The sequence below is a fragment of the Vitis riparia genome, chromosome 13 (genome assembly GCF_004353265.1).
Source record: "Vitis riparia cultivar Riparia Gloire de Montpellier isolate 1030 chromosome 13, EGFV_Vit.rip_1.0, whole genome shotgun sequence".
Lineage (NCBI taxonomy): Eukaryota > Viridiplantae > Streptophyta > Magnoliopsida > Vitales > Vitaceae > Vitis > Vitis riparia.
In genome coordinates, this window is record NC_048443.1 from 1,499,032 (window position 1) to 1,559,979 (window position 60,948).

The 60,948-nt window shown below is 32.4% G+C and overlaps 6 protein-coding genes across 10 annotated transcripts; 2 read left to right on the plus strand and 4 right to left on the minus strand.

Moving 5' to 3' along the window:
- Positions 1–7,553: 7,553 nt before the first annotated feature.
- LOC117928962 (transcription factor bHLH130-like) lies at positions 7,554–9,454 on the minus strand. The gene is made up of 6 exons (XM_034849121.1): positions 9,259–9,454; positions 8,537–8,865; positions 8,277–8,447; positions 8,112–8,177; positions 7,948–8,016; positions 7,554–7,850 (listed from the first exon to the last, which is right to left on the minus strand). The coding sequence occupies exons 1-6, from the start codon at positions 9,452–9,454 to the stop codon at positions 7,806–7,808; spliced, it is 876 nt and encodes a 291-aa protein (XP_034705012.1). The 3' UTR covers positions 7,554–7,805.
- Positions 9,455–24,928: 15,474 nt separating this feature from the next.
- Positions 24,929–33,269, minus strand: LOC117929365 (SURP and G-patch domain-containing protein 1-like protein). 4 transcript variants are annotated; one of them, XM_034849655.1, is made up of 9 exons: positions 33,185–33,269; positions 30,333–30,787; positions 29,058–29,184; positions 28,135–28,244; positions 27,064–27,228; positions 26,101–26,235; positions 25,779–25,958; positions 25,443–25,621; positions 24,929–25,268 (listed from the first exon to the last, which is right to left on the minus strand). In XM_034849655.1, exons 2-9 carry the CDS (start codon positions 30,742–30,744, stop codon positions 25,242–25,244), a joined length of 1,335 nt encoding a protein of 444 aa, XP_034705546.1. In that variant the 5' UTR covers positions 30,745–30,787; positions 33,185–33,269; the 3' UTR covers positions 24,929–25,241. The 4 variants fall into 4 exon arrangements, with proteins under 4 accessions (XP_034705546.1, XP_034705547.1, XP_034705548.1 ...); XM_034849656.1 differs by having other exon boundaries at positions 33,004–33,252; XM_034849657.1 differs by having other exon boundaries at positions 30,333–30,783; positions 33,185–33,249.
- Positions 33,270–35,517: 2,248 nt separating this feature from the next.
- LOC117927798 (putative tRNA (cytidine(34)-2'-O)-methyltransferase) lies at positions 35,518–38,956 on the plus strand. The gene is made up of 7 exons (XM_034847482.1): positions 35,518–35,735; positions 35,869–35,969; positions 37,414–37,482; positions 37,586–37,644; positions 38,161–38,221; positions 38,306–38,359; positions 38,598–38,956. Exons 1-7 carry the CDS (start codon positions 35,606–35,608, stop codon positions 38,874–38,876), a joined length of 753 nt encoding a protein of 250 aa, XP_034703373.1. The 5' UTR covers positions 35,518–35,605; the 3' UTR covers positions 38,877–38,956.
- Positions 38,957–46,700: 7,744 nt separating this feature from the next.
- Positions 46,701–48,251, plus strand: LOC117929346 (DNA damage-repair/toleration protein DRT100). Its single transcript, XM_034849637.1, has one exon. The coding sequence runs from the start codon at positions 46,825–46,827 to the stop codon at positions 47,893–47,895; it is 1,071 nt and encodes a 356-aa protein (XP_034705528.1). The 5' UTR covers positions 46,701–46,824; the 3' UTR covers positions 47,896–48,251.
- A 4,065-nt stretch (positions 48,252–52,316) lies between these two features.
- LOC117927830 (protein gamma response 1) lies at positions 52,317–56,473 on the minus strand. Of its 2 annotated transcripts, XM_034847519.1 has the most exons (4): positions 55,990–56,473; positions 55,861–55,912; positions 53,551–54,792; positions 52,317–53,110 (listed from the first exon to the last, which is right to left on the minus strand). In XM_034847519.1, exons 3-4 carry the CDS (start codon positions 54,788–54,790, stop codon positions 52,398–52,400), a joined length of 1,953 nt encoding a protein of 650 aa, XP_034703410.1. In that variant the 5' UTR covers positions 54,791–54,792; positions 55,861–55,912; positions 55,990–56,473; the 3' UTR covers positions 52,317–52,397. The 2 variants fall into 2 exon arrangements, with proteins under 2 accessions (XP_034703410.1, XP_034703411.1); XM_034847520.1 differs by lacking the exon at positions 55,861–55,912.
- Positions 56,474–57,756: 1,283 nt separating this feature from the next.
- On the minus strand, positions 57,757–60,748 carry LOC117929192 (60S ribosomal protein L31). The gene is made up of 2 exons (XM_034849447.1): positions 60,601–60,748; positions 57,757–58,271 (listed from the first exon to the last, which is right to left on the minus strand). Exons 1-2 carry the CDS (start codon positions 60,684–60,686, stop codon positions 57,992–57,994), a joined length of 366 nt encoding a protein of 121 aa, XP_034705338.1. The 5' UTR covers positions 60,687–60,748; the 3' UTR covers positions 57,757–57,991.
- Positions 60,749–60,948: the final 200 nt, after the last annotated feature.

A 60,948-nucleotide genomic window follows, 5' to 3' on the forward strand; every position in this document is an offset into this window, starting at 1 on the left:
TTTGTTTTAGTTAATTTCCTTTTCTTATTTTTGGTAGTTTTAATTTCATTGTATGCTAGGACAAGTATATATTACACAGACACTTCATCAATGAAAGTTAGAAACCATTTGATAATTTCTTCATTTTCTTGTATTTGCTTTATGGTATCAAAGCATCTCTAAGCTCTCATAGGTAAAATTCCTTAAATGGTTGAAACGACACAAAATCAATCTTTCTCTTTTACCTCTTCAAACACATCCTTTTCTCCTCAAATACGTCCGTCCATTCTCAACCCCTATGACAATATTTCATCTTTCATATTAATCAATATGGCTACCCAGATTTTTCTCAAACTCAATTCAACAAACTACTCATCATAGTGTTTTCAATTCAATGTCATCCTTATTGGTTATGATTTAATGTGATTTATTGATGGAACCCGCCCTTATCCTCCTCTCTTTCTCAACAACACCACAAATCTTGAAATTCCTTGCAGGTTAAATAAGATCAACTCATTCTTAGTGTCATTGTTGCCTCTCTTTCTCTCACTCTCATTTGGTTCATCACATCCGCACGAACCTCCCATGAGGCTTGAACAACTTTGGCTAACACTTATACCATACCATCACGTGGTCGACTCACTACATTCAAATGACAACTTAGACTCCTCACCAAAGGCATTCAATCAATCACATAATATTTGGATTTTATCGGAACCATTTTTAACAAACTCACTTGTTCAACATTCCACCAAATCATAAAGATTTTATCTTACAAATCCTTGGTGGTCTAGATGATGACTACAAGGATCTCTGCTCCACCCTTTGTGTTTGTGAAAGTCCAGTCATCTTTGACGAATTACATGAGAAGTTCCTCAATCATGAAGCACATTTCAAATATGAAGCGGAGAATAACATTTCCAAGACACCTATTAGCGCCTACTCTACCTTCAAACCACTCTCACAAACCTAAACCCCATAACCAACATCGACCACCTTCCTATCATCCTCAAAACTCAATTAACCAAAGTCGCCCACCCTTCTATCCAAACCAAAGTCATTCACTCATTTATCCAAATCAAAGTCGTCTACCCATTTATCAAAACCATCACCCCACTCTTCCCACCAAGCCACCCATGCTTATGAACCTTGTCCTTACCTTGACAAATATCAATTGTGCAACCACCAAAGACACTCCGCCAAACATTGCTCCATTTTCAAATACATGCCCTAAAACCCCACTTACCAACTCGAACCTACCTCGCTAATGCACACTTTGTCGCCCTTCCCACCACTACACTTGCTTGGCTTCTAGATTCTGGTGTCTCTCACCATGTCACTGTGGATTTCTAAAATCTATTCACTCATGGCATCCATTTTAGCAATTATGTCATTCTCATTGATGACAACATAGGTCTTTAAATCATACACACATGATCCACCACTCTTTTTTCTTCCCACTCTAAACCTTTTGTTCTTATTGATGTCTTTTGTGTTCCTACTATTCTAGATCCTGAGGAAAAAGAATTTAAGCTTACTAATTTATTTTATGTTCTTACTATGAAAAAGGATTTAATATCTATGTATAAATTTTGTTTTCATAACAATGTTTTATTGAGTTCTTATATAATTATTTTTATGTGAAGAATCGTCACATAAGGGCAATGCTTCTACAAGGATGAACTAAAAATGACGTTTATGAGTGGCCCTAATCAAGTTCAGTCACACCTCCACTACTTACCTTCTCCACCATCAAAGCACATATCTCCAAATGGCATGCTCATGTTGGTTACCCATTCTTTTGCATTTTGAACTATTTAGTTTCTTCTTATTGTCTTGATTTCTCTTTATCTATAAAATCCATTTTTTCATGTAATTCTTGTCATTTCAATAAAGCACACAAATTGTTTTTATTTTTATTTTTTTATATTCAACACTTATCAGTTTTGCTCCATTAGAACTAGTGTTTTTTTTATGTTTGGAGTTCTCATATTTACTCTCATGATCGTTTGAAGTACTACATCATTTTTGTTGATTATTTTACTCGTTACATTTGGTTTTACCCACTAAATCGTAAATCTGATGTTTATAACATGTTTATTCGTTTCAAAGCCATAGTTGAAAAAATATTTGAAATATTTATTATCACCTTATATACTAAGAATGGTGATGAATACACTGTTCTAAAAAAATTCTTATCCAACAATGCTCTCTCCTTTTACAACACCACCTCACACTCTTATAAATTGAGATAACTTATTGACAGTGAAGAATATCTAGTCAAGTAAGAGTAAGGTACTAGTGTGCACTGACAATGAACTATTAGAGAAGTGTTGTCAAGCAATACTGACACGTTGCTTGGAGATATTGGTGTCAACATATCATTGGTGTTGTCCATTTTGGCTATAGTAAGAAGATCCTAGATATACTTGTGTTGAGAGAGAAGGATGTCGATAAGTGTTGGAAGACCTTGATGCTAAGAAAGTAAGAAAGAACACCAAGATATTTGATGGAGAACTTAGACGCTAATTGAGTAACAACCTATTGAATAGTGACGAGGTTGCTACTTATAATGATAAGATTGTCTACATAGACTAACATAAAAAATGTGAGATGATTTTGCCGAAAAAGAAATAAAGAAGTGTTAGAGCGAGAATTGACAAACCAATTGGAGATAAAGAATTGTTGTAATTCATGGTGCCAAGCACAAGGTGATTGTTTGAATCCGTAAAGTATCTTTTTAAGATAACATACATATGATGGTTGGTTGAGATCAACAAACCTAGACGATTGACTCATAAAAACATTCTTGTTGAGGTGCTCATGAAGAAAGACATTGTTGACATCAAGTTGGTGAAGTGGCCAACTATGTTGGATAACAAGATGGAGGATTAAATGTACTATACTGGGTTTAATCACTAGGCTAAAAGTCTCTTAATAATCAATGTTTGGTTGTTGATGAAAACCTTTCACCACAAGGCGGGCTATGTAGTAATCAATCGAGCCATCAGGGTGGCACTTGATTCTGAATACCTATTTGCAACCAACAAGGTTTTGTAAGGTATGTGGAGGAACAAGTTCTTAAGTACCATTTTTATGAGTGCAGTGAACTCTATAGACATTGCTTTGCGCTATTCGAGTGATTTAAGGGCTTGGGTAACACTAGTGAGTTCAATGTGTAGGTTTGGCAAGGGTGTATTGAGCAAAACATATTTAGGATTGGGTTTAAAAATATTGTATTTGGACCTTGTTTACATGGGGTGGGTTATATGTTCTAAAGGTGATGGAATAGGTGTATGACTTTGCATGGGATTAGATTAGGAGGAGGGAGGGAGGGAGTAAGCGAGGGTTGAGGTGGATTGGAAAACAAGAAATAGGGTGAATGAAAGGAATCTAGTATAGAAAACGTACCTTATAGGGAAAAAACAATAAGCGATTTGGATGAAAATGTCTCAATTATGGCCGAGTGATTGTCGCCATTTATTGTTGTGGAGATGAAATTGTTTAGGAGGGAAGCCATGGGAATAAGCTGGAAAGGGAGCCATGAGTGAATTGTGATAAAATCGGGGCATGAAAGGTAAAAAAGGAGATGATGACATGGAAAAACATTCTTGACAAATGTTAACACTACCCATCTTTATGCAAATCCAATCTCCTACTATCGCATAAAACATATTGAGATCAATTTTCACTTTGATCGCAATAAAGTTCAACGTACAAAGTCAACTACATGTCTCCCATTTTAGCTTTAATGATCAACTAGCATATGTCTTTGACAAAACCTTTATCTCAACAATGATGGCAAGATTAACGCATCAAGATTGGTGTTCTATCCAAAAACTCCATCTTGGGGGGGCATAATAAGGAAGGTTAATCAAATATGAAAATCATGGGATTGTAATTAGTACATCCTTTATTTTAGTTAGATTGTTTTTCTTATTAATTTTTTGTTGTTTTAGTTTGACTACATACTAGGACAAGTATATATTGTACAGAAACTTTTATCAATGAAATTTAGAGATCATTTCTTAATTTATTCCTTGTCTTGTATTTGCTTTAATATTAACAATATATATATATATATATATATCCTGATTTTATAGATATTTTTTGGTGCTCTCCATTTCCATCATCGATTTAATGATTGGTGCTCTCTCATCTTACAACACCATCTCACACTCTTAAACATAACCGATTCTTTGAAAAATGTCATCATCATATTGTTGAAACAACCTTCACCTTTCTCCATCACGCCTCCATTTCCATCACCTATTGGCCTTATGCATTTGAAACAATTGTCTACTTAATCAATTGCAAGTCTAAGGTCAATTTCTCAATGTTTTTCACATTTGAAACACTTTTTCGTCACCCTCATAATCTTTCCAACCGGGTCTTTGGTTGTCTATGTTATCCATGGTTTCAACCTTACATTTCCCATAAGCTGGAACCCAAGTTTGTGCCATGTATTTTTCTTGGTCATTCTCTCTCACAAAGTGCATATTGTTGTTTTGATCCCAAAGAAAAAAAAACCTACATTTTTCATCATGTCATATTTTTCAAGGATGTTTTTTAATGTAATCATCTCATTCCTGACCTTTTGCACCCCAATTCTATCACAATTCACTCATGGCTCCCTTTCCAACTTATTCCCATGTCTTTCCTCCCAAACAACTTCATCTCCACAACAATAAATGGTAACAATGACTCGGCCATAATTGGGACCTCTTCATCTAGATTGCTTGTTGTTTTTTCCTTATACGGTTCGTCTTCTATATTAGATTCTTTTCATTCACTCTTTCTCTTGTTTTCTAACACATCTCAACCCTCACTTGTTCCCTCCCTCTTTCCTCCCCCCTAATCTAATCCCATGCAAAGCCATACACATATTCCATCACCTTGGAACATATAACCCACCCCATGTAAATAAGGTCCAAATACAATATTTTCAAACCCAATGCTAAATCTATTCTGCTCAATGCACCCTTACCAAACCTACACATTGAACTCACTAGTGTTACCTAAGCCCTTAAATCACCAAAATAGTGTAAAGCAATGTCTGTAGAGTTCACTGCACTCATAAAAAATGGTACCTAAGAACTTGTTCCTCCACATACCTTACAAAACCTTGTTGGCTACAAATAGGTATTCAAAATCAAGTGGCACCCTGATGTCTCGATTGATCACTACATAGCCCGCCTTGTGGTTAAAGGTTTTCATTAGCAACTAGGCATTGATTATCAAGAGATTTTTAGCCTGGTGATCAAACCAACTATAGTACATTTAATTTTTAATCTTGTCATCCAACATAGTCGGCCACTTCACCAACTTGACGTCAACAATGTCTTTCCTCATGAGCACCTCAACAAGGATGTTTTTATGAGTCAATCGTTTGGGTTTGTTGATCTCAAACAACCATCATATGTGTGTTATCTTAAAAAGGTACTTTATGGACTCAAACAATCATTTCATGCTTGGCACCATGAATTACAACAATTCTTTATCTCCAATAGGTTTGTCAATTCTCGCTCTAACACTTCTTCATTTCTTTTTCGGCAAAATCATCTCACATTTTTATGTTAGTCTATGTAGATGATCTTATCATTATAAGTAGCGTCTAAGTTCTCTATCAAATATCTTGGTGTTCTTTCTTACTTTCTTGGCATCAAGGTTCTTCCAACTTATTGACATCCTTCTCTCTCAACACAAGTATATCTAAGATCTTCTTAGTATAGCCAAAATGGACAACACCAATGATATGTCGACACCAATATCTCCAAGCAACGTGTTAGTATTGCTTGACAACACTTCTCTAATAGTTCATTGTTGATGCACTTCTCTAATAGTTCATTGCGTTATCTTTGAGGCACAATCACTCATGGTATTTATTTTCATAAGAACCAATGTTTTGAAAACCATACTAGATCAGCCGATCCAAACACCAATTGCGGCATTTCCGGTCTAGTTCCCTCAATTGAACCGCCTAGCCATTAGATCAGCCATGAACTACCTGAACCAACAATCGGACTAGTACACCGGATGATTGAATAATTGAACGATCCAATGTCCTATTCCTTGCTCTTTATATCATTCAAGCCCACATTTCACATTTAATAGAATTTTGGCAAAAGCTTATCTCTATAGCCCATATCCGTTATGGAGCCACAAATCCACCCAAAAGGGTTTGAACGTTAGACCTCAAGTTAAGAAGCTGACATAAGCCACCACTCACCCACACTTTTTTTTTTTTTTTTTTTTTAATGCTTAATATAACAAACAAAAGAAAATATGTTCTTTTATAAAAAAAGTTATAATATTAAATAAAAATAATTTTTTTTTTGAAATTATAAAATTAGTTAAAATTAAATAATTGAACTTTCTTTCATTTCAATATATTCACATTTAAATATTGTACATATTTTATTTAATAAAATTTAAAATATTAATACTTTTATACTTATGCATGATTTAATTTGATAATATAAAAAATAAAAAATTAATATTATTGATTTTAATTTATTTATTTATATATTTTAATTTTTAATAATATATAAATTATATATTTATGACGTTACCAGTTCGACTATGATTCAACCACCAACCTGACCATTAAATAATCGTAAACTAATAACTTTTCTGATTTAATGATTGGTTAGGTTCTAAAAACATTAATAAGAATTCTCTAATGTCACAACATGCCTTCTCCAGTGCAAATTGGGTTGGTAATACAAATGATAGAACATCCTTCAACACCTATGTCATTTTCCTTAGGTCCAATGTTATTTCCTAGAGCTCTAAGAAGCAATGCTCTATTGCTAGGTCCTCAACAAAGACTAAATATAGGGTGGTTGCCTTTATAGCAACTGAGCTCAACTGAATCCAATCACTTCTCATCGAACTCGACATCACTCTCAATGTTCTACTAGCCATTTATTACGACAATGTCAACACTACCCATCTTTGTGCAAATCCAATCTCCTATTCTCACATAAAACATATTGAGATCAATTTCCATTTTGTTCGCAATAAAGTTCAACGTACAATGTCAACTACATGTCTCCCATTTTAGCTTTAATGATCAACTAGCAAATGTCTTGACTAAACCTTTATCTCAACAATGACGGCAAGATTTATGCATCAAGATTGGTGTTCTCTTCGAAAACTCCATCTTGACAGGGCATGATAAGGAAGGTTAATCAAATACGAAAATCATGGGATTGTAATTAGTACATCCTTTATTTTAGTTAGTTTATTCTTATTAATTTTTGGTTGTTTTAGTTTGACCGCATACTAGGACAAGTATATATTGTACAAAAACTTTTATCAATGAAATCTAGAGACCATTTCTTAATTTCTTCCTTGTCTTGTATTTGCTTTAAAATTAACGATAAATATATATATATATATATATATATATATATATATATATATATATATATATATATCCTGATTTTATAGATATTTTTTACTCAGGCCATTGAGTGTTGCAAATTTTTATGCTACCAACCAAATTCATCACCATGGGAAATTGAATTTTCTTATAACCTTAGCAACAATGGATAATTAATTTCAAGATATCCTATGCAATTCATACTTTTCATTAATTAGCTTCATCAACATCACACTGGATATCAGTCTTACAGTGAAAGCTAAAGCACATTTCTCCTTCAAATCTAAACTATAAAATTTCTAATTATCATCCTACCAGTACTATATGTATATCGATTCTTCCAATACATCTAAAATCCCAGACGTCAGCTTTGGTTTCTTCCCCATTTTCCCATCTTGTCCTTTCTATTTTCTCGGTGACCATGAAGGAATTCAGAGTATTATATGCTGGAACATGTGCACTTGACTTTAGTATCATTAAGTGTCTGCAAGAAAAGAAAAAAAAAGTTTGGGGAGAGATCAGGATCAGAGTTGGTTGGAGGATCATGTGTGTTTGATTCAAAAGTAGTTTTTCTATTATACCTTGACCTGTTTCTGAAGGTCTTTGATGTATTCTACTGCCAAATCTAGCATATCTGCTGTGTTTGTTTGCTGCCAAGACGACAAAAACCCAAAAAAAATTTAAGCCTATCATCACAGTTTCCATGAAGATATGCAAGAGGGCAGATCAAGTTTTCAGTCTATACCTTGTCCATGTTGGGAAAAAGCTCCTGCAGTTTCCTCATTCTTTCGCTGATTCGGGTTCTTCTCACCTGAAAAAACACGGACCCCAGATGATTATTCTGAAGAAATGAATCATTGCATCATCTCATGGCAATGGGAATAGGAAATATTCTGCTTAGAAGACTTACTCTCTCTGCTATGCTTCTGGGGTGGGTGGCACATCCTCTTTTCGCTCGAATCTTACAAGGAACCGAGTCTTGGAAGTGCAGAAACTTCTCTATCGTAGTGATCTGAGGGAAGTTTTTAGGCAAGCTCAGATGGTGAGTCAAGCCAAGAGACCGATATCGCGAATCCACATTCTAATATAACCGAACAAATAAAAGCATCAGTAAACTTGAAAGGAAGCAAGAAGAATAGCAAAGTGAGCTGCCAGGAATCATACACATACCTGAGCTTCCAAACTGTTTAAACCCGAAAACATCTTCAAATCATTATCAGCAGCCATTCTTTTCAGACCACTGAAGGGAGAATCACTCCAGGAATCTGTTGTGAAGTTAGAAATGTAGCATCTGCTGTTACCATTATTGCCATCCTTGGGGCTATGCAGCCCTATGTTTTCATTTCTGATTTCGGAGATTTTAGGTATTAGTCCATTGCAAGAAGATAACCCAGATGAGAAGCTTATTTGATTGTTCAGTCTGCCAACCGACGGATTGGCTTCGACATTAATACTGTTGCCTGCTCTAAGGTTTCCCATCTCCCTGGTTGGAGTAAATCCTGTCATTTGATAAGGGTTTTTAGTTGGGACAAAAATTTTCGATATGATCTAATTGTAAGCTAGAGTTTCACTTTCTAGCTCCATTGGAACTTGAAGATTAAGCAAAAATTCATAGATTTAGCCCACATGTAATCCATTTCCTTGAATTTTTCTTTTCACACCGTCCTAGAATTTTCCCTCTTTTTCCTCCTGTTTTTCTGTAAACTTTCTTTCAATCTACTCAATGGGGGGAAACTAATAGAAAAGCCAAAGTCAACTCTATTTTCCTGAGAAAAGTCAGGATGTTTCCTTCTACTTTCTATGCAAGAAAAAGGGCTAATATCTATCAGTTTTTTCAACTACCAACCAAGTTTGAAACAAAAATGAATGAAGAAATGAAGAAAAACAAATACCATTTTCAGAAGATAAGTTGGGGAAAAGTCCAGGAGGGGAGCTGCTCTGCCTAACAAGACTGGAACAATTTTCATTCCTAATCTTCATAGAATTCTCAGCGGCCATGGAAGTCATAAAGGAGCTTTCCATATTAGTCCGGGGACTCGCTGAATTATGAACGGATATAGTTTGCATTGGCTGGCTGTTGTAGATCATCTGGAGCCATTAGAGTATCCATTCTGCTGTGGAACACCCTCCACCATCACCTCTTCTTCATGCTTCATAGCTCCAACACCCTTCAGGCCTTGAGAATCCGAACTACCCGACATGAGCCTCGCGAACATGGTTTCGGTTTCATGGCTTGAAGACTGAAGATGGACAGAGCTGCCATCAACAAAACTCCCAAGAAGTGAGCTTGGTGCAGACTGGTACCGCATTAGGCCTGAGTTTTTGGTGGGGGTGGTGCTGATGATTATAGACATCTGGGGCCATAAATTCTCCACTTTTTCTCAACACTTCTTCTGAGAATTTACTGAAGGATGCTTGAGAGCCACCAAGACCATACATCTTCCACTCCAAAACCCGATTCACAGCGCGATAAATATCGATTCCAAGCTCTTAAAATGCTCTTCTCTGAAGATCCCAATTCCAAATGCTGCAGAAAAAAGGCCAAAAAACTAATACAAAGAAGGCCAACAGTTCAGGCCAAAACTGGAAATGTTTGCATGGTTGCATTGCTATACATTCTCCTTGTGTTTACACTAGGTTTTTGAGCCTACTTTGCTTCAGAATCATCATTGGTTTCTGGGTTTTTGACCCCATAAGAGAGAGAGAAAAAGAAAAAGAAAAAGAGGATTGTTGGTTCAATGAAACTTAGAGAAAGAAGGCAAAAAAAAGGTTGTAGGACTGCACCTTTGGATTAGGGTTTTGTGAATTTGAACCGGAATTGAAAGCAATGGATCAAAAGGGTTTAAGGGTCTTCAAACTAGGAATGGCTCCGATTGGAGGAACAGAAAATAGGTAGAGAAACTAGAGAGGGAAGGAGCATAACCCAACAATCTTGTTAGCCCATTTTGTGTATTTATTGACCAAAACTTTCCAAAATGCCACTGGTGTTTAGTCTTATCACTGAAAATGCCATCTTCTGCATGGAAAGCCACCTTTTGGGTTGACCAAATTAGCCCTAAAATTGTGTGGAAATTACTAGGGTTTTGGGCCTTGGAAAGAAACAGATGAATTGTTTATTCAAAGAAAATTGTTATAAAACTTGAAAGCATATGATGCTTTGCTTATGGGTCAAGCTGGCTTTCTTACAACATGGAGAGTTATTGATGGGAGTCTTTGGTTCTAGGGAAGAGGCAAGTAGGTGGAGAAGGGCTTTTATGGGATTAATTACTTTCTAATTTTTAGTACTAGGGGACAATTGTATAGGATTAATTTTTGTATTTTTCTAGTAAAAACTTTTGAAAAGAAAAGGAAATTGAGGAAAATAAATGAATTTAATATGTTGACTTGTGGGTCACCCTTTTTTTTTTTTTTTAAGTATTTTGAATGGCAAAAGTCATCATCTTGGAGGTGATAAAGATAATCCAAAAAGGTATAATCATTGTGAGTGATATGTTGAGTTGGTTTATAAACTATGGTTGGAGACTTGGGAGTTTGTTGGTTACAGCAATTATTATTCAATTATTTTTGTAAGTAATATGTTCTCTACATGTAATGGAATTTAAAACCTACAAATTTTATTTTATTTTTCTCCATATTAACATTTTTTAATCAGCCTAAGCTGGTTTGGATTATAAATTGCACCACACACAAATAAAAGAAAAAATTAAATTCTAGAAGAAAAAAGAAGAGAATAAGTTTTGGAGAAATATGTTTTAAAAATTGACTTTTATTTTTCTTTATTTTTTCTCTCATTTTTTTTCAAAAACCACCCTCTTTCCTTCACATATTTTTCTCAAACTTTTTAAGAATCAAATATAGATTTTGACTATGTTTGATTCTAGTAAATTTGAGAGGAAATGTAAGGAAAAGAAAATATATATAAAATAAAAAAGTAAAATAAAAAATGAAGGAAATAATAATTAAATTTAAAATTAATAAAATTTGTTATGTGCTACTTTAACTCATTTCATTATTTATTATTCTATATATAGATTAGAAAATTGTAAAAAAAATAACTTTTCAATTTATTTTATTTTATTTGGTTTCTTTGTTTCTTTGTTTTTTTTTTTTTTTTGGTAGTAAAACTAAATATTAGAAGATCATTTTTTAAGGTTATGTTTGATTCTCAAAAAATTCTAAGAAAAGAAAAAAAATGTTAAAAAAATAATTTTATCATATTTGTTGTATCATAAAAACTACCAAAACTAAGTAGAAACTTATATATTTTTCAACTTATTTAATCTTTATATGAAAAGTTAAAATAACTAAAATATCATATAAAAATAATTTATTGATTTTAATCTATTTTTTATTTACATCATTCACTTTTTATTTTCTACCTTTTTTCTATTTTTTTTCTTTATATTTTCAAGAATATATATATAATATATATATATATATATAATATATATGTGTGTGTGTGTGTGTGTTTCTTTAAAATTACTATGGAACTCAACTTGTGATCCTATCTGCTTTATAGGTCATTAGGATTCATATGTCCTCATTTATTAATAAATAGCAATTACACTTGCAGCTTCCAACAACCATTTTTTCTTTTTGTACCCAAAAATATATATATATTTATATAATATATATGAACTTTGTGTTTTTTTTTCCTTTTACAATACTAATTTCCTTTTCTTTTTGCATATCATTTGTTGGGGCATTTCCATTCAGAGACAAGTGTCCATGTAGCATTTAGGGTTCTTTAAGAGCAAGTGATCATACATCAGATGAATATCACTTAACATTAAAATCATCCTGTTTTTGCTTTCCATTTAGGGCACTTGTTTGAAACAAGGCCTCATGTGTCTCTAAATTTAGGATTCTTTATTGTAAATGAAGCCTTTTTTAACTTATATTTTAAAGAAATATTCATATATAATAAATCTTCCGTATCTAATAAAAAGTCATTGCAAGAAATCGGACAAGGCTATCTTTTTGCATATCATTTAAGAATCTTTATTCAAAATCGGTCTTTGTGCGCATATGCATTTAGGTCTTTTTTGTTATAAATAAAGGATCTAAGTGACCATATGATTGATAACACTACATAAATCACTTCATTGTGCCTACTATCAAGGTATCTCATTCTTTTGCTTGTCAATTAAGGCATTGAAACAAGCATGTATACCGAGTTTGCTTGCTATTGAGGGTAACTTTTGCGCTAAAACAAGCCACTATGTGCTTGGACATTAGGATTCTTTGCTATAAATGAAAAAATGAAAAGAGTATGGTTCGCAATGAACAACATTAATGTCAAAGATTTCACATGCTTACATAGTATTTAATGTACATATCTTTTGCATACCATGTATGGCATCTATATTCAAAACAAGTTTTTTGTGAATGTGCCTTTAGGGGTTTTTTTTTCAACTTTTTCAATCATTATTAAGATATCTATTGATTAAAATTAGGTTCAGTTTTGTTATATTAACATTTTTTATACAGGATCTCTAAATTAAAAGTTGTATTATACTAGTAAATTAAAGAGACCGTTTGAACAGAGTACAAGAAAGTTTTGACACAAAAATTGGTATTATGATTATTATGCTAAATGCTTATATAATGATGCCTATATATTATGTTTTTGTCAATGAAGTTCAACTAATCATGGTTGATATTTGCTTTTAAAAGTTATTATGATTCATAAATAGCACTTATTAATAAATAGTATCCTACCGTTACTTCCCCACCTACATTTTAATATACATGCTACTATTAGACTGTAATCTCCAATAATATTCATTAACATAGTCATGATGAATTAGCGTTTGATTTAGGGTATCTATATTTTGTATAAACATGGTTTTCAATTGAAATGTCAATTAAATACTTAGTAAAAAGACTGGTTCATTATAAAAGTATCGTCTATTTCATATTTCTTGTTTTGTCATGCTCAAGTGGGTTAAGAAAACTTTTTTGACATGAAAATATATTTAGTTAGTACGATCATATCATTACAATTATCATCACATGTACTATTTTTTACTATGGAATTCAACTTGTAACTCTTTGTTGATTTGTTGGTTATTCCAATTTATAAATGACATTTAATGGTAAACAACAATTTCACTATTTCTTTCTCATATTAGTACTTTAGTACATAAATATGATACTCATTTTTCTACTTTCAATGTTGTAATGTTGCTTTCTATTGATAAGATAATGATTCTTTCTTTATTGTAATCTACTTCTAATCGATTGGAATAGATAGAGAGTGTTCGTGATTATTTAAAAAGAAATGAACCAAAAGATACGGCAGAGTTAGGACAGTTATTATATGAGGTTGATTGTTTCAAAAGAAATAAACCTAAAGATACGGTAGAGCTAGGACAGTTATTGTATGAGGTCTACCCAATGCTAGATGCAGAGGCGCATAATAGATCGATATGAACATCATGAGCTGTCCCGTAATAAAACCAGTTATTGCTGATACCTTCTTCTCGATTCCTTCTTCTCCTTATTCTATAACCTGAGCTCGGAGAAGGAAGAGATAAGAGGGCCCTATGGAGAATGTGGTCAGAAATCCATAATAGAGTCCGACCACAACGACCGAATTGATTATCTTCATGCATAAGGATACTAGATTACCTAGTAGAATGGTTAAAATTATGATTTTTGCATACTAGTTAGGGCATCTTTGTTTAATGTAGTTCTACTTTGAACATTAGCTTGTTTGGGAACCACAGTTTTTTAAATCTAAATTACTTAGTGAGAAATAGTTCTTAAAATAAAGGAAATTAAACTCTTACTCATTTTAGTTTTAATATTTGTTGTAGCATTATTAGGGCATAATTTAAAAAAGGACAATCTATTAATGTTGTTTTCTTTATTTATAAATATAATTTAAAGGATCATTTTTAAATTTGTATTAATTATAAGACAATTTATACAACAACTAAATGTTAAAATAATAAATAAAAAATAATCAAAATTTGAAATTTTCACTCCAACCAAAAGTTAAAATAAAAATCTCACATCCATCATATTCCATAAGATTATTTAAATATTAAAATGAATATCTTCCATTTCCTTAGGCTATGTTTGGTTACTGAAAAATTTGAAAGAAAATGTGAAAAAAAAAAACTTGGAAAGGAAAAGTATAAGAAAAATAAAAAATAAATTTAAATTTAATAAATTATTTTTATATGTTTCTTCAAACTCAATTCACTTATTTCTTTCCATTATAACAATATTAAATAATTTTAAAATACATAAATTTTAATTATATTTAATTTTCTTTTGTATTTTTCATAGCAACATCAAATATGAAAAAACCATTTTCCTTAATATTTTTTTCATTTCTTAGGATTTTTCGAGAACAACCATAACCTTACATTTCATAAATCCATTTCTAAAGATATGATTATAACTCATGAATTAAACAAAACTTGATTTTGAAAAAGGTGTTCATACTCGAATACTCATTGGTTTTCACGATTTTGTTCTAAATTGAATGTTGAACTATCATTAATTTCTCAATTAAAATTACAAAATGTTATTTTTATTATTCAAAATATAGATAAGTACAACCTAACTCATTTTAATTACTTCTAAAAAAAATTAAATAAATGATCAATAAATTATTTAAATTATTGTTCAAAAATCAATTTTCTTTGACAATAAGTCTACCACAAAATTTTGACTATTATTTTCTTACTTTACCTTTTGTATTTGTATTTATTTTAATGTATTAATTAAGAATGTGATTGGCAGTATTTCTACTTAAAGCATTTTTAGTAAAAGTGTTTTCTCTATAAGTGTTTCTCTAGAAAACCCTATAAGTGATTTTCTAATGCTATAAACTAATTTTTCAAAAATTTAAAAGTATTTTCTAAATTTTGTCAAACACCTAAATTTTTTCAAAAGCACTTTTTAAGTTCAAAACGCTTCCTAAAATCATTGTCAAATGAATTCTAATAATTCGACTCAACCCAAGTCAATGACATTAGAAACTTTTATTAAGAGAATGTGACTCCAAATGATTCAATTAAAAATGTTAAAAATATAAATAATTAATAGGTTTAATGTTTTTTAAAAAAAAAAAATTAAATCTAGGGTTCTTAATCAAGCCAAACAGATAATCTTAGCTATGAAAAAATAAAAAATGAAAAAAGTCTAATAATTCACACATATTAAGCTAATCAATGGCAGCTAATCATGAAAGCATTGTATGTTACTTTTAAGCTTAATACATAAAGTAAACCCCACGCCTATGGTATGATGCTTTATTAATCTTTTATAATATTAATCCACCTAAACCATTCCATTATTTGACTTTGGCACAAAAGTCAACTCTTATCTTCAAAGAAAATATTGTACAAAATATTTAGGGTAAGTAAACCCTAAATCATCTTATTTTACAAATATTGTTAACTTTTTAGAATATCTATCACTATAAAAATAATATAAATGGTTGATGAGATGAGAATATCATTTTCATTTAAACAATTAAAAAAAAAAAAAAGTCGTCTTCAATGAATTTCACCTAACAAAGAAAAAATATATAAATTTGTCAAACAAATACACCTCTAATCTTTCATATGTGAAAGATTAAAAAGTATACATGTCAATGTCAAACTATTTAAATTTTTGTGTCCATTTAAATTAATGTGAAAGAAATTCGACACAATTAATAATTTTATCATTATATTTCTCATAATAATAATAATAATAATTTCAAAATCATAAAAAATAAAGTCAATAAAAGAAGAAAGCAGGTTATTTTGAGATGAGTGTGAAACTAATCTTTCATCCAAAAAGTCATCAAAGTCAAAACATTCATGCCCATGTCAAGCTAATTTCCAATTAAAATAATGACAAAAAAATATAAACCACACAATTAATAATTTTTTAAAATTATTTTAAAGAATTTCAATTGTTTTTCTCAAATCCAAGATGAACTCAAGTCAATTGAGCCATGTTCTTTTGAACTTGGAAAAAAACAGAAACAACTCCAAAAAAAACCATGGGTCTAAGAGCATGGTTTCTCAAAAACCCACATATCATTTTCAAAGTGCCCTGTCCCTTAGGCAACAAATCACTTTCTTGACAGCCATCTTTTTGTTGTCTCTTCCATGGGGGAATCAATTTCTTGTACAAGAACCACTGTTCACTGGATAAGACATAAGAAAAATGGATGGGCCATTGAAATGCTTTGACTCCTTTTTCTAAGTATATCATTTTCCTTTTCTACAATCTCTATATAACTTCTCTCAACCTACTTCTTTTTGTACACTCATTATAATACTAATTATTTTTAATAAAAATTGTGGTATGATTTTTTATTTTATTTTTTACTTTTATTTATTCTTTATATTTATGAAACCAAGGTTTGGTTAATCTTGATTTTGATGATAACAAAACAAGGTTTAGAACTAATGATCATATTTCAAGTGTGATTAGGCAAGACAACTTCTAAAGTAGCAATTCAAAAACAAATCAAGTTAAGGAGAAATCATGAAGAAGAAGACTATCTCAAAGAGAAGAGTTTTTCAAGATCAAAGCTTCTTAAGATCTCTTTGTAAGGTTGTTGGTGCACTAGGACTTTCATGCATTTCATTCTTTATTTATGCACCAAAATCATCCAAGAGTAATATTGTTTTAAATATCTTAAGAATTGGATGATTTCATGTTTTCAACTAAAACCTTGTGTTAAATGATTTTCAAACTTGTGTTAAAAGGTTTTAAGTTGAAAAATGTTGAGTGTTGAGACAAAAGAATGGCTCAATCGGTTCAACCGGTAGACCGGTTGAGGGAGGCCAAAAAGTTTATCTCTCTCTCAGTGGCCTTCTCTTCCCGGTCAAGGTTGAACCTCAACCGATTAAGGTCCGGTCGAGGACTGATTGAGGTCCGATTGAGGTCCGATTGAGGCCCAACGGTCACTTTCCCTAACGGCTAGTCAACCAGTCGACCCCTAACTCGACCGGTCGAACCCCCAACGGCTAGTATGACTTTTTTCTTCTATAAAAAGGCTCCAAACTTCATTGTTTCATAAGCTAAACCTTCCCAAATCTTTCTTGATTATATTTGAGTCTTGGAAGAGTATTTTTTAGTGTACCAGTATTCCAAAACTTGCATATCTTTAGTGCACTATCCAATCCTAGTTTCTCTTGTATCATTTGAGCTTAAAGTTCTTGTACAAGGATTTTTGAGAGATCATTTTATTTCTAAATCTTTGAGAGGAATTTTCTCAAGTGGGGGTATCACTTGAGAGGTTGTTCAAGAGTGAGATAACTCTTAAGAAGTGTAAAGGGTGCTTGGAGCCAAAAGTCCAAGAGGGTGAATTGGAACCATAATCCAATTGTAAAGAGATTGGAAGCTTGGTTGAAGCTTCAAAATAGTGGAACCCTCACTCGGTTAGGAGGTTGAGGAGAATGGACGTAGGCAAGGAAGTACCGAACCACTATAAACTCTCGTGTTTGCACTCTCTCTTCCTTAACTCTTTTAAATTATATGCAATTGTGTTTATTTTGTTTATTATATATTTGCATATAATTGTCTCTTATTTTTGCATAATTTAAATTTGTGAAAAAGATACCATCACCCTATTTACCCGCCCCCCTCTAGAGTGATTACCATAGTTTGGATTAGCCTCAAATTCCTAATAATATTTTATGCATGGGATGTTAAAAGAATATGACTAGGTCAATTTTATTTTTATTTTTCATATTTTGATCATATTAATACCTTCGATATCATACCTACCAAGAGTTCTAAAAGTTTTTTGTAGTACTATGTTGTACAATTATTTAAAGGAATTTGATTACAACTTTTCAAATTCATATATTTGAAATACAAGTTGTGTTTGATGAGATACTATCATTATTAGGTTTAACTTCTATAAGATCATGCGAATATAATCGCCTCTCATTTATAAGATTTGACTCATGCATGAGCTCGTGATTTTAATTATAAGATTTTTAAACTAATATCATTGCACATGAGTGAATCTTGATATAATCATCAAGACTGATACAAATCATAAAGACTTGTACTATCGCTTTAATTTGAATTGACATTTGAAAAGCCAAAAACTTATTTTTACGTCAAATATGAAATGTTTGGGAAGTTTTGATTAAAATATTTATGACTTTTAAAACAATTTAATATGAAAGTAATAATAAGGTAATTTTTTATTAAAGACGTATTTTATATGAAAAATTTCTAGACTTTAATAAAACTTTGATAATATCATACTTGTCTTTCTTTTAATTCTAAATTATTTGATCTCTCTCATTCATATTTGATCTCTCTGTCGATCGTTTAACACAAAGCACAAAACAAATCAAAGAAGTACAATATCAAGATAATAACAAATCTACTCTTAACTAAGTATATTTCAAGTCTTTTTTTTCTTTTGAATAGTTTTCAATACAAAAAGTTTTTTACATTTCTTCCTTATTTCTTTAAAGTTTTGTTTGATTCCGAAAAGTATTAAAGAAAAAATGTTAAAGAAAATTATTTTCTTATATTTAATTGTATGAAAAATACTGGAAAAAAAAAATCAAATATAATTAAAATTAGTTAGAAATTTATATATTTTAAAATTATTTAATTTTTATATAATTTAGGAAAATAAGTGAAATGGGTTTAAAGAAACATATAAAAAGAATTTATTGAGTTTGAATCTATTATTTATTTTCCTTCATTTTCGACTTTTTATCTCTATTTTCCCTCTAATAAAAGCACAAACAAAAAAAAATCCCAATCGAAGTCTTAATTATATTATCACGTGATTCATGTCATCTACATGACCAAAAAATCCGTACCTTAGATGGGAAAATATCTCCTAAAAAAAATCGTGATTTATTTCATAATTATAAGGACCCGACTATATTATTGAAGAGTACTTTTTTTGGTACGAAAACACACAACTTGATTGGTTTGGTACAATTCGAATCTCATTATTTTATATTTTACTCTAATCTATTTATATCTTGGTTTCATTATTTTACGTCATAATATATATATTTTTTTTTACATTGGTCATATTTATTTGTACTCAAATTTCATATGTTTATAGAATGAAAGTTCGTATTTTATTGTACGCTTTGAATGACTCATATTTAATATTCGGTAAGTGTCGATTGAATAATTTATATTTTTCCTATTTATAAACTTAAATCACAAAATTTTATAACTGTTGTTTGCCACATTTGATTGGAAATTGTAATTTATGAAACCTATAAACTCCCATCAGAGTATTAAAATAATCAATAAATTTCTTGACTATCGATGTCATGGTCAAGGTGGTTTGTCACTTTATTCATTCAAAGCATTTAATCGGCTATAGTATTGCATGTGAGGCTTAATAACTAACCAAAATAATTTAATAATCTGTTACACAATAACGAGAAGAGGTAATAAAAAAAGAATAAAAACACATAGATTTACGTGAAAAACTAAACAAAAAAAATTTCGGATAAAAAATAATGACATCCACTGTATCAAAAAATTAGTACAAAATGAGAGAGTTGTAAGTGGTTATAATAGAAGTATAATCATCATAACCCTAAAGCTATATATATATCATATTATAGTCTCATCGTATATATCGTACCACAAGCTTTTCGGATCGAACCAAATAGAATTCGCATCACCGAACTCTAATATAATGTAATAGTTTTTTAATTTTCTTTATAATTAAAGAGAGGAGATAAAACATATTATCAAATTAAAACTAAAGTATAGGTAATGTAATTGAACTTTTAACAAATATTTCATAGAAAAGATATGAAACTAAAAAAGAAATTATTCCTTTATATAACCTTTTATTAAAAGATGTAAATTTAAAATATATACATATAGGGTTGATATCACACCTATCCCTATTTCCCTATCCCAAAATAGGGTACTCATAAAAGAAAGTCTATTTTTTTTACTTTAATACCAGTATTAAATTGAATTTTGACCATTTCATCTAAAAATTATTAATATTTACTAAAAATAGGTTAAAACATTTTATAACATTTAAGTGATCCACACACGAATGATATTTGTAAACTTAGATATTAACTTATGAGAAATCAAAAGTTTTTTAAAAAACTTAATAATAGTTTATATACTTGTTAAAAAAAACTAATAATTAAAAAAATTCAAGAAAACATTATTCCTTACTTAGATTTATGCAAGAAAATATTTTATATTCGATAAAAATCTTTAATACAAAATTTGTGTTTTAAAAATTATAACGTGCACTTCAATTCAAATTTCTAGCTAAAAATGGGGCCTAGATAAAGTTTAAGTTTGATTATGATAGAAACATAAAAATTAGGAATAAGATATTGTAATAAAAAAACATTAATAAAATAGCATAAAATAACACTAGGAAGTTGTCTCAATGAAGAGAGCCAAGCCCACAACCTTCCAAAAAGCAAATTTTAAAAGTGCCCTCCTCCAACCAAGAACTTGCCTTTTAGTAGGTAGTTGAATGTGTTTAGGTACCCACCAACAGGTAACACCCACCTAATGCTTGGTCTTTTGTGCCCTAATTATTGGGGCACATTCCCCACAAACTTGTTCCCTTAATAATAATCCTCTCAATGCTTAAGAAAATAGAATTATTGTGCTAATGGGAATCTCTCCCCACACACACATTAAGATTATAGAATCCAATAAGAGCTTTATTCTTTCTCTTTTTTTGTGTGGAAACAAAGCCAAATTTGTAGCTCAAGGAATCTATTGTCTAGATCAAGATAGAATAACCCAATTGTTCTCATATCCTTCAAGCATTTTTTTTTTCTTTTCTTTTATGTTCTTTTTCTTTTTCTTTTTTATTTTGTGTGTGTGTGTGGTAATAGATGAGGACATGTTTTGGCCACTAACTAGGGCACAAAATCTTTATGAAGAGGACACTCCCCTCAATTATTGGGTAAATTTATGGGGCTTGAGTGCCCTATTTTATAAGGACTGTCCAAAAAAGTAGGGGCTGTTGGGTAGCAATTGTTTTTGGAATCCTATGATAACTGTTTAATTAGATAGAGCTTTGAGTGGACATGGTCCTCGAATCCTATGATTAACTTTTTTAATTAGATAGAGCTTGAGTGGACATGCTCCTCGGATCCTATGATAACTGTTTACTTAGATAAGAGCTTGACTGGACATGCTCCTCTCTCTGGGCATCTTGAATCTTCTCTACATTAAGTAATAAACTTACAATTATGGGCATACATATTATAATATAGATTTAATTGAAAACCCAGATTAAATGTTTAGTACAATAATAAGACGGTCCATAGAATTTTTCTTAATCATACAAATCTATGAATATCAATCAGCTTAATTCAACAAAAAGCCCCTCTTAAACTTCATCTGGTTCAGTGATTTTCTATATAATTACTTGTGCTAGTACAGCTAAAAGTCCTGCTGAGGCACTCCTATGGGAATTCGCCCTAGTGGATGGGAGTGGGACAATTCTTTGTCCAAATCAAAATGCCCTGACCTTGAAAGGGTAGTGTTAGGCTGTTCGCCCAGCCAAGTGATCTCTCACAATGAATAAAAGGGGCCCAATTTCTATGCATGCAGTGACGTAGGATAAAAAGGACAGATCCGTGATTCTAATGTATAGGTTATGCAAGATAAAAAGGAGAAGGATGAGTCCATATCACCCGAGGTTTGCTTTACCACCAGCTAAAATAAATGCCTGGATGTTAGAGGAAATAGCCTAAAATATTGGTGCTACTAAATTTCATCAAAAATATGTTCTTTTCTTCCTCCCTACTTTTAAACAAACAACTTTCTAATGAGTAAGCAGACTAGAATCAAAGATGAATGATATTCCCATTGACAAGTTAGATATATACCATGTACCATTCCCATTGACAAGTTAGATATATACCATGTACCATTCCCTGAAAGCATAGTTTTCAGTATTGGGAATTTTTTCCCTCTGTTCTCAGAGAAGGAAGAAGCTTTTAAGTTTATTCCATGTTATATGCATCGATGCCACTCTATAAAAGCTATTGTCCAACCTACTTGTAAGTTGTAACTTTTAATGTTACATCCTTCTCAATGTATGATGCATCCTATCCTATATTCACACAAAATACTAGATGCTAGATCCTGTTTTGGTTCTCAATTAATCGATACTGTTAGGGTACTCAAGCCCCATGAAAAGAACTTGAATCTTACCTAAACATTAACGTCTATAGCATTGAAAGTTAAACACATAGGGTGTTTATACAGAAGTTAAACTCTTGCTTCCACTTCTTCTACTGCTAAACACAGGAGTTAAAAGTTATCCCAACCAAACAGACTCTTAAACTAGAGAAAAAAAGGATGAAAGAATGCGAGCTTTCTGCAAATTACACAAACATTTGATAGGATAATATGCATGCTCTAGGAACCTTCACTTGCAACAAAAGGTAAAAGACAAGTGAGTCATAAAAAGACAGCTTTCACATTCAAAGTCTAATAAAGTTGGAGCTGTTTGTGTGGAGGGAACAAGGACACGTAAAGGCGTATTTGGTTCGATGATTTCCTGAAAACTTGACTTTTAAGCATAACTAATAGTTCCTTGTAAAAAAAAAGGTGAAGTGTGTGTCTTGAAAGCACAAGAGTTCCCCTATGAGAAGAATCACTCTCCTATGGGAGACTGTTTCTTTGGATATGGAATTTGGTAAGGGTAGCATCCAGTACTTAGATACTTGTTTTGTCAGTATTGTGATAAGAATTCACAGGTTGAATACCAATCTTTCCTTTCTTTAGCTACCATAGAAGGAAACTCGGAATATTGAAGCTGAGAAGATAAAGTGCCTATTGTCAAAAGAACTCATAAGTGGAGGCATTCACTAGGGCCATTTTCTGCACCTAATTCGGCTCGAATTAGTGAAGTGAACTACTTGGGACCACAGCTATGTGCCCTTGGACACGTCTAGATGTTCAGGTAGGGTGTGATGCCAGGGAATATAAAAAAATGCCAGGAAAGCATTTTTATCATTATACTAGAATTTAGAATCACAATCTACATGCTATCTACGTTCTGCACGCAAGCATAACAGCATGGAAGGTTATCAAATATGATTTTCAGGATCTAATTTTTAAAATAACACCAAATAGAAGATCAAAGTCAGGCTTTTAGGTGGCTGACATCCAATTCTATTCCTATCAGTTGTTATAATTGAGTGTAGCACGACAGAACAGGTATGGGGCCTTAGAATTGAATAAGCAATGTCACAAAGAAGATAGAATCAAAAGGAATGGAGAGCCTTACCTGCCCAAGTCATAGAAGTTATTAGGAACATTACAATTATGACTCAACTTCTGCTTCTGGTGACCAGACTAAATAAAATAATCAGATCCAATTCCACACTAACTGGGTCAGCTTGAAGGTTACCTACTTGATTCTCCACTTATGGGAGTAAATGAAACTAAATAATCATGATGTATACTGAGAAATATGCACAAAGCTAGCCTAGTAAATTAATCAACAGAAAAGCTTGCATCTTAATGTACTTAACCTCATTAACTTCATTCACACACATACTTTGCGTGCCCTTCCCAAGCTTTTAATATATTTGCTTATTTTAACTATCAAAAAAAATAATAAGTTTGCTCTCTCACACCACTCTTTTTTAAGAATTTTCCCAATTAGGTAAATCCAGTTGCACCATCGTCTGTGATAAATCCTGTGAGCTCCAATAACTACATATATTATTAACTATTGGAGCAAAGAAAACTAATTTGGCTCATCAGGTCCTCTAGCAAACCTCATCTAATCAAATCTGTAACAGGGTTTCTTCACCAGACTGACAAGAGTTCCCAAACTTGGCTTGATTTAGTCTGTAGACCATAAATAAGAACGCAGGCTGCATGTGATGGGGGATCCCTTTGTACATTATGGAGGATGCAAAGATATAAATAAAGCACAAATACTTTTTTTTTTATTGACAGGCAATAAAAGAGAATATATTAATAGTGCCTTAAAAGGAGCACAACAAAGTACACACAACTTATACAACATGTGCCAAAAGGCAAAACAAGGAAAGAAAAAACAAAAAACAACCTCCCTCTCTGAACTTCCAAGCACAAACAATCTGCAAAGCCTCTCACAGACACTGATTGATGGTCTATGTAAAGCTTAACCCATTCCAAGAGAAAGGTACCCACTAACATCAATTCTGCCATATCCAGTTCCTAGCCATTTCACAAACCTAGAGAAGAAAGGCCTAGACACCTTTAGACCAAAAATCCATGACCATGTCTAGTTTTATCAGTATGTTTATTAAAAGGTCTGTGCTGCCCTAATTGCATCTAATCCTGGAACTTCCTCGTTGATGTCAATTTGAGAGACCAGATTCAATGGAGTTAGTTGGGTCCAAAGGTAGTAGAATAAGGTGTGAAGCAGTGCATGCACCAGGAAAGCCCAATGTATGGACTATGATTTTCTAGGCCATGTGCTCAGACATGAGAAATTTTTTTATTTTTTTTTAACATTTTAGGCTTTTTGCTTCATACCCTTACTATTGGAAACAACTTCCACAATTTCAAAGTACATGTTTTTTTATTATGAGATCTGACTAACTTAAAAAAAATATACTAATCAAGCAGGTACAATGAAATTCCAATCACACAAGGAACAAGATTACCAAAAAAAGGAAAGGTACCCTTAAAAGACAGTCCTCTAAATAATTTGCTAATAAACACTGAATTCACATTAAAAAAGAAAAAAGAAAAAAAAACAACAAAAACAAAAGCTCCAGATAAACTTGCTCCACTCATTCATGCGATACCAATCCATTTTTCCTTTTTCCCATATATAACGAGTAGTTTCACTTCAACTTATTTCTTTAGTTCAATCCTGAGAAGTAAATTGCTTACAAAAGAAAGTCCCTCAGTAGTATGCCTTTCGGGGATTGTTCTGTAAAAGAGACCAAGAAAGCAAGATTAAAATTTATAAAAAAGCAAATATAGGTAACCTTTATTAACTAAACAAACACAAGCTCAGGCTTCCAAATATCAAAATTTAGTTGATAAATCGCCACAACAACAAAAACAGATGGATGGAGAAAAGGTCATGGAGTATAGGTTATACCAGAGGGTTTGGTCTGTAACGATAACCAAGCATCATCCGCTTCTTGTACTGTTCATATATGTCATCATCAGCAGTTACCTCACCAGGCTGTTGAGCACCAACCCCCAAGTTGTCCAACTTCACATTTCCAGCCATGATTGGATCTGCAATACCATTTCTAGAGCTCCCCAAACCCTCACCTGCAATCCAGAAATGACAAACTAGCAGCATATTCAAATATCTATATATTATCAACCAACTAAAAGGTCAATCACAATTTCCCAAACAACAGGAATCATATTTGTACGAGCGATCGAGAGAGAGAGAGAGAGAGAGAGAGTGGAGGGGGTGTAGAACCTTCTTTCCAACCCATTTTAGACAGGAGTTTATGCCCAACATTGTCAGCCTGGATTTTTGCCCTTTCTGCAGCCTCTCTAGCAGCTTTCTGCGCAGCCGCATCATTGCAGGTAGACAAGAACTTTTCAAGCTCTTCTTGAGGGATATAGTCACCCATGTGATGACCTTTCTTCCCAGGAGCTGGAGCCAAAAATTTGAGAAAATGTGCCATACAAGGGCAGGTTGAAGAGTTAAATTGTTTATGTTTTGGGCCTGGTAAAGGCAAAAAAAAAATGTTTCTAGTATCCCAAGGGGACATATAATTTAAAGAACAGATACAAACTTTGAAGAGAAGCAGGCGGAGGCATTTCATCTTTTGACTGCTTAGGCTGCCTCCTCCTCTCTTCCTGCGCCGCTTTCTTCATGTAAAACTCCATCATTGCTATAGGATCTGCACCTGTTGGTGCACTAGATTCACCTACAAGCAGAAGCATACATAATAACAATATACACAACCAAGTGCCAAGTGACTGAAAGTATATCCATCATTTAATTGAAATATTATTATGATTACTGACATGCAAAATATGGAAATATAACACCTGTAAGATATTATAGACAAAATTACAAATATAACAAGTCTATGTGATGATATAAGGTCAAAAGAAAGCCACGACTTAAATTATCTATTTTAAGAAATGTCTATGAACTCTTGGCTCTAAAACAAACAGAAAGGAGTCCCTTATAAGGAGGAAAGAAGCAAAGTCATTTTTTCCAAATTCATTTCTCTTAATTTCAAGAGACACACTTTAAGGCTTCTGAAATTCAGTTCTCAACCCTTCCCCAACCCCCCACCCACACCAAGCACAGAAAATAAATAAATAAAGGTAAAAACAAAAATAAAAAGCAAAAGAGAAATAAAATAGATCAAGGGAAAACAAGTGCTAAATCAATGCTAATTTAAGCCAATGAGATTATGGTTTAATGGACCCATTTGGCCACGGTAACTTCATTACCTAACATATGTAGTAAAAATAAACAAATAAATAAGAAGAAAAAAATTGCTTAGATGTCCTATAGGACAAAGATTCTAGAAGAGAACCTACAAATGTCTCAAAACAAGCACAAATGTGGGGTTTCCAATATTTTCAAATGTTGTGATTTCCTAAAATTTTGGCTTGTGTGAATCATGTGTCAACAAATACCGATAAAGACACCTAAAACATGACCATAACTACGCAACCTAGATTGTCAACAGAATAAACTTTCACCAATGGAAAACAAACAGGAAAATATCGGTATATACCATAACCAGCTCTTCCAGCCAATGCTGCTTGAACAGAACTACCCGAAGCCCTAGTGTCCTCAGTGGCTTCATATAAAGCTGAGGTTGGGATTTGATAATTAGATCGCTGCTGAACTGACCTTTGAGAACCACTAGTTGATTTAGGAGCTGAAGTGCTTGTACCACCTATACAATAGAGGCCCATAAATAACTTTTTTATTCTAAAAATAGGAAAGAAAAAGAGAGAACAAAAACATTTTTTAGATAGGTAAAGAAAAGAGGAAACAAGAGAGAACAAAAACATCAATAATTGTCAACTTTTTCATAACCAAACAAAAAGGATAATTCTTCAATTAGCTTTGCAGGACCAGCTACTGTACTAAAAATGTGAACAACAAATCAAGAAATGAGGGCCTGGAAGTGAGACACTCCAAAAGTTTTGAATCTTATCAGAAATAGTAAATTCAAACATGTCATGGTTTCAAGAGCTCAAAAATAAATAGATAGAAATGACATCATGAACACATCCATCTGTAAAACCAGTTACAAACATTAACAAAACTCTGGAGAAGCAGATTCAAGATCAAAATTAAAAAATAATTAGGGCAACAAGGGAAACTCCAATTAAAACAAAAAGGACCATTGCCAACCTTGAACAAAAAACAATATAGCATGTGAAGGATAATCACAATTAAAACCTCATATACAATTCCAGGAACCATCCCATAGTAATTAACAACTTCTAAAATTCAAATACAATTAGTAAATTATCGCTTCACTTTACACTTTAATTTTCAGATATTGATAGTGTCCTCCAGCTCACTATTTAACATATGACCATTGTAGAGTCATTTTGATTAGGGTGCATGGCATCTCAAAACTATTTTGATCTAAGATGTATGTTTTAGCATCTATCTCACTTTTCTCAACACTTATTTTCTGCTGGTGTGTTACATACAGAACAAACATTAATGTTCACAAAAATGGTTGTGGTTATTTCCCCTCCAAATCAATATTTCAAACTCACATGGATGAGTATCACCAAAAAGTAGTTTCAGACTAGGGTAACATAAAATGAAGAGATGGAAGTACCACCACTCTGTGATGTCTGGGAATCCCTAGTCTGTGAAAGAGTCTTTTCCTCTTCAGCAAGCCGATATTCATAGTATTTGTAATCTGCGCATCCCTCATCGAATAAAAATCTGTAAATAAGAACAAACACCAAATATATATAATTAAGATAACACAATAGAAGTTTCATAGGGAAAAACCAACAAAAACCCTAATGTAAATGGGAATTGTAATGCCCATATCCTTTTTTAAGGTACAAAAACTATCAATCAAAAGACAGAAATTATATGGCATTGGGTCTAAGAGGAACTACAAATCTATATGACCATATAGAAACTTCCACTTAAGTTCACCTCCCAAAAAACAAAAAAGAAAAAAAGAGAATGAAAATCAAGCAGCTTTGGTACAGAATTTTCATGTGAAAATTGAAACCAGCAATTGAAACACAACATGCTAACATTCCAGATTAATTAACATTTTACAGAGTCTCCACATTAAATAACATTAAAATTTTCACTTTCAATCTCCCAAAGTCCTAATACAGTTCTCATTCCCTCTCATAATCATAAAAGGACAGCCCTCCTTCCCAAGCCAAAAAGGTTTTTTAACGAAAAAATGCTAAAATATGGAGACTTCAGGCAAAAAATTATGTATCCCAAGCTTACACAAATGTTTAGAACCAACAGTTGATATAGAGATAGAGAGAGCAGGGGCAAGAGTGACAAGTTGCATATAGTAATAATCACATGTGAAGAAGCTGGAAAACATCAGAAAACTTTTATGAAATGAACTTGTGGATACTGATGGTCCACCAGTTCAAAACGAGGGAGACACAGGTTCTTATGCATTTCAAAAATTACCCAGGCAAGTAGGAACCTACTGTGACAGGTAGAAATCAAGAAAGCATGTGATAATTAAAAATAACTTGGCAAGACAAAACATACTTAAAAGGGGTATCTCCAGGATTTCTTTGACGAGTAACATCTTCAAATTGTCTTCCATTTTTTGCCACAAAACTTGCAAGTTTGTCTGCAACTTTCTTCACTGCAGGATCACTTGGGGAAGGTGGTGCTGCATGTCACTTAAAGAACTGATTAATACCGAGAGCATGAACAAGGGAATGCAAATAACTCTTGTAGCAGGCGTGCCACATTTTCCAAATCTTTCATTGAACATCTCTTCCCACCAATGTTGATAGGGACTTAAGGAATAAGCTGCATTCATGAGATGGAAAATTCAAGAATGTTTTGTTCTCTTTATCCACCAGTTCAAGAGCAGAGAAGATATAGACCTAGAGGAGTTCCTGAATAACAGTGTCCTTAATGAAGAGAACAAACTTTTGTTTCCATGACAGGAGAAACTGTTTTATAAAGGAGAAGAGAGACCGTTTTAACAAGGAATTGCCTCAGACTATTAGAACTACTATAACCCAGGGTTAACACTCTATAACCACCAGGGCAGCTCCTAAGGTGTTTTGTGTCTGAGCCAACCAATTATTTGTAACTAAATTAAAATAAATACATGTTCAATAACAATCCATGAGATAAATAGGACAACTTATGTCCAATGAGGCCTACAATATAGGCAATGGAACAGCCTTCTCCTCTTGAAGAAAGAGGGCAATTTTAAAGTGAATAAATGCAAGCATGGTAGTTGAGATGTAACAATGACCAAGCAACAACCAGATATTAAGGGTAATAGTCTTCAGTCCAATAAAATCTTACATTAACTTAAACAAAAAGATGTAAAAACAATGTAAAAATAATTGACAAGAATATCAGTCAAGGAAAAAGTAAGTAAAAGAATATATATGGCAAAGATCTTGAATCTGACTTTATCGGTTTTAAAAGAACCCTAGTACAAAGCCAATCCAACCATGCAAGGTAAAGAAATTTGCATGGAAAACATGATCATTTGATGCTACTAGGTGCAAGCCTAACTGTAAAAGATACAAGGCTGAAAAAAAAAAAATTAACTATTGCAGCATGTACCTATGGGTTTATTCGTATTTGTATCATATGTGCATGAGATGAGGTGTGTAGGGAAACTATATATACTCCAACAGCAGTAGAAAAGTGCTATTGATACAATGAACATGGATGTTTAAATTGGGAATCTCTCTTCCAGTTTTGTGGCTCAAAGAGAGAACCAAAAGACCTGCACAACCCTTCTGTTCCAACCCAACCAGATAAAAGGATATTCATATAGGCAGTAATTACCAACATCTACTTGTGGTGATGGATGCTCAGAGGAATCTTTTTGACCCAACTTCTGTCGTTTCATTGGTGCATCACTGGACAAATTTCCAGCATCGGTTTCTTCTTCATCCTCATCTGCACCTAACTTAACAGGAGGTGGCACAAGCTTTGACTTTTGTTTCAAGCTGAAGGCAAGCTTGCCATTTGGTGCAGCCAGGGGAGTTTTGCGGGTGCCATTAGTCTTAGATACATTGTTGGTTTTACTAGGGATTGAATTAGGAGTTGAGGTTGCTGGCACAACCATGCGCTGTTTAGGCTCCTCCAATTTGGCACCCTTCCCCTTCTCCTTCTCGTTCTCTTGCTGAAGCTGTTTGAATCTCTCCATAAATGAACCATCATTAACGAATAGGCTAGGAGCCGCTCCTTTCTCCATTGTAAACCCAAGCGCGTTTAGGCTGCTTACGGAAATCCACTGTCTGACAAGCAATCTTACAAGCTATTTAGACATTGAAATGGAACTATACGTTTGATCTCTGTGACTTTGATTAATTAGCATTCCTTAATTCTCAAAATCAGAAAAGAGGATAAACTAGCATGCATTAAAGTAACACAATTTTAATTGAAAGTTAATATATGTTAATTTTAACAGCTAATGAGCAGGAAAAAATGGTGGTCTCATTAATCTAGTTCTAGAAAAATTTTATGTTAATTTGCGAGCATCAGAAGAGTAAATAGTGAATGGCCTTAGGGTGGGGAAAGTATAGACATTATTAATTTAATACAACAAAGCATATGTCAATGAAAATAACAGCTATAAAACTCATGAAAAAAGTTTAAATTGGAAAAAGCAAGAAAACAAACATTGGGGAAACTTTAATTCATCCAAGAAAGGCGCAAGTTATACCATTTACTGAACAGACATTTCTTCAAAATAAAATAATTGCATCTCCTACAATATTTTCAGAACAAAACTACTGTACGTACAGGCTGAACATAACTGCCAGTACAAATATTCTAATGCTTTGATGCCTCCTATGAGAGGAAAACCACTATTGACCAATTAGTTACATGAACCAAGAAAAAAACAGCACAAGGAAAACAATTGAAAGGGGGAGAGTAAAACAACAGTCAGCTCCCCTGACACAACAAACCAATTCCAAAAACTACACCCATGTAGCATAACTGTGCCTCATAACTTATTGGAATCAAAAAGGGAAAACATCATATATTAAATCTCGACCCATTCAGAAAGAAAACACTGGTTATGGAACCAGGTATTTGACTAAGTGACATATTTGCCTCAACAAGCAAAGCATTTAAATACTGAGCTGGAAGTGGCAACATTAATCTTCTTTAACTTTGTATCAATAATGAAAGAACAGTGTGGACCCACATTTTTCCTGTGTATCAATTGACTTGGGCAGTTGATATTTTCAACCTAATGTTCCCAATAATGCTGCATGATTTTAATTTAGTAAATTAAGTCATGCAACTCAAGGAAACTTTGTGCACTGTTCACCTTCGGGACAATTCAGTCCATGACCGAGGAGAACAGCACAAGCAATAATTATTATTCTGGGCAAAAATATTTCATGGTCCTGGCCCACTATGATTTCTTCCACTCAAAAATCAACTTGTGGGAAAAAATCTAATGCTTGTTTCCTTACCCTATCACAATTTCTGCATGAAACATCCCCAAAGGACCAGGACCATAAATTTCTTTCCCTTGTTTGTTTCATGCAATTCTAGAAAAATCATTATAGGAAGGACATGTTATTCTTAAACATGTGTTGGGGTCCAGTATATGTTCCTTTGAGCAGTACTCTCAATTCTAAACCCCGCAAATCATTGCAGAATATTTAAAATTCATCTTAGGAAAAATACTCATGCATTTCCACTAGGCAAGATTTAATGTACTCAGGGAAAAAAATCCAAATCCTTTACACAAAAGTAGATTTCTAGCCATCTCAATCCTACACCTCTAGATTGTCTTCCAAGAGAACTATGGAAAAATAGAAGAAAGAAAAATGAAAATGAAATCCCACATATTCTTTTTTTTCTTTTTCGTTCTTAAAAGAAACATGACAGTGCAGTGGGCTCAACTGAGCTGATAGTTTCTATTTCGCAAAACCCAAAAGAAATGAATATATTGATATCTAGAAAATCCAATTCTGGGAAAATTCTCATACCACAACTAGATAAAATCAGCCCCATCCAGATTCAGTGTCAAAGGTAATTGGATTAAAACCTAAAAAATTCAAAAGGAAAAAACTCAACGAAACCCTAAACTTAATTCAATCATCTAAAAGTTGATTTCTTCAAACTACCAGTTTGTATCAACAACAACCAACTGGCTATCCAAAAAATAAAATTCAATAACAAGTAACCATAAAACCTTGTCCCGGCTGCAGTGGGCATACATAAATAAATTGTCTATTATCTTGAAAACCAAAATAAAGGGGCATATTGGTTTCAAGGAAGTTTAATTCTTCAAAAAATTTCACACAATAACCAAGTACAAAATCTGCCAAGGCCAAGAGATGAAACCAGTTGAATTGAAACCCCAAAAAATAAATAACAATAATAATAATAACCGCATACCTAACTCCATGAACAAACCCCAAAATGGAAATCAATTACCTAGAAATATCCAGAGCCCAACATATAAAACCACCAATTCACACCAACTTACCCGCATCCACGAGCCCTAATCCGGTTCGGTTCCCGAGAAACCTTAGTAAAATAACAGGCGAAAAAAGGACGGAATTTCACATTGGCTGCTATGAGATTCCGGGGTTTTCAATTATTTTCCAGTGGTTTCTTGGCAACCAAACAAAGAAACGATGAAGCGAAACACGTATCAAAAGAGTTACCTGATCGTAAATCTCCACCTTCTGGTCGGTGAAATTGACGAAACCCTAAACCAGAGATCGCGAATCGCGCTGGAGCGAAGGGCGAATTAGGTGTATTGGGTGGGGCATTTTATACATAGATGAATTTTCTGTTTTGCCACTAAACTTTATGAAAATAGTAAAATTGGACCAGTAATTTATAATATTTTAAAAGGACCCTCTTCTTTTTTAAATAACATTTTACCCCTTCATGAATAATAATAAAACATTAAAATGTGTTTGACCGTGTTTTTAATAAAAGTGTTTTCTCTACGAATATTTTTAAGAGAATCATCTATAAAATATTTTTCATAAAACATTATAAATAATTTTTTAATACTATAAGTATTTTTTTTATTTTTAAATGCGTTTCCCAAATTTTATCAAACGCTTAAAGTTAAAAACGTTTTATAAAATTACTATTAAACACTCTCTTAGACATGTCATTTGCTTTGTATGACAAATAAGATCTCAAGACAAAGTGATTCCTAAAATGTTTTGGGTTTTATTATGCAAATTTGAATGGCATCATCAATAAAGCAAAATTTTTTAAGGTTAATAGTTGTAATGTTATTGTAGGTTTATAGCTAATTTTATTAATTATACTTTGATTTTAAGAGTTCATTTGATAGTGATTTTAATAAATATTTATAAGAGTCTGTTCGATAGTGATTATAAAAAGTGTTTTTAATATTTTTAACACTTTAAAATTTTTATCATTTAATTATTAAAAATATTAATGACATTTCATAAAATTACTGTCAAACACATTATTAATTAAAAAAAATGTTTTTGAACAAATATTGAGTGTGTTTCATAGTATTTTTAGGAAGCATTTACAATATTTCTCAAGCACTTTAATTTTTTTTATCCTTCAATTATTATAAATACTATAAAGGTTTGCTAAAATCATTATCAAATGCACTCAAATGCGTTTAATTGTGATTTTAAAAAATGTTTATACCATTTATAACTCTTGAAAATTTTTATTTTCAAGTATTATAAAAATTAGAAACATTTTATAGGATCACTGTCAAATGTGTTTTTATTTTTTTACTTTTTTATAGTGATTTTATAAAGTTTTTTTTTACTATTTTAATATTTGAAATATAAAAATTTTCAAGTATCAAAAAGGTTAAACGTGTCTTTTAGACTTATTATCAAATCGGAAGTGTTTAGTAAAATTTATAAAACACTTTCAAAAAATTTTAAAATTACTTAGAGTTCATTTGACAACGAGTTTAGAAAACATTTTTTACCTTAAAAAGTTAATAATAAGTATTTGACAAATTTTATGAAATACTTTTTAAAATTTTTAAAATCATTTATGGTATTAAAAAAAATCACTTATATTATTTTGCAAGAGAAAGAAGATGTGTTTGTTAATAATTTTAAAAGTGATTTTAGGAAGTGTTTTTAACTTTTATAACACTTAAAAAATTTTGTCTTTAAGATATTAAAAAATTATAAACACTTTCTATGATTATTGTCTCACAATAGATGATTGTTATAATGTAAAAGTTATATTATTACAGTTTTGCCATAATTTATTTTAAAAAATGCTTACATTTATAAGAATATTGATTATTTGAGGATAAATAACACTAATATTACTCCTCCCAATGATAACTTTTTTATCCCTAAAAAATCATAATTTTACCATGACTTAAACTTCTAATTAAAAATACAATGACCAAAATTTTATATTTCATATAAGATGACAAAGTTTGACATGATTCATGGACACAACGTGCTCTTAATACATTTTTTCACAAGTTTTTATTGAATATAAATGAGTTTGAATCAAATTTGTTTTAACCTACATAAACTTGTTTAATAAATAAGTTTTGGGTCAACCTTTATAATATGAATTTAACCCCAAATTAATCCATCTAGTAATCCCACTATTAACTTAATTACTTCCTTCAATTTATTTTAAACTTGCTTCATTTTACATTTATTTTTTAATAAATAAGTCAATTGAGTCACAAATACGGTTTGGGTTGAGTCATGTTGTAGAATACATAAGTTTTGACATGATACGAACACGACCCACCAACATAAATTGTCACCTCTGATTCTAATTAATTTGGTTGATTGAATGTCCTTAACAAATCAATTAAAGCTTGCGAACTCGTATTACTCCGGGTTAATTATAAAAACTATCTGGCATGAATTCTACAAAAAAATTTTAAAAACTGCACATAACATGTTAATTTATTTAAAAAAAAAGGGAAAATAAAAAAGGTGGAAAAAAGGAGGGAGAAAGAAAAAGAGAGTCTACGATAAGGAGTCATTTCTAATTCTAACATTAGGATATAACAGCAACCTCAAATCCAAAACCCACAGCCACCTCCGCTGCTCCACACCCACCACCGGCAGCGGCGGAGACAGACGCCTGGAATGGATTCCACCAGTCTCAAAACCCTAAACGCCATAGCCCCTTTTCATTTCCGTACAAGGGTCTCTCTCTTTCGCCCATTTTTCCTCCACCAAGTCCACAGAAACCGCTTCTATCCCAGTTGCTCTCTCTGTACTCCATATTTTCCTCTTTGCTCCCTTTTGCTTTCTTTCTCTTTCGTAGAATTAAACCCGCATAACCTTCTTCATAGTAGGGATTTTACCATTTTTTTAGCTTAATTTCTGTATCTTTTTTGTGGGTGCAGCTAAAAGAGGCAGTGACAGTTCATTGCCTAATGGTGCTGGTGAGAGAGTTGCTGAAATCTCCAATAACAGGCTTCTTCAGGTGGTTTTGGTTTCTCCTCAGGTAATGATACCGAAAAGCTGGTAATTGAATTTGTTTCAATTGGGTTTTCTGAGTGGCAAGTGATATTATTGGTGATTGAAGTGGGGTTTTGGTACTGAATTATGTTTTTCAGATGATCTCTTACATATACATAGTAGAAATTAAGATCCTTCATAGCAGAATTGTTTGAGGGTATGTTGTTAATGTGTCGTTATATTTATGCTTAAGCGTGTTTATGTATGTATTCAAAATTATGAGTTTTGTAGAAGATGTGACTAGGTGTATATGAGAATTTGCGCATCTATATATCTGAAACCAGGTGTGTTGGGTGGAAAAGGTTATACGTTTTTCTGGAAATCGAGACCCGTTATAGCAGAATTGTCATGGATGGTTATAGTGTTTTGTTGATGTGTTATATGTGTGTTACATGAGTGTGCAATGTGCATCTGTCCGAAATTTCAAATCTTTTGATGAATATGAAACATGAACATGGATAAGATTAGGACTTTTGGTGTAGCACTTCATGGAGCAGAAAATTGGTATCTAAGAATGGGGAAATGATGGGAAAAAAACGAGTGATTATAAATTTTTAAGGAAACAGTAGGTAACATAGTTTGCTTTAGAAATGGTGTTGACAACAAACCCTGGAAAACTCCCATTCTGGAGCAATACCATGTAGCCTATTGTGATGAGAGTGCTGGACTTTTTTGAAGTGATGGAAAATGGTTTGTCTTATATTTTTTTTGATAGGAAAGTTTGTCTTATATTTTTTGGGATTCCATTTTCCAGGAAAGAGGCTGGACTTATCCTTATTTCAGATTAGGTTGATGGATTTCTTAAACAATATAGCTTAGCAATTTCAGCTTAGCAATTTCAGAGTCTCGATGATAACTAGCCCCCATTCAACCTTGTGGACACATTTCTTTCACATTAGGAACCTGTGTCCTTAAACTTAATTTGTCTCCTTTTAGATTGTCTCCTGTCCATAATGGCAAAAGGCATCAAATCTCCATAACCCATTGGATGCAGTGTTAAACACGTCTTCTCTGGACAACGCAAGTAACTGATTTGATAAAAAGAATGGTACCACTGTAAAAAAGAACAAGAATATTAACTAGAAATGCCACTTGGTTGGATTTTGGTGATTAGTGTACCCAATTTGTTGGGGTTTGTGTCCATCCCTTTGTTAATTCAGTTTGGTACATTGGAAGTAAACAATTGAATAGGTTATTGCTTAAATTTTTAAAGAATGAAGTGTACGTGTTTTTCCCACTTTTGTAACTTCCTCTTTCTCACAATTCTTCTTAATTTAATTTATTATTTTTTCCAATTTTACACAACAATCATTTGGTAAATTCTAAAACTCTGCGACTCCAAAAGTCACAATACTTTTCATTTTCTTTTGGGGGTTGCCGACAGCTTCAATTTCTTGAGGCTGGCTCTGAGATTTTCTTGTTCTTTGCAGATTCCTGGGAACACAGGAACCATTGCCAGAACATGTGCAGCATCAGCTGTTGGACTGCACCTAATCGAGGTAGAAGTTGCCTCTTGTCACCCCTCTATGCCTTTTCTTTTGTCTTTTAAGATGCTTACATTAGATTTACTTCTAACAATGTTGAAGTTTTATATCCCTCCAGCCATTAGGATTTCAGGTGGATGATGCAAAACTGAAGCGTGCTGGGTTGGATTATTGGCCGTATCCTAGCAAATCTGTTCTATTTATACAATAGGTTATTTTCATAAACTGTGATTAGAATTTAAAGGGTGTGGTACGCTTTCTCTTTTCTATGTTTCATTTCCTAATGCCCTGAGGTTCATAGCCATTGAGTGGCATTCTTTATATGTACATGTCTGCTCAATAGAATATATGGTTTAGAAATTTAGATAGATTGAAAAAGAAGGATTCGTGTAGTTGACCTGAACTCTAGTAATTGGGAGTAAACATTTTGTTGATTTTAGTTGAATATCTGTTTTTATAATTTATGATACAATTGCTGGTTCACATGCTTGCCTGTCAGGCTTGACATGACATGCAGAGTTCTTAATAATTAATCTTCAGAGGGTCAGTGACTCATTCAAACTTCTAGATCTCCAACTATAGTTTCTGCAGTTGTTTTATTAATTTTGATATCTGCTATGTACTCAAATTGTTATGAACTAACTTGCAACAAAAAAGTTGTGACTCTGTCAACAATTAACTCTTTTGTACTAGATATGTGGTTGTTAAAGTTCATGACTCGTGGGCAGAATTTCGGGAATATTTCAGACAACAGGTTTTTCCTTATCTTCAATAATGGATTCTGAAGCCCACCTAGCGCTTTCCCTTAAATTCTATATGTTCTCTCCTTTTGGTGCAGGAAGGAGAAAAGCGGTTGTTGGCATTTACCAAGAGAGGAACAAACATTCATTCTGTAAGTTGCCCCTCCCTTTTGTCTCATCAATTATGAAGGATTTTTCCTGATTGAACGATGATGGGTTTCTCTTTATTGCCATCTTTCTTGGTTTTCTTTCTGTCATGTGTGTGTTCTCTAGATACACATCATCAAATTTCATATTAACATTTTTAGGAATCGAATGTAACCTTAATATTCGTGAAGATGATATCCAAAGCAAAGCAGGAGTATCTCATGTTGCTTTATATTCTTTCAGGATTTCTCCTATAGAAAAGGAGATTGGCTCATATTCGGCTCGGAAACTTGTGGGCTACCACCTGAAGCTCTGCTTGACTGCAAGAATGAAGCCCTTGGCGGTGGTATGATTCGAATCCCAATGGTTGAAACTTATGTTAGATGTTTGAATCTCTCTGTGAGTGTTGGCATTGCTTTATATGAAGCATCCAGACAGCTAAACTATGAGCAACTTCAATTCCCATCTGATCCTTCTACTGATAGCAGCAAATCATTTCTTACTGAAGACATTTTTGCATGAATTCAGTTATATCAGAACTTCATTATTTACTAGCAATCTGAATTGAATGAGAAGGCCTCAAGTTTTTTTGGCAGTAGTTATAGATTATTCTCATGCATATAATTTTCCATGAAATACCTGCTTGCAAAGCCGGTTTTATTTGTTGCTTGACTAGAGATGATCCGTCTTTGAAGCCAAAGATACATAAAGCCTTGTTTGGGATAGTGTTTTACTTCTTTGTTTAACGATAGAAGAAGTAGAAGTAGAAGTAGAAGTAGAAGTAATTATTATTTCGTTTCAATTGAGTTTCCCATACCAAGTTTGAAAGAAAAAACATATTTCTCCCTACTTTTCCGAATACTCTTAAAAACCGTTATTTTTAGTGTTTAAGAAGCTCTCCTAAACAAGGCTATAGTTGAAGACTGAAAATTGGTGACTTCCTTATGTTCTTTAGTTATTCTTTAATTAGTTATGACTTATGATCACCGGGTGTTTGTGTTCCTAACGTTAGTTTCATTTTATAGACTAAAAACGTTTCCTATAATCACTGCCAAATAGATTGCAAGATTACTTATATTTTATGGAAGTGTTATTATTATTTTTTATTTTTAAAAAACAAGAAATGCATCTCTTCGGCAACTTGAAATAATTACATTACCCATTCACAAAGGTTGGGAGACCTCTTTTTATCCTATTTTAGTTTCCCCCCCCCCCCCCCCCCCCCTTAAAATATGGAAATTGCATTGAATGTAGGCTGGGCCAAATTTTCAAAAGGACTTAAAAAAAAAACTCGCCCACTTGGCCATAATGTGGTTGGGCCGGGTGGTATTGAGCTCTGGCGTGAGTAGGGCTGGGCTTTGGCCTAAAGCTTTTGGGCCAACCTATAGAATGACTTTACATTATGTTTGATTGGTTAAATAAAATATGATAAGATTTAAAATAAAAAAAAATGAGATGATTCCCAAGATACAACCCAAGTACAAAAAAATTGAGATGATTAGCAAGATACAAAGAAACGATAACATGATCGATCATCATAAGATCATTTTTTTTGGATGACATTTGGTGGTCCAACTCACACTTTCCACTTGTACATGACCATGATGCATTGTATTTGTCTAGGTTTCAACATCTTGGCCTTTTTCCCATATGGGATATTTCTTTTAGGGTTTCTACGCCTTGGCTTTTATCCTAAATGGGATATTTCCAAGCTACAAGATAACTGGTTTATGAGATGTCATCTTTACTTCATATGCATTGCACATGGCATATGCCCCCATCTCTTGTTTCAATCAGAAGATAGGAAAATTGTTGTGTCAAAGGAAGGGCGGTCCGACTAATCAGGTTTACATTCATGGATGAGAGAAAATCATTTCATTATGACATAGAAAATGTTATAAAAGAATGAATTAGATATAATTATTGAATTTTCGAAATATTCCATATTTACACATTCCTTGTATTCATACTTTAAATCACGAGTCATCTAATTCTTCCTCGTATTTTTATTCTTCTTGTATAATTTTTATGAGTTATCTCTATTTCATGATATTTATCCCTTTATTATTTAAAATATTTATAAAGATATTTTTAATATTTTTTTTAAATTTTATAAGAAAATCTAATACGTGAACTTAGAAAATATTATAATCTCATGGATGAGTGGAATTGTTGACTTATCCACGTGACCACTTTTGAATCATGTCGTAATCGGTACAACACACACCCATGTTCTTAATCATGCGATGTTGGCCAACATATTTAGATCTTGCCACGTGGCTCATTCTCAACCCTTGGTCATGACGTCTTTTCAAAATTTTGTCATTCAAAATCTCATATCATTGTCCCACCTTTCTTCCCCGACACCTCCCCCTTTTTTTTCTTTTTTTCTTTTTTCTCATACTATTATTCTAAATATATATATATATATATATATATATATATATATATATATATATATTTTGAATTAATTAATTGATTAAGCATTTAATTCATTATAATTATTATATATATAATATTTATTTTTTATAATAAAAAAACATGTGAACGTAAATATTCTTAATTAAGAAGGAAAATTTAAATCAATTATTATTATTATTAATTAAAATTTTCAAATTAAACCCTCAAATAGTTACATTTTTAGGATTTTAATTACCAATTATCGTGTAATCATGTGGTAAAATTGATTATTTTTCGTGAGACAATTAATCTTCCGTCCCACTGACCATGATCCACAAGTGGGGCCCAACATGATATAGGGCCCAAACCGGGCTCCACATGGAGGCCAATCTCAAAAGGTTATAGTTTCAAGCAATGTGGGCCAACCCAAAAGTGGTTTTGTGTTATGGGCCAGCCCACTTGTTGAAGCCTGCTTTGAAGTGGCCCACTGACAGCCTTTAGAGGGGGATCAGTGTTGGACCTTATGGGCCCACACTGAGTCAGTTGCATGTGCTTCTTTTGCATGATATTCCATGTTATAATAAATTCCAAAAATACGTTTGCTTGATTAAAAAGTTTGTAAGGGTTCTCCCATTTCTAAAAGAAAAGAAATGATCTAAATTAGCAAATTTGAAGAAATTTGAAATTTTTTAAAAATAAAATAATTTCTAAAAATGATGTAAATTTATATAAAAAAACGTATAAAATAAAACTCATTTCAATCATCCAAAACCTAATGAATTCAATTTTTTTTTTATAAGAGGTGTTAACCGCTTCACAATAGATAGCACCGAGTAAATTCAAGGTATCATCATCGGTAGGATTCAAACTCATTATTTATTGGAAGCATACTTTCAAGTGTTTGCCTTAATCAACTACACTACCCTAATAAATTCAAATTTTAATATTTAATTTATTTAATAATAAATTAATTTGAATATTAAAAATTATTTTCCAAATTAAGATGTCAAATTTTGAAAATTATATGCTAACTTATAAATAATTTGAATAATAGAAGTCTTTAAATGGACAAAACCCATCTAAAAAAAAATCCAAACAAAGAAAGAGAAAAATAAAGTCAAATGAGATCAAATTTATACCCTCCACAAGAAAACCCACTTCAATTTTATTTATTTAATTTTCATATTTTACTCACAAAAAAAGCCAACACAAGTCCATGATTTTCTGAAATGGTTAGAACAATTAAAATATAGAAAGAGACGGGAGCCACGAAGACAATTGCTTGTGTCTGCTGTTCACCGCTGCCTTCAATAACACTGCAGTCCTGATTTGGTGTGCATTTAATAAGAAGTGGTAGTTGCACATGGTTACTTATACACAAATATTTGTAAAATATAAGTAAAAAATAAATAAATAATAAATAAATAAATAATTGGGGCATTGTTATCTACAAAATATTCAATCAATGCACTTCTCCTTTCATGTGCAATCCAACTATCATGGATTTTAATATCATCCATTAGAGTGTCATTCTATTTCTACCCAAGAATAGTTCTTGGGTAGGTGGATAATGAACAAAAATGTTCTTAATCCAATTCATATCTTCCATTGGTGTTATTCTATGTTACCCAAAAATAGTTTTTGTGTGTCACACTAAAAAGGGAAAAAATCGATACCAAATCGATTAGGGTAATAGTTTTTGTCACAAATTACATTTAATGTATGTTTGGTTCCTAAAAAATTTCAAAGAAAATAAGGAGAGAAAAAAAAGGAGGGAAAGAAAAATTTTAAAATATAATTAAAATTAAAAAAATATTTTCATTACTTCATATTTATTGTGCTTATTTAACATTTTTATACTCGTTTTGTTATAAGTGGATTATGAGATTGGTTTATCAATGCTCTCGGGTTAGAATCATTTTTTGACTTTACATTGTCCATTCCACTATTATTAGCGAGGAATAATGAAAAAATTCTTTCATATATAGGGGATATAATTCATATGAATAAAATAAGTTTTAGTTGAACTGTTTTAATGATAATTTTTACATTTTCTCTTTCACTTGTAATACAGGAAAGAAGTGCAATCTAGAGGTGTTATTGATTCAATTGTTTTATAGATAGTTTAGCAAAGTGTTTTTTTTTTTTTTTAATTATTTTTCATTTTGAACTTTCATTGTATTTTAGTGAAATAATATATTATATGAATAATACTTTTTCAATCAAATAAATATTTCAACTATTTCCATGTTCATATTTCGAAGTAAAACAGAAGGGATACATATAATAGGAAATTTATTCCACCTAAATTCAAAATTTATTCTTCTTAAATTTTCTATTACGAAGAATAGGTTCTTATCATAATTTTATTTTGATAAAAGTAATTTAAAAATAGGCAGGTTTCTTATTAATTTTAATTGTGTTTTATTTTATTTTATTTTATTTATAATAATAATAAAAAAAAAGATTTTGAAGCACTTTTATAATAAAATAATTTAAAATTTTATATGCTTTTCATCCGAATTAAACTCCAATTTTTTTTACAAAACTTAATTCTTAAATTATTTATTTATTTTTATTTTTTTATGCATAGTAAATTATCATTCTCTCATCTTTAACATATCTTTTCAAACAAACATCAAAGATCTTATTAAGGTCCCATTTGACACATCTTTTTACCTTATCAAATCTTGAAATTAAAAACTATTCTTAATAAAGTTTAAACTTTAAAGTACGATGCTTTTATAAAAGAAAATTACTGAAAAAAAAATAAAAAGTAACAAATTTTTGAATTTTTTTATGTATCAAGTAAAAACCACTTTACTCAACTTTTAAAAATAATTAAATAAAACTTTAAATCATATGCTCCAAATCTCCTAATTTACACTATTCTCATCTTAAAAAAATAAATAAAAATCCATATTTTCCCCCAAATGACTTACATTAAAGTTTTTAAAAATATTGGAGCTTGTTTAGTTGTGTGATTTAAAAATAGTTTTTTATTTTTAAAAATAGAAAAATATTTTTTAAAAATTTTAACACTGTTTGATCGTTGTTCTCAAAAAATATTTTTTTAAAATAAAATAAAGAACTATTTATAGAGAATAAGTGAAAGTTGTTTTCACCATTTTTTAAAAACAAAAAGAAAACATGACCAATGCTCATGTTTTCTAAAACTTGTTTTTTAAAATTACTTTTAAATTAAGGAATAAAAGATATTTTTTAAAAATAAATTTCAAAAAACATTATCAAACAGACCCTTATTTTTACCTTAATTTTTAATAAAGATTAATATATTAAAGTATTTTAAAATATTATTCTTACCTTAATTTTTAATACAAACTGTTGGATAGATTTTTCATTATCTCATTTAAAAACCAATTAGTATTGAGGTTAAATCTTTTTTAACATTCAATATAATATTATACAGGTTTATTCTAAGAGTCATCATATGGGTGACCCATCCTCGGGTTTGAGAATGATATTATTACACCCCAATAAAAATATTTTTAAAAATAAAAACATAAATTTCAATTACACCCACAAAAGTTAAACGATAGTCTTATAACACTAAAAGGTTATAAATAGTGAAACATTTAAGAATTTGCAAAAAAAATGTTAATAAATATATTATTTAAGTTTCATATTATATATAGATCCAAAATGTGTGGATAAGCCATGAATATGAAGAGGGTGTGAGCTGTAAAAGCTATATCAGAAAAGGCAAAATAATAATGGGGCATGGCATCCAAACAAAAAAGCCATCTCAAACTTTGATCCAAAAAGGCTCATTATTATATTATTATACATTTTCCCCCCTCATTTCATCATTTCTTCACCAAATTCAAATGTGAGTGCATAATAATGAGACAATCTTTATATGATTAAAAGCACCTTTCCTCTTAAATTTCAAATGATTTTCTTGAGTGGGTAAAAATCTAAAGACATTTTTAACCTTTTGGGTAATTGAATTAATTAATTTTTTTTAAGGACAAGTATGGTTATTAATAAATTGATAAACACCAGATATTTATTTATCATAAGTGATTTGAATATAAGTAATTATTATTATACACTTGATTGAATTTCATATTTAAAAATGTATTTTCAATTTACTTTTATTAGAAAAATCTTCTACTTAAGTAAAAATTTATACCTAAATCACTTTTGAGAAAAAAAATAAAAAAGGGTTTTTCACATTTTGAAAATATGAAGTATATAAATGAAAGTTCTTTTTAAAATTATGTTTGCTGACATTTAATAATTATAAAAAAAATTAATTTTTTTTATTTCATTTGTTAAAGAGCATGATATAGATATTGAATATAAATTTTACAAGCTTAATTTTTTAGAAAAATTAGTTGTTCAACATGATATTTGAGTTTGGTTTAACAAAAGGTCTATTTTATTTATATTTGTCTGTTTGATATGAATCCAAATTCTATTTGTATCGGGGGTTAAGGAGCGTGATATATATGTTAAACCTAAATTTTGGAAGATTAAACTTTCAAGAAATTTGGGTGGCTGAAGTATAATAAAATGATAGTTTTATTTAAAATATCATAGCTCTTTTTCCTTTTCCTTTTTCTTTGCATTAAATATTATTATTTTCAGAAAAAATGAGGTTTTTGCCTTAGTAATAAATGGGTATTAAAGAAACGGAGGAAGAAATCTAAGATTGGGAACTTTAAATTAGTATTTAAAACGGATGTTTGGCATTGAAGTTTTGATACAAGATGGAGGAGGATCATGGTATGATTGTATTGAATAATGGATAAAGTGGAGCACATGGTACAACAGTGAATGTGATAAGCCAAAGCACAAGGAATGAAATCTCTCCTACTATGCCTGCCCATCCATCAATGAACTTAAAGGTTTTAAATGCCAAAATTAAAATCTTTGATTTTGAAATTACAAAATCACATAGAAAAAAAAAAAAAGAAGAGAAAAGTAATATTACTCTTCCGAATTAAACTTCGTTTTAATATGAAAATACTTTTAAGAAGATTATTTAAATATGATTAAGAATCTATTGGATAGTAATTTTGAAAAAGGTTAAAAACATTTTTTTAAACAAAAATTCGGTATTTGACAGATTTCTAAAAGTCTAAAAAACCACTTGAATTGATTTTCAAATAAATAGATGATTTTTTAAAAAAAATTATTTTTTTATTATGTAATATAGTAATAATAGTTCTATCAAAACATTTTCTATTTATATTCAAATATTAAATGTTTTCTTAAAATTATTACTAATAAAAACAAGTTAAAATTTCTAAATTTTTTAATATTTTTAGCACTTAAAATATTTAATGTAAAAAATTATTTTCAGATACTAAAAATATTAAAAATATTAAAAATATATACTAAAATCATTGTCAAAAAAGTTATTAATCAAAATCATTTTAAAATAAAATCTAAAATTGAGTTTTGAGGTCCAATAAACAAATCCAAAATGGGTTTACAATGAATTATTATTGAAAGATTGCACCATTTTCTTTTTGCTTTTTCCTTACCAATTTGTAAATCCACCAAAATGTATTGAATTATTCAATCAAAAAACATGCACCTACCATTCAAATGAGTCCAAATCATTTTTCCTAACATGGACATTTCATGATTGTGACAAGTTTTCTCTTAAATCAAAAGAAAAATGTTTGGACATCGATAAAAACATCAACATGTATTAACAATCATTTGAATTGAACTCTTATTATTGTTATTTTTTTTAACCTTTGTATACAAAAATTAGATCCGTTACTTGCCCAAGCATCATATAATACTCAAGATGACATAAAAAATAAAAAAAATAAAAAAATAAAAAAATTATATATATATATATATAGACCCTATCATTTCCTACTTTCTATAAAGCGTAATTATAACCCAATGGCAGGGGCATTTTCGTCCAAATATTGTGTATATAGGCAAACCCATCAGCCCATGCCTGGTGCATCATCCTCCTCCCTTCACCCACGTAACACTGCTAAAACTACCCATCCCCGCCACTAAACACCCTCACTGTCCAGTCAGAGTCAAACACCGCATCACACTCTAAGCACACAGAGGAATGAAACTCTTCTTGTTCCTCACGGCCCTTATCGTCGCTGGCGCTACCGGCGTCGAATCTTGTACGCCGGCAGACCGGCAGGCTCTGCTGGACTTCAAAGCTGCATTGAACGAGCCCTACTTGGGAATCTTCAAGAGCTGGTCCGGCAACGACTGCTGCTCCAGCTGGTTCGGCATCAGCTGTGACTCCGCCGGTCGTGTCGCAGACATTAACCTCCGGGGGGAGTCGGAGGATCCGATCTTTGAGCGCGCCGGCCGGTCTGGCTACATGACTGGCGCGATCTCGCCGTCCATTTGCAAGCTGGACAGCCTCACCACGCTGATAATCGCGGACTGGAAGGGCATCTCTGGCGAGATTCCGCCGTGCATTTCGTCGCTCAGCAAGCTTCGGATCCTCGACCTCGTCGGGAACAAGATCACTGGTGTGATCCCGGCGGACATCGGGAAGTTGCAGCGACTGACGGTTCTGAATGTGGCGGATAACTCGATCTCCGGCGGCATTCCGGCGTCGGTTGTGAACCTCGCGTCACTAATGCACCTGGACCTCCGGAACAACCAGATCACCGGCGGAATTCCGCAGGATTTCGGAAAACTCACGATGCTGAGCCGAGCCATGCTCGGCCGGAACCAGCTCACCGGCACCATTCCGAGCTCCATCTCAGGCCTTTACCGGCTCGCCGATTTTGACCTCTCCGTAAACCAAATCTCCGGTGTGATCCCGGCTGAACTCGGTTCAATGCCGGTTCTCTCCACTCTCAACCTCGACAGCAACAGACTCTCCGGTTCCATCCCGGCATCTCTACTGAGTAACACCGGACTCAACATCCTCAACCTCAGCCGAAACTCGCTCGAAGGCAAATTACCAGACGTTTTCGGGTCGAAAACGTACTTCATAGGACTGGATTTATCGTACAACAACCTCAAGGGTCAGATACCGAAATCTTTATCATCGGCTGCGTATATCGGCCACCTGGATCTGAGCCACAACCACCTCTGTGGATCGATCCCAACTGGGTGGCCGTTCGACCACCTCGAAGCGTCGTCGTTTAGCTTCAACGACTGTCTCTGGTAACCGACCCATTACGAAATTTCGGAACACTTGACGTTTCGGCTCCGAAATATCGGGTCGAGTTGGAACTTGTAAAAGCAAGAAAAAGAAAATGCGCTCTATGTGTGGGGTGTGTTTTTGTTTTTAATGTGATTTTATTTCAAGAAAGTGTTTTCATAATTTAAGATTAAGAAAAGAAAAGCTGAAAAGGACAAAGATTCACGTGAAGCAAAGAGGGTCTATAAGATACAGCAGTGGGAGAGAAAAATCACCCACTTTATCGTGTAAAAGGTTATGGGAAATTGTTGAAGTGGTTATAAAAGGCAATGGTGAGTGTTCCATAAATTTCAGGGGTGGAATCATGACTCGAGTTTTATGTTTTTTGGAATCACTTTTCTTGGTTTTGGAAGCATTACTTTTAAATTTCTTACCCGAATTCCTATCTTATAGTCACATTTTAATCACACTTTTGTCCTAAATTGTTAACAAGTAATTTTTTTTCTTCATAAAAGAAAAGGTCCCCAAAGCATAATATCTCTAGAATCGACACAGTAAGACTATGACTTAGATAGCTCAGCAGTGTTACATCATCATAACCAACAATACCACCAAAGCCAAAAAAGTTCTGTGGCTTTTTTTTTTTTTAAATATTATTTATTTATTTATTTTTAATGTGGGTATTTATCCATTTGCCATACTGCTGAAGCATGTATTAAAATACATTCATACGAAAATAAAAAAAAATAAAAATTCTTCTTTTGATCATAAAAATATTAGATTGCATGACTCAAAGGCACATGGTATTCAAATTGTTTATGTTCTCTATTATTTATTTATTTTTTTATCAACTTTATTTGGTAGGTACCAGTTTATTTTAATGTCTTCTTGACTGAATATGCAGAAGTGAGATCTGTACAATGTGCAAATGACATCTTTTGGGCTGAATCTGAATAAATTAATAAATAAATAAAAAAGAAAATTGCAGAACATGTGGATTAAGCTAATTGCTTACTGAATAATTGAAAGAAAAAAAAGGAAAAAAAAAAAAAAAAAAAAAAAAAAAAAAAAACAGAAACAAACAGCCAAACACTTGGAGCAAAAGGAGGAGAATGTCTTCATAAGAAAACTCTTTCTGGAAGAGGGATCTCTAAAGATCTTCAATTTTTATTTTTTAAATTGAAAGAAGAAGACTATAAAATGATTTTTATAAACTTCCTTGAAGTTTAGCTTTTTCCATGGAAGATTTTGAGCTTATGTGGAAACCACTTCCAAAGGAACAGAATTAATTTTCTAATTTTAAGACCACATTTGATAAATTTTGTTTGTTCAAAATTTAGTCTGAAAGCAAACATTTTTTAGAATGGATTTGATGTGTATTTAATTATATTTTATTCAATGTTTTGAGAATTTTTATATTATAAATAAATATATAGTATTTTTCATGGAAAATAAATCCAAAAATTATTTTTAATATTTTAATTTTCAAATGAAGTTTACATACCAGGAGTAATTGAAATAATTTTCTAAAATATGTCAAACAGACCATTCTTTTTCAACTATATGATTTATTTTCCTATTAATATAACAATATTATGGCCTTGTTTGATTTTTTATTCAAGAACTTTAGAATTGATTATTTTCAAAAAGTCAAGTCTTATTTTCAATACAAAAATTAAAATTATTTTACTTCTATTTAAATTCAGAAGTCTGAACAACACTTTTTCAACCATTTCTATTCAGATGACTGACCTATTTAAACACCAAATTTAAATTAAAAAAAAAAACCTTACCTAAGTCTTAAAACAAAATTCCTAATATTCTCCAATAAGATCTTAATGGTAATGGGAACATTGACCATTTTATTTTAACAAACATTCATGATTTTTGGATTCTTTCATCTTTAGGATTTTTTTATTTTTTTAATTATTATTATTATTATTATTATTATGAAAGAAAACTATGAACCAGAATACCTATAAATTCCATTGAAAAATGACTATTTACTAATATTTTCAAGTTTGATGCTAATTCAGTACATCACAAAAAAAAAAAAGGATCAATCAAATTTGTCACATATACTATACATCTTATTACTTTATATTTTAATCTTATTTATCTACATCATCGTTTAATAACCTAAATTTTATCGTATATTTTCAACAATGCAGATTACATATTCAATAAATACCAATCAAGTACCCTAAATTTTTCATATTTTTATAATTCTATTGAGGTCTCTGATGATACACTTGCATCATCAATCCTTCACCCATGAAAATGTAGTTTACAACTAACATAAAAAATTAGCTTACGACTGACCTAAAGGCTCTAAATCCTCTATTCCATAAGGAACATTCTTCATCTTACATGTCTGCAAATTATGGGTAGCTTTGACAATGATTAGAAATGAGTTGGGCTGCTTCTTCCTAAACACTACAATTTTATAATTCCAAACATCCATCTTCTTCAATTTGCTTCTTCAGATAGATTCTTAATCCTACATAGACTTAAGCACCATGGCATTTTACATACATTTACATATAATATCACTTGTATCTAAGCAGAAAATGGAGAGGCAGTTCAAAAGCCAATTCATGTTCTTCTGTTTTGAGGTAAGGGGGAAGAAGCACATGACAAAGCAGTTGGCATGCCAAATAAAGCAAGGGTCATGGGGGTGTGTGTTGATAAATGCAGCTTGAACACCAGAGTTTTAAAGTGTAGTCATTACATCCTATCCCTAGCATTTATGCCTTTGTGCTGGGTACAACTGTATAGACTGTAGGAGAAAGGAAACATCAAAGTCTGGCAGATCAGCACAGCACTCCATGTTCTAAGTACCTCTTTCAATACGCTTGGACCCACATATTTAAAGTCATGGGCTGGTCCCATACTACCTAAAGGAGATACGGTTTTACTACCAAAGGGCCCACCAGAACAAAGCCCAGGCCCACCTAGGTTTAGGTTCCTGGAATCTAAGACTGGGAAGCAGTAAAGACTGAGAGTACAGTCCATTAGCAATCCTCTATTAAATTGTGTGAAGGGACACGTCTCTTTGTTAAGTGTGAAGCCTAAATTAACAATTGACATAGTATTAGATAATGAAATTATAATATATACCAAGTAAACACCCTCAGTTATTATGAATAAAAAGATGGGAGACCAAACAGTAGGAGAGTCTCCAACTCAAAACCCAATCCACCTCTAGCTGATCAAACTCTTATTCTATACTAGGTTACCAATTAACCTAAAAACTTAAACGGTTAGGTAATGGATTTGTAGTATATACTAGGCTAACATCCATAAATTATGAATATGTACATTCTCATCCTCCCAAATTTCAATCATCATTTCTTTATTTGTCTAATTTTTCAGCCAAACTCTAAAGAAAATATATTTAAGATTTTCTTAATTCTGAGAACAAAATTTGTGTTTAAGCATCTTTCATGATCCATACATTGAATTTGAAGTTTTTGAAGTATTTGTCTAGCCTCAAATTCAATTAACCCACAAGTCACTTCTAACAGTATGGTGTTTGAATTTTGAGTGTCGGTGGATTGCAAGAATCGCTCCTAAGTCCTAACTGACAAGAAGTACAAAAAAATAAAAGACGACCAGGAATCATACAACAACAGCTTCCCAACCCAACCCCACCTATTGTAAAACTCGCTTCTCATTTTCTTGTATAAGCCTATTGGCAATTAATGGGAGGATTGTGATATTCCATTTGGAAGTCCATACACATGAAAAATGGCTTCAACTATTGGTAGCAGGTAGAACTGGCAAAATATGTTTAGGGTGGAAATTAGACACAAAAGATAGATATTTAGATACACATGAAAAATGGCTTCAACTATTGGTAGCGGGTAGAACTGGCAAAATATGTTTAGGGTGGAAATTAGACACAAAAGATAGATATTTAGATACACATGAAAAATGGCTTCAACTATTGGTAGCAGGTAGAACTGACAAAATATGTTTAGGGTGGAAATCAGACACAACAGATAGATATTTCGAGTATTTAGATACACATGAAAAATGGCTTCAACTATTGGTAGCAGGTAGAACTGGCAAAATATGTTTAGGGTGGAAATTAGACACAATAGATAGATATTTTTGCCAGTTCTACCTGCTACCAAGTCTAATAAATGCATAATAGTTAAACCAAACTGAATGTGTAAGCTAACAATATAATCTATAGATCGTATTTTAATATTGTGCTTTCTACAAGAATAGTTTGGAAATCTAGCATTATGTGTTCTTGAATATTGAATAGATGTAGAATCATGAAATGTTAAATTTTGAGCTTAGAACATGTTACTGTCAGTGGGTAAAGTTTGGGGGAAAGATGCAACTTCATTAAGGTTTTAAGAATTATTCTCTGTTCATGAAGGTAACCTGTATCTCGCTTTCTTAGTAGTTTTCCCTACTTAATTTTCACTTAAGAGTTAAGACCACAAAGCAGCAAATAATAGAATTAAATATCAAATTCTGCTATAGTTCAAATAAATCTGTTGTAGCTCAAAAATTCACATTTCAGAATCAAATCCAATATTCCAAAATCCTTCTGGAGTCATTGGAGGGACATACCTATACCGATGCCTAGAAACTCCCTCATGATGCTCACAGCGAAAATTCCGCTTATTGCCATCAGTGTCCTTATTTCCATCTTTAGGAAGAACAGCATCATAGAATTTCTTGCATTGTTTGCATTCAATTCCTTGCAAATTTTCCCGTTCTGCTTTGGTTCTTACTGGTTCCACATACTTAAAAACTCTCGTACCAGGCTTGGGTGCAGGCATGGGCTGCTTTTGTTGGCTGGGTTCTACATTCACATCCTGCGTTTCATCATCTGAGCTATCAAAATTCATGTCTTTTGGAATGGCGACTGGAAGATCATGATATTCTTCCTTCTTGGCCTTGTTTAAATTCCCTTTAATATTCTCCAAGGGAGTATCAAGAAAATCATCATGTGGGTCAGCCCCACCTTGGCATTGACGGGACCTGGTATCTCTCCAAGAAGACGAAGGTCTCTTTGTGCCAGCCAGTGAGCTAGAATTCAAGTTGGTGGTGCATTTTGATGCTCCAGCGGAACCAGAACTAGAAGGGGACTGGCAACTTGAGCTTTGAATTAAACCAACTCTTTTGACACTATCCAAGTTTTCTGGGAAACTGACCACATTCTTTTGTTTATTTGCTTCACAAGCTGCAGCAGAAGTTTCTGGAATAGTATTCTCAGGACCTATGAAACAAGGAGTAAAAGATGGGTTAGCATTAGAGATAATTGCATATATGCAATCCCATAAAATAACAACCTTGGGTAAATGTCCAAATATATGCAAGTTTATAAGTATATTCCCAAGTTGAAAATGATTTATTTTCCTAATAGGCTCTTTGGTTTTCTTCTCTAACAAGTTCAATAACATGCCATGTAATATTATGCAAATTTAGAGGAATTTTTTCAGTCAAATGGGAGAAGATCAAGATCTGTTTGGAACGTGTGCCATCACCCCTCCAAGTTTGATAAAGTTATAATCAATAATATAACAAAATTGCAGCAAATTTCAAATCTTAATCCAATTAGATCAAACAAACTACATTTTCTAGAATACTAATATGTCAAATTGCAGCTAATTATTCAGCACCTAATAAGAATAAAAGGAAAGGGCAATAAAATCTCACCAGGTGAATTTAGTGGATTTACATGATGCATCAAAGAATCATTTTCCTCTTCTATTTTGACTGGTGTGAGCACATTTTCTGTAGTAAGACCAAGCTTTGAGGAAAGAAAGTTGTATTGAGATTTCAGCTTTTTATAAGCAGCAACAACATCTCTTCTTTTCTTCTTCTCAGACAGCAACTCAGAAGATTTCAATTCAATCTGTTGGAGGAAATTTTGATGCCACTCCCCTCCATCAGTCACCTCATTACTCTTCCCATTAACCTCCACCTGGAGCTCGTTAACCCTCTCTTCTAGACCCTTAATTTTGGTTAGAAGCATTTTTTCCTTTTTCTCATGCTCCTCCAACTGTTGTTCATTCTTCAGCGTATTCAGACCATTCAAATCAATCTGCTTGAGCAAATGTTCTTGCAATTTTCTTCCCTCCTCCACTTCTTCATTTCTTTTCTGGAGCTCCGTTTGGAGCTCATCTGCATTCTTCTTCAGATGTTTAATTTGATCAATAAGTAGTTTCATCTCTTTTTCACGATCATTCAACAGAAATTCATTACTCATCATCTTTGAGTCTTGAGATTCAATTTTTTTGAATAAATTTTCCTGCAACTCCTTTCCCTTGACTATTTCTTCAGTCTTTTCTTTAAGCTTCTGTTGTAGCTCATCAACTTTCTTTTCCAAACTTTGTAGTTTGGCAACAACTTCACTTTTCTTTTCTTCTTGCTCTTTCAATTGCTTTCCCTTGGTCACTATTGCAGAAGATTTTTTCTCAATCAATTGAATTAGTTTATTCTGCAATTCCATTCCCTCGTCAACTTCCTTAGACTTCTGCAAGAGCTCCCGTTTTAGAACACCAACTTCCTTCTCTAAACTTTGTAGTTTGGTTAGAAGTGGATTTGTTTTTTCTTCCTTCTCTTCCAACAATGTTGCCTTCTCCAGCTTGAGAGATTGATTTTCTCCAAGGGCTTGCTGCTTTTCAAGCTTAAGGCTTTCTATTTGGAGAAGAAGATCATTTTCTTTCTTTTTCCATGCATCTTCTACTGTCTTTATTGCCTCAGAATAAATCTTAAATTTCGACTGGATATTTGGAAAGAGCTGGGTGCAGAAAATATATTCTACTTGTGAAATCCTGTCCTTTGCCTCTTGAATGGTGGCAACCAATATAGTGCTAAGCCCAGAGAGATACTTTATATCACCGCTATTAGTGGGAAGGCCACGATCAGGGGAGTTCTCAATGTTCCACTCCATCTCTAGAAATATCAAAGAATGTGACCCATATGAGATTAGATAGTGGTCAGTAGCACCCAATATATTAATCTTATTCTGAAGAAAATAGATGCAGTTGGTGCAAATACTTAGGATGGCTAAGTGGTAATAAATATTTATTACCACTAATAAAAGTTCTGTTAGGAACTTGGAGAACAATCCCAAAAATTTGGAAGTCCCCACTAGAACCTCAAGCAAGAAAGTGTCTGCAGAAGTCCTTATTTTCACAAATCTAAAACAGAAATGATAAGCAATGTTCGATAGGTTCATCCTCTTTAGTCACTTAAGTACTTCATCAACAATATGATTCATCTCCTATAGTCCTTCAAGTACTTATTACCAATTTCATAGTTTTCAAGTTTTTTCTTCAGAAAAATAGATATGTTCTATAGTACATAAAAGCCCAATCAGAGAGAAATGTATACAAGCAATCCACCTCGAATACATACTTGTAAATTGTCATTTTTAACTCTCAATTCAAAGCAAAAATGACTATCATGTTCAGTTTGTTTTCATTTTAACAGGTTTTTAAGACATTATTTGTTTTCAAAGCATTTTTCTTAAGCCAACTCAATAGTCCGCTTAACCATCAAAATTATGCCTGACCCCACTTCTATTCATATCTTCATAGCACAAGACTAGTTTCAGAATACGTAGGCCTAGTATGGTTGCCGCTCAAGAACATAGTCCTACATTATTTCTCTAATTTCACAACTAATCTTAACTCTCCAAAAACTCATAATAACATCATTACAATAGTTAAACTAACTGAAATCCCCATTTTTTTTGGCACAATACTAATTCAAAATAGGAAACAACAGAACACTGATGCTAAGAAAAAAATCGCAACGAAATTCACATGGTCAAATCATGTTATCCGCAATGCCATTTTCCCTACATACTCAGATCGCTTTCTTTCATGATTCTACCTAAATGATTATCCAACGCGCTACACGATTTCAGGATTGCAGAGGAAATGAGCCTTTCAATTAAAAGCAAATCGAAACTAAATATTAATATCACAATTTCGTATAAGCATTTAACTAACTTACCTTTCTTCGAAACCAAGCAATCACAGAAGCAAATCAACACTCCGTTTGGTTGCTGAGAAAGAGCATTCCAAATCTCAGGAATTATGTTGTTTCGGTTTCCCCAAACTAAGAAAAAAAAAAAAAACTCACCTCGGCTAAGCCAATTAGTTGTATCAAGTCCAGTCGACCTCAGGATTGCATTTTCTCCGCTTCCAAACAGCAAAAACCCAGCGAGTAAAACAACTCCAGCTTCTTTAACTTTCCCGCCTTTTCTCTACAGCCAAACAGATTTCGAGAAACTGAAAGCTCACAGAGATCGCAACAGAAACATTGCGATTGCTGTGAGAAAGGTATGAGTACGAAGAAAATGTGAACAATCAATGACAGAAACGCCCAAAGAACGCTGCCTCTTGGGTCCTTGGCTAGTAAGCTTCTCTGAAAAGCTTCGCGTGGAAGCTTGGCCTTTACGGTAATTTCACCTCCTTCCAATCGTACAACGCGGGACTGTGGTGCATTTTTCTTTTAAAATTATAGTGTTTGGCGGGCAGTAAAATTCCCTTCCGAACAGCCAACCATAGATTGACGCGTGTTCATGTTACATATTCTCCAAATTTTTTCCTCTAAGTAAAATTGGGACTCGACTCTAAAAAAAAATAAACATCACTTTTAACAACATTTCTTAAAATAATAATTATTAATAAAATTGTATTTGAAAACTCAAATATAAAATACGATTTTTTTTTTTTAATGTAAAAACTTTAAAAGTATCTTCTATGTTTTCAATTGTTGCCAAATTAAAAACAAAATTTGAAAAAACTCTTTTCTTTCAAAAATTTATCAAATAGAGTTCTCAAATCTTCACTTAATTAATAAAATTAAGGGTTTGTTTGGTTATATTTTGTAAAACTTGTTATTAAAAATAGTAGAAAAAAAAAAGTTAAATAACAAAAAATAATTTTTTATTATTTTATAAAAATAAAGGTGTTTAATATATTTTTTAAAAATAAAAAATAAAATAAGATTTAAAAAAGTAAGAAATATCATATTTGAAGATTTTGGATATAGTATCAAACTGTGAAAAAATAAATGGGATGATATGATGTTCAATTTAATTATTTTTTAATGGGTTGTTTGTTTTTTATTTTTATGTTTCCTTTTATTTTTAAAAGCCAATGAAAATAATATCTACTCATTTTATAAAAATTATTATCTATTTCATTTTATTTTTAAAAATTATTTTTAGAAAACAACCATAAAACAATATTATAAATTTTTAAAAACAATTTTTTGTTTTTATAAACAAAAAAACTGTTTTAATATTTAAAACTTCAAAATTAGCAACTAATTATTTAAAAGATGGAAAATTTATGTATGAACCCTTCATGGTTCCCCAAAATTTGGATTGTAAATTTAAATTTGTATTTCAAAAACCATCGGGTTGATTGTGGAATTCACCGCCTTTTGTGATCCTATTTTAATTTCGATTTTATTATTTTTTTGAAATTATTCCACACAATTCGAGAATATTGAAAAACTGGACGAAGAAGAGCATTTATGAAAAAAAAAATACTAAAAAAATTACTAACTCAAATTTTAAATATTTAAAAACAATTTGAAGGCAATAATATTTGTATAAAATTGTCTACTTTCTATATAGAAATTGAAACGGACAACAAAAAATATGACCAAATAGTTCTGTTTGGATTTTAAGTTAAATTAATGTCTATTTAGATTTAAAACACACCAAAAAAAGAGGCCACCTCGGATTTGAAATGCATTTGAAGCTCCTAAAACCATCAAATGGTAATTTAATGGCCTGATCATATGTTGCCAAGTCCAGCTTGATAGCCGGCCACCTGCTGTATAAATTCAAAGAACAAAATCATGTTCTCATATCAGATGAACAATCAATCAGAATGAGGGCTGAAAGAGGATCATATTCAAAGCTATAGCCGCAAGGGATGTAAATAAAATTCAGTCCACACATGTTTCTAACACAAACTGAATGCATAAATGGGATAAACAACTCTAATTAGGGAGAAATTCCACAGAGAATCCAAAACCAACCAAAAACATTTTCTGAATTAAGATCGGAAAAACATAAAACCCAAAACTGGAGTACCTAAAATTAAGGCAGGGAGGCATGGTTGGTTCAATCCTCATCATCGATGATCTTAGTTTCCAAGCCCTTCAATCCCTCTGGTGGGACCTCTGCAACGGTGACCAGCGAGAAAAGCTCCTCCTTGGCATCTTCTTCGTCGTTTCTTTTTCTTGCAATGCGGACACGGATTCTCCTTGGAACGCTTCGGATCCCACGGCTCCAGATGTGCTTGTTTAGCTTAACATCGACTCTGACATCGGTTGTTCCCATAGCCTTCTGGGCAAACTTCCTGATTTCCTTTATGGCCTTTGGAGCCTTCTTCTTGAATGTGCTGCACATTGAAATTGGAGCACAAGGAATTTGTATTTAGGTGGCTACAATGGATTAGATTAGCTGAAAGGCTAAAGTCCCAAAAATCAACAAGAATACTGCAGTTATGAATTATGTAAATCTTCAAAATAAAAAACATGTTGTGAACCCTCCAGCGGGAACATAAAAAATACAACAGGGTTGTTAGTCAGTCTAACTCAACAAATTTAGAATGCTCAAATTAACACATGCAACCAGTTTATATGGGATGAACCTCAAGTTTGGGCTAAGACAAGAAACCTTCATAAAAGCTTCAAGTAAGCTGCCCAAGTTTTAGATCAGTGTAAATGTGTTCCACATAATTGACGCAGATGGTAATTCACCAATCCTATTTGTGCACAAAAATGACACAGATGGTAATTCACCGATCCTATAGCTCCAATGACAAAGGGAACACAAGAAAGAACTCTTACAGAATTCATAATGTTGGGCGTTTAACATTCAATTACAAGCATTTTTTCCCCAAACAATTACAGAAGCAGTTACATAAGAAGGGAGCAGCATTAGGAGATTTGGAAGATGAGAAAGCAGATGCATTGTTTACTTATCTTTTAGGTTACGCTTCGTGTCGCTGAATCAGTGGGACATGAAATTTGAAGCTAATCATGTTGCTGAATCAGTGCATTTCTGCTCCTACTATAACAGATGGTATGAACAAATTTTTTGGGCATTCTATGATTACCATAGAAAAGCCAAAAAAAAAATATAAAAAATGGTGGGGAGGTAAAGGATCATTTTTGTAATGGAGTGAGGACCATGAACTTTGTGGGGAAAATGGCCTAGAGGTTTAGAAGAATTAGATGAGATTAGATGCAGGATGAACAACAATCATAGGTGATCTTTGCATACATGCATGGACTTATAATTGTTATGCTCAATAAATGGTATGAAATCAAGTAATTCCTAAAGGATGGTATAGATTTAAAAAAACAAGCAGTAAAAAAAATATATATCAAATCAAAGTAACAGCACAAGACACCAATAAAACTTATATGCACCTATGTCTAGAATATATTTATCTCTAATAATAGTGCTACCATTCTTATCTTGCTACTCCCAAAAGCTAGGGAATGTCTCATAGCACTAAGATCACAACAAGAGAACGACAATGAAGAACAATTAATTAAATATGAATGAACAATTACAAAAGCATAAGCTCAGTAGAGGCAATCAAGTCCCTTGAAACAGACGATACAACAGGTAATGGGTAGGTGTATGTCATTCGCATATTACAGCAGCGTGGACACCTTCAGATGTGCTGTAGCATATGAATTACAACATTGTGATGTTTTAATACAACTTTAAAAAACTGAAATTCAACAGAAATATTGGTGAAACATTTTCATGAAATCCTAAATTGCCACTGGTTCTAGAAAGGGTTCCAACTTCAATCAATGACCCCATTTTAGAGATGGCTTTATACCCCTACATATGCAAAAACATTCAACTATACTGACACATTCGACCATGCCCTTCATGAATACTCCTCAATTTCCTTCCACCACCACCACAAGGGTAAAATATAAAAACCTCCTAGAAAAAAAATTAAATTTTTATTCAAAGCTCATTCCAACTTAACAGTCTTTGCAAAATTTGGGGAATTCTACCACTGCCCTTCACCAGCAAGCATACAACCACAAATCCCCGTATCTGAGATTTTCCTCTCTACCCATTTATTATTTATTTTGAATCAAAAAGACAATAATTAGAAATAATTTTTTTAGACTTATGAGATACTTCCTAACAGTATGTTGGACTCAGTCTTTACTTTCACAGATTCACTCTAAGCAACCACCATTCTTCCAAAATTTCCATTTTTACATCATATTTGGAACACTCTCCTGTGCAACATCCGTTAAGAAAAGCATTTTCCAATAATCCCCATTGCATATTATCCGTTTCAATTACATTCCAAAACCAAACTAAAATCAAATCAAATCAAACCAAACCAAAATAACGCGCCAAATACTGAAATATGATTTTCTCATGCAGAAACAAATTTTCCTTGCCAGCAAAATCAACGGATAAACCTCTAGTAAATAAGCAAACCGCCAAAGATTCCATAAACTTCAGGATTACAAAGAATCGCCGACACACGGCTCCCAAGTCGATTTCAACAAAGAAAATCGTCGATTTTAGCAAATCAACGCTTCACTTCATAAACACCACGAAAGAACCACTCGATTAAGTTAAAAAAACAAACAAGCACATACACAACCATATCAAATTCCAGAAATCAACGTTCTACACTACAGATCCAACATATATTGAAATGGAGAAAGATAAAGTACCATCCATGGAGGCGCTTGTGGAGGTTGATGGTGTACTCTCTGGTGACAATCTCCTCTTTTCTGGCTTTGTTCGACTTCTCAACCATTGTTGCTGTTGAGGACTCTTCTTCTTCGTCGGCTCCCTTACCTTCGGCTGCTGGAGAAACCCTAGGTTATTGGGGATGAAGGTTATATATTAGTGGCTGCCATTAGTGAAACTACGGAAATGCCCTCCTATCGGGCTACTTGTAAGGTGATGTCTTTGTGATCATTTAGGCCCAGCCCAACTTGGCCCTATTCGGTTAGATTACAAGAGGGCCCGGTCCAACCGCAATGATAATTAAGGCTATCTTTGGTTAGCGGAAAGTT

Bases quoted from the DNA above. Each gene is read 5' to 3' on its own strand.
- LOC117929346 (XM_034849637.1), top strand. From the start codon at position 46,825: ATGAAACTCTTCTTGTTCCTCACGGCCCTTATCGTCGCTGGCGCTACC.
- LOC117927798 (XM_034847482.1), top strand. From the start codon at position 35,606: ATGGATTCCACCAGTCTCAAAACCCTAAACGCCATAGCCCCTTTTCAT. The intron at 35,736-35,868 runs GTACTCCATATT...TTGTGGGTGCAG, and splicing joins CTATCCCAGTTGCTCTCTCT to CTAAAAGAGGCAGTGACAGT. The intron at 37,645-38,160 runs GTATCCTAGCAA...CTTTTGTACTAG, and splicing joins GCTGGGTTGGATTATTGGCC to ATATGTGGTTGTTAAAGTTC.
- LOC117929365 (XM_034849655.1), bottom strand. From the start codon at position 30,744: ATGGAGAAAGGAGCGGCTCCTAGCCTATTCGTTAATGATGGTTCATTT. The intron at 28,245-29,057 runs GTATGTTTTGTC...TCTTATTTACAG, and splicing joins CCTGGAGATACCCCTTTTAA to ATTTTTATTCGATGAGGGAT. The intron at 25,269-25,442 runs GTATAACCTATA...TCTCTTTTACAG, and splicing joins GTTACAGACCAAACCCTCTG to AACAATCCCCGAAAGGCATA.
- LOC117928962 (XM_034849121.1), bottom strand. From the start codon at position 9,454: ATGATCTACAACAGCCAGCCAATGCAAACTATATCCGTTCATAATTCA. The intron at 8,866-9,258 runs GTATTTGTTTTT...ATCAAATGACAG, and splicing joins CAACTTATCTTCTGAAAATG to GATTTACTCCAACCAGGGAG. The intron at 8,178-8,276 runs GTAAGTCTTCTA...GTGTTTTTTCAG, and splicing joins CCAGAAGCATAGCAGAGAGA to GTGAGAAGAACCCGAATCAG.
- LOC117927830 (XM_034847520.1), bottom strand. From the start codon at position 54,790: ATGGAGTGGAACATTGAGAACTCCCCTGATCGTGGCCTTCCCACTAAT. The intron at 53,111-53,550 runs GTGAGATTTTAT...CTTGTTTCATAG, and splicing joins AAATCCACTAAATTCACCTG to GTCCTGAGAATACTATTCCA.
- LOC117929192 (XM_034849447.1), bottom strand. From the start codon at position 60,686: ATGGTTGAGAAGTCGAACAAAGCCAGAAAAGAGGAGATTGTCACCAGA. The intron at 58,272-60,600 runs GTACTTTATCTT...TTCAATGTGCAG, and splicing joins CACAAGCGCCTCCATGGATG to CACATTCAAGAAGAAGGCTC.